Source organism: Fringilla coelebs (genome assembly GCF_963513975.1).
Source record: "Fringilla coelebs genome assembly, chromosome: 14".
In the NCBI taxonomy this organism is placed as follows: domain Eukaryota; kingdom Metazoa; phylum Chordata; class Aves; order Passeriformes; family Fringillidae; genus Fringilla; species Fringilla coelebs.
The window spans coordinates 2364510-2433528 of record NC_140040.1 but is presented as its reverse complement, the minus strand read 5'-3'; the positions used below and the strand labels follow the sequence as shown (position 1 = coordinate 2433528).

Genomic DNA, 69019 nt, shown 5'->3' with positions numbered 1-69019 from the left:
CAATGCTTGACTCCTGTCTGAGCCAACCCTTAATCTGGGGCAGCCCTGGAAGATAAACAGATAAACGCCCTGGAACGTGTTTATTCCCAGCAGCCCAGTGAATTTCCTCATAGTGATCATATTTAAATCTCCTCTCCTGGCATGAGTGCATTCAAGTATTTGGTTAGAAGGCGGATTCATCTGCCAAGCAGGAAAAAAAAGAGGTGGCATTGCTTAAAGAGGATTTCATGGAAGTCATGCCTGGCCCAGGCTGAGTTTTTGTCACTTAAAAGCTCCGTAACCAAGGCAGGAAATTTGGTATTAATGAGCAGGGGAGCAGCTCTGAGGTTCATCAGCCCTTCTAGGGCAGCACAGGCACCCCAAAGCTGCAGAGGAGATCTCATTTCTCTCATGTGCTGCTTCTGACAGTCCCATCATGTAAAATTAGAACATGGGAAGTTTCAGGAACAAATTCTCAAATGTGCTTCAGTTGCAAGAAGTAGAAGAAATTAATACCATGGGGAAAATTTCCTCCCAGGCTGAAACCCTTGCTTGATGAACGCAGAGAGAAATTCTCTGCCGAGTCATGGGCACAGAGAGTGAGGAAGGGTGGAGGAGGCCAAATATTTAATCTACTTTTGATCTCCAAAATTCTTGACTCAGACTTTTGTGGCTCTTCATATACCAAGAGTGCAATTCCTGCTTTTCCAATTCCCCCTCGTTAAAGGGATGCAGCGACAGGAGAGGCAGGAACAGAAGGAGCATTTCTGGGCAGCCAAATCTGCAAAGCCTGGGTAATGCCACTGTATAAATTCATGAGCCCATTCCTCTGGGGAGCCAGGCTTTAGTGCCAAAAGATATTGCAGAATTACAGCAATCAGAAAACAATAAAGAGCTTGGGAAAACGCTGATGAGGGAAACCAGAGAAATTAGGGTAGTTAGAAAGACAAATGAGAAGGAATAAAACCCAGGTATTAAATAATTGGTGGGAGGCAGGAGGTAGATTAAGAGCTGTTTTCATGGCTTGGACCCCGAGCACAAGGAACCATTAGATGAAAGGAATAGCTGGGAAATCAAACCCCCTCAAAGGGCAGCACTTGTGCTTGGCAGAGGTAATTAGAGCAGGGAGTTCAGGCTGAAGCCACCATCTGAAGAGGCTCACTTGAGCAGGGAGAGAGAATTCCGTGTGCTCTGCCATTCACAGCAACAAAAGCAGCTCTGAAAGGGCTCCCAGACACCCGGCCTGGCCCCCTCCTCGCTCGCTCTTTTCCTTTCAACATCTGCATGGAAGCAGCTGCTGGACCACAAGACTGAAGCAAGAGCCTGATGGAGCCTTGGCATTGGCCAAGAGAGACCTCAGCCACAGCAGGGACTGCTGACACCCACGGGAGTCTTCCCCCACAGCCTTGACCCACTCTGTCCTGGAGATATTTCAGACCAACCCCATTATTCATCCCTATGGATGACCTAAACTCGGCAGATTTCTGGGAACCCAGCGCTGTGACAGCTCATTAATGTTTAACTCCAGATTAGGGGCTTGCTGCTATCACAGCACGGGGGAGGCAATATTTCCCCTGAGTCCTGATAAGAGATAGCACATCCTACTCCAGGAGTTAAATAATCAGGGATTAAATAATCAGGGGTTAAAAACCGCACTGGAGCTGATGGCGTCTGTGGCCTGACTGGCTCACTCTTTGTCTCATTGATACAATCCTACAAACCAAAGGAGAAAAGTGAGAGTCCCTTTTTGCAGCAGTGCTTAACAGGACCAGAGGGAAGCACAGGTGATTATTCACCCCTTTAGGACAAGCTGTACCATACTGGTTAATTTTTTTTTTTTCCCTGTAAATCTCCAGCTCCTGGAGTCCTGTCATTACATGAGAATATCACTCTTCCTTTTTTTGAGAAACAAGAACTGCCAAGGCTCCCTGAATGGAAGGACAAGACACAAACGGGTATTTTTTGCAAAGATTGTGCCTTTTAACCCAATTTCTCTGGGTTCTCTCGGGGCTGACTTGTGGCACTCTGACACCTTGATTTTTTTTGCATAATTCCTGACCTTGGCAAAAGCACAGAGATGGTGGCCAGCAAGATAAAATAACGGAGGTGATTAATGCTGCCTCTTTAATTCTGCTAAACTTTATAAACAGCTTGACCTCAGCAGGCAGGAGCTCGAAAGTGAAAATAAAAGCCAGGACAAAGGTCACTTATTCCATGATGGGAGGGGCAGAATTTGCTTGGCTTTCACAAATACTCTCCCAGAAGTTTTATGAATGACTTGCCGGATTTCTCGGTGACTCTCACGTCCCCAGACAGCCTCCAGCAGCTGGGATCAGTCCAGATCCAGCACCCAGGGGTGCCAAAGTGGGACAGACACGTCAGGGGCCTCCCCGTGCCTGCACCACAGGTTGAAAATGGGATTTCCTCTCCACTTCATTGCAAAACTTCCAGATGAACAAGTATTTCTAAGGGAAGAAGGGAATGGCTGCAATCTCTGCATTTCCAGCCTCTCAGCCTCTCCAAACATCAGGAGGTGACGTTTGAAGGAGAACAGCCCAAACACTGAGGACCTTGACATTCAAAGCTGCGTTGCAGATGTCCTTCTCTAAACAGTATTTTTAGTTGAGGAGCAGTGGTTCCATCTGCTTCTTCCTCCTTTCCTATAAGTTAAATAAAACCCAAATGCCTGGAATCTGAGCTCCTCGTTCAGCTACAGTGTTAAAATCCCATCACGTTTTGATTTTTCTCCTTCTGGTCCCATCAGTTTGCTTTAATACTAAAGGCCAATTTTCCAGCGGCCACAAGTACCTGGAATTTAGGATCTCATTTTCTCCTCTGTTATTCCCCTCTCTCCAATCAGCAAAACATTTTCCTTCAGATGAGGAGAAAATGTCACAGTGTGCAGGGCTTCTATCACATCCTGGGGGCCAAAGGACACCTGAAACAGGGTTTTTTACATGTGGTGACACTTTTTCAAGCTCATAACCCATGGTGAAAAATCACAAACATCTGTAGATGTGCCTGGTGATATCCCAGCATCTGCCCCATCTCCTGGGGGTGCCACCAGGTCTGCCTTGGAGATTGGCATTTTGTGGCATGTGCCTGGTCTGGAGCGGGGCCGCCTCACAAGTTTTGCCTTCATCTTCTGCGGGGTTTTTCTGTTCTTTGGAAGGTTTCAGGCAGAAATAGTGTTTCCCCAAGCCAAAAATAGGCTTTCAAATGTGTAATTATTTTCAGGGTGCCTGCAGAGAGAGAGAGCTGCTGTGAAAGCCGTGGTGCACCAGGGACACATCCTTCCCCCACTGCTTTGGGCCAGCCAGTGGAAACACCAATAAATCAGAGGAAAAAAGAAAAAATCATGGGAGTTTTTGGGAATAACCCAAAAACCTCTCATTCCCCCTGGTGTAGCTGTGCACACAAGATGCTACAAGTCTGCTTGACTCTGAATTGAATTTTTTGAGGTGCACGAGCATCCTTTAGCGGGGTTTGGCAGAGGGGTTTGCTGCCCCTTCCAGGCAAAGCCAGGCAGAGGCCGAGCAGAGCCGTTTGAGCCCTTGCAAAGGCCCTTCAGCCTGGCTGGGTTGTGTTTCCTTTCCTGGGAGGGCAGTGGGGGCAATGCCAAGAGCTCACAACTGGAGTTGCACAACCCCAGGCCAGCGCCGGCTCCCAACCGTCAGCGCTCGGAGGCGGCAGCGGCGGCGGGAGGGGAGGACGTGCAAAGCCTTCTGTGGCCCCCCCAGGCTCTTTTTATACTTTAGAGAAGTTGGGCTCATCCCTAAGTTCCTCTCCCACAGATTGTTCCTGTTGTTGTCGCTGCTCCGACCTCGCAGATCATGTGGCTCGGGGTGACCTGGGCGCAGCCAAGCCGGTGCTGGGAGCTCCTGGTGCCTGTGCTGGGGACACTGGGGACACTGGGGACACTGGGGACACTGGGGACAGAGACAGAGGTCCCTGTGGCTCCACAACCGTGTGCTTTTTGCCTCCTCACCATCTCCCCATTTCAGCTTTAGCTAGCTAGCCACATATCTGCGGCTGAATGCTGTGGAGCTCTCGATCGTTTCACCGAGGTGCAGTGATTGATTTTCCCAGCCATCACAGCTGGGTATTGCACGCAAAATCCACAGTGTGCTAAGATTATAAAACAGAGATGGATCTCGGCTTTGAGTCTATGGGCTGTAAAAAATCATGGCAAATAATCCATGTTTACTCGGTGTGTTGTTTTTTCTTTAAACTCTCTGTCATCTTCTCCTTCAAAAGTCAAAAAACCAAGGATTAGACAGAATTAAAACTTGGAGACAAATAGGATTCCAATTTATTACAATATCCTGGTTATATCATTCAAGAATAATTTAAAGATCCCAATCAAGATTTATTAAAACTGTAGAAAGCTTTTGAGCAGGACTGACAGTCTATCCCTTTAGAGAACTCACTCCTGCTTTAACTTCCTAAATACAAAACTCTCTCTGTTCCTCTAGCACCTCTACCTTGGCAGCTGTGCCAGGGAGAACCTCTGGCTTCCAGCACCCCAAGAAGCTGTGCCCAAGCAGAGAGAAGGGATTTCATCTTTGGGGAGCATCCCTTGAACGGGCTTGGCAGGAAGGGCAGGGTCGTGGTTAAAGGTGAAGCTTTCCCTCCTGCTGCTGGGTATCTTGCAGATTTTATCTGCTGCATCCTGCCTGGGTTCAAATTCCCGGCGCTTTGGGTGTAATAAACCCTGATTTATTTCTGGGATGGGGTTTGCTGGAGGGCTCAGCTGGGAAACTGAGCTGCAGCCCTGCTTTGATGCACACCTGGGCATGGCCACCCCTCTCGGTCCCAGGGACTGCGGGGTGGCTGCAGGGGACCCTGACCTGGGAGCAGAAGGGACAGCACCCCTGGAATAAACCGAGCTCAAAGGGACCCACAAGGGTCAGAGCTGTGACTCTGCTCTGGACAGCCCCGGGAATCACTTCAGGCTCTTGAGAGCGTTTTCCAAACCCATGTCCCTGCTCCCAGGGCAGGCAGGGAGAGTTTTAACACCCAGAGCAAGACAGGTGATTAACAGGTGATGAGGCAGCTCCTTGGGATGGCTCTGGGACAGCAATTCCCCCCAGTGCTCCACTTGGAGCTGCTGGGCTTGGATGGGCACTCAGGGGGCTTTTCCAAGGTTTCCAGGGCTGGTGGCCAGCGATGAATCCTATTCCTTTTGCCTTCCACAAACTCTGAGGAGCACCGAGTGGATTTCAGCACAAAAATCTATTTTTATAGGGGAAAAAACCCCAAAGAGCAGAGCAGACATTGGAGCATCCCACCCAAATCCATGCCCTGCAAACCAGCAGGTGCAAACCAGCCCATCCCATCGAGTATTTGAAATTTTCCATGCCAGTGACCACTTCCTGCATTAAGTGGATCGATTTTCAGCACAATTCCTGCTGGAGGGAGCAGTCGGCGAGTCAAAAGAGCAAACTTGGTTATTATATAAAACAGGATGAACAATAATGGTGAGACTCTGACCGTGCCCGTTGCATTTATGGCTGCAGCACGTGGGCAAGGGGATCAAGGTGTGCAGGAAGGAGGGACAGAGCCAAAACAGCCCCAAATCGTGCAAAAAAACCACAGCAAAGGGGTGGTGGAAGGGTGTTTTGCCATCTCCCTGTGATGCCTTGGGAAGGCTGAGCTGGAACAGAGGCTGGAAAGAGTTACAGAATAAAACAGGGATTTATTAAGAGGATCTCCTCCATGGATCCACCTTGGGCAGCACAAGAGCCCAGCCAGGGCTGCACCCAAGATGAACCAAAATGGTCCCAAAATGAACCCAAGATGAACCAAAATGGTCCCACAATGAACCCACGATGAACCAAAATGGTCCCAAAATGAACCCAAGGTGAACCAAAATGGTCCCAAAATGAACCCAAGGTGAACCAAAATGGTCCCAAAATGAACCCAAAATGAACCAAAATGGCCCCAAAATGCCCGGCCGGGCACGGGGTCTCTCCCTGGGATCAGCTCTGCTCCATTTGCACCTTGCAGTTCATTGTCCCATCCCAGCTTCAGCCCCTGCAGTCCCACCCTGCTTGTTTTTCTCTCTGCAGCCCACGGGGTTTGTGCTCCTGGGCTGAGATTTGGGTCATTTGTCCTTGGTGCCCAGCTGGAGCAGGAATTGTTTTGTCTCCCTGCTCTGTGCACAGAGCTCAGCATCCCCTGATGTGAGCCCAGACCCACACACTAAAGCAGCACAGAATGGGAAAAATAGAAAAGCTGAAATGTGAGGCATCACCAGCCCCTAACAGAGCTATGGGAGGTGGTAATGGAGATCTGCTCCTGGTGCTGCAGAAGGCACCAGAAGCCCCAGCTTGGATTGTCACTGGTGTCACAGCAGTGGGAATTTATGGCAGCAAAAAGGAGATCATGGAAAAGTCGTGAAATCAGAAGTTTCAGGGTATGGAGGAAGGGGCAGGGAGATGGTTCCCAGGGGCTCCTGAGGCTTTCCATGCTCTGAGCTGCAGAAAGCACATTCCAAAGGCCCTGTGGAGCTGCTGCCAGGCTCCCAGAACCCTCCCTCCCTGGGATTTTCTCTGCTTTCTCCACATTTTCCCTTAGTAACACACGTTGTGCCCATCTGGTTTTTGCAGGACCTTCCAGTGGGGATTTGAGGGAGTGATTTTCCACAGCCCTAAAGCTTTCTCTGGAGAGAGGAGCTCTCTGAGGCAGGGCTGGATCCAGCCAGGAGCTCTCCCTGTGGAGGGATGGAGGATTGAATTCTTGATTTCAATCTTGGAGACTGAAATCCCCACCTTTTGAGGACTTGGAGCCACTTTCCTGCCTTCACATCCCTGGCAGAGACATGGAAACCCCCATGAGAGGATTCCCCACCACCCTCTGAGGGGGCTGGATCTGCAGAGCAGGGGCACCACCCACAGTAATGGGGGCTGATCCCCAATTCCAGGCTCCTCCATCACTCAGGACCATGGAAAATCGCACCTGCTCCTGTATTTACATTTTTTTGTTAATTTTTTTTCCCTCTGACAACAGCCTGTGGTTTTCCCAATGACTCAACACAGGCTCTCAGCTGCTCTGGCAGGCTCGTGCCAGACTCTGCTCTCAGTCAATCAGCCCTAATTAACACTGACTCTAATGGTTCTGTGCATTCTTCCTGCTCAGACTGAATATTCCCACTGTTCACTTCCCAGGCTGTGCTTGTTGTTTCTAGACAGATCTTTTCCCCTATGAAGGGGGAAATCCAGAAGGATTTGCAGCTCCTAATTTCAGAGATTTGCTTAGAAGTCATGTTTTTCACACTGCTCTATTTACTGCAAACAGAAAACCACTTTTTTTTTTCCAAGCAAATACCAAGAATAAGCGGCTAAAAAAGAAATCAACACCCTGAACAAGTCCCTGTGATCTCAGCTCTGTGTTTTAGCAACACTGGAATTGGTCTATTTGCATTTTGTAAAGGCGTGAGCAAAGTTTGTTAGCAGCAAAATAATTCCCAGGCTCCCTGTAAAACCCTCAGTACAAACATTCCCACTTCCAATGATCCAGGGGGTGGAATTTAAAGGAATCCACACCGAGAAATGGTTTTTAGCCCCTGGAAGCACCAAGGAAATATTTAATACACGTGGAGGGAAGGGTTTGGCTGGGGAAGCGCAGTAGGGAATGTGGGATTCACGGCAGACATCAAGGAATGCACATGGGGCTGTCCACAAGCCCTGATGATCCACATAAATAGAGGGAAAAAACCCTCTGGATTTGTTATTGCTGAGCTTAATCTTGTCTGGAGGAGCCTGTGCAGGGTTTATGGGTTAGAGGGGGGATGGTTCAAGGATTATCACAGCCTGGAAGGGGGGTAGGGCATCCCTTATGGAATGGTTTGGGTTGGAAATGGGCAAGTGTGATCATTAATTGTTGTGTTGTTGGGGTCTCTAGGACGAGGTGAGAGATGAGAATTGACTCCAAGTTCTTAGAAGGCTAATATATTATATATTATGTTTATATTATATTATATCATCATATCATATCATATCATATCATATCATATCATATCATATCATATCATATCATGAAAATTATATACAAAAACCATACTAAAGAAAGAGAGGAAGGAGACATCAAAAGGCCAGAAAAGAATGATGATAAAAAAACTGTGACTGGCCAGAGAGTCTGACATAGCTGGGCTGGGATTGGTCATTAAGTAAAATCAATTTCCATGGAACCAACCAAAGATGCACCTGTTGGTGAGCAACCTTCAAACTACATTCCAAGCAATCGGATAATTATTGTTTACATTTCGTTTCTGAGAAGCTTCTCAGCTTGTCAGGAGAAAAATCCTGGCAAAGGGATTTTTCACAAAATATCACAGTGACAGGCAAGGACACCTTCCCAGCGGATCTGAGCCCCCACGGGTGTGTTGGGAGCAGCACCATGTCCCCCCCCGAGCTGCTGGAGAGGGTCCAGAGGCACCAGGGGGATCAGAGGGATGGAGTAGCTCTGCCGTGAGAAAAAGGTGGGAGAGCTGGGATTGCTCAGCATGGGGAAGGGAAGATTCAGGGTGGTTTCACTGGGGCCTGAAGGGAGCCCACAGGAAAGATGGAGAGAAACAGAAAGAAGAGAGACTTTGGGCAAGAGCTGCAGTGACCGGAGAGAGGGAATGGCTTCGCACTGAGGGGGCAGGATTAGGTGGAATTTTGGGAAGGAATCCTTCCCTGGGAGGGTGGGAGGTGCTGGCACAGGTGCCCAGAGCAGCTGGGGCTGTCCCTGGATCCCTGGCAGTGCCCAAGGCCAGGCTGGACAGGGCTTGGAGCACCCTGGGACTGTGGAAGGTGTCCCTGCCATGGCAGGGCTGGAACGAGATGAGATTTAAGATCCCTCCCACCCCAAACCCACCAGTGACTCACAATCCCACTCCCAGTGCTGCTCGGGCTGTATCCCCTCCCCACCCCACTGTCAGACCCCCTCCCTGGCCAAAAGCCACCCCAGAGCCAGCCCAAGTGGCATTTCAGTGCCCCTGGGTGCCCCACATCCCCCACCCCGAGCAGCCCTGGCGCGTCCCGGCCGGGAAAGCGGTCGGAAAACGAAAATGAACTTTCCCTCAGCAGCAGAAACTCTGGGGTGAGGTTTGATTATTTTGGGTGGCAGCTGCAGCCAAGCAGAACCAGGCCTGGGCTGTCCCCACCTTCGAGCTGTGCTCTCACCCCTCTCTAGCGTGGTTCCTGCCCGCCCTGCCTGGGGGGGCTTTTGTCACTCCCGTTCCTTTTGTCACTCAGCCCCAGCCGGGTGGCACCAGGGTGTGCTGGAGGGAAGAGATGGGAATCTTGACTCCATGTTTTCAGAAGGCTGATTTGTTATTTTATGATACTTATTATATTAAATGACATATTAAAACTATACTAAAAGGGCAGAAGAAAGGATTTCATCAGAAGGCTTGAAAGGAAAGGAAATGGAATTATAATAAAATCTTGTGACTGATCACACAGTCCAGGACAGCTGGACTGTGATTGGCCATTAATTAGAAACAACCACATGAGGCCAATCACAGATCCACCTGTTGCATTCCACAGCAGCAGATAATTATTGTTTACCTTTCATTTCTGAGGCCTCTCAGCTTCTCAGGAGAAATGATCCTAACGAAAGGATTTTTCATAAAACGTGTCTGTGACACGAGGGAGCTGCCCAAACCCCACCAGCACCGTGCCCTGACTCCCCTCAGCCCCCCCAGCAAGATCAAGCACAAGGCACAGGGCCAGAAAAACTCTTTATTTCCTTATAAGCTCCATCATTTCAACCCAAATCTCATTTTTTCCCCCTTCCACTGTGGCTTCTAGCACGCAAGGAGTGTTTTCTTGAGAAAGCCGTGGCTCAGGGGGATTTTGGAGGGTGGGTGACCTGCCCTGAGCTGTCCCCACAGAGGGGTGGAATGGGGAAACGCTCCTGAGATGCTGCACCCAAAGGCTGAGCCAGTTTTTGAAAGATTTTTTTAATTTTCTCTTCAGCTTTGCACTACCTTGCGGCTTCATGGGAACTCTTCTTTGGGCACTGAGCATTTTCATTAAGGAACAAGAATCCTGTTTTTTTACAGCCCTTCCTCATCAGCCAAACCCAAAGGGAAGAAAGAAGATTATTACCCAGGAGACAACGAAAGTGGAGCCTTCCTAAATCTGGGCTTGCAGCTCGTGGCTCCCTGCAAGAGCTGCAGAGAGCAGGGACAGAGCCCTGGCTGAGGATGGGATGAGGATGGGATGCTCCAATCCCAGGGTCTGGCAGGGTTCTGCTGCCCTGAGAGGCATCTCCAGCTCTGTTTGGGCCCAAAAAAATGAGATTTTGGGGCTGGGAAAAGCCCCACAACCTCTGTAACCACCCCTTTCATGTTTCCTAATTGCCTTTCTGCAGGGGTTATTATTGAGTAATGCCTATTTGGGTGAAAAATTGCACCATAAACAGCCAACAGGGAAGGAAATAAATAATTGCTAATAAATGTCAAAGTGGATTAGCAAAGCAGAAAGGCCCGGAAAGAGCAAATTTTGTTTTTCTTTTTTTCTTTTTTATTTTTTTTGGCTTGGAAAACAACTCCTTGCAAAGATTGGCTTTAATGAAAACTATTTCAGTGCCTTGCAGGGGAGTTAATGCTTTGTCATTTCCTCAGAGTGGGTTAAGATCTCTCTGACTCCCCCACAGTCTGCAGCCAGCCTGGAAAAACAGCCTTTCCTTCTGTAAAACAAGGAAAAGGCATAAAAAAGTGATGGATTTCTCCAGAATACTGGATGCAAAGAGCTCAAGTGTTGAGAAAATTGGGAAATTTGTCACGTTTAGCGACTCTCCGGGGTTTGAAATTTCACAAGATGATGTGCATCTCACTGATATTTAGCAAAAAAAAATCAGCTTCCAGGTCCATTCAAAAGTGGGGGGGAAATAGGATTGAAAGCCTTAAATAAAGTGTCCAACCAGATCTAAATTGGGAAAAAGTGAAGTAACGAAGATGAGAGTGCTGTTCCTTCACAGCCAGGCGGTGTTTGGGAGCTCTCTGCACAGCCCCTTTCTGGAAGGAGACACCAGCTTGGCCTTGGCCACCACAAACCTTTGATTTAAAGACTCATTAACATCCCTGCAAGGCTGTGCTTGCCAGGCTGGCTGCTGGGAGCTGTAAAAGTGAATTGTGGAGAAAGGAAAAACGGGAAAAATGAGGAGAAACCTCCCCTCAGCTCTGCCCTTGGACCAGCAGCAGCATCCCAGGGTGTTCCCCTTTGCCAGGCAGGTCTGGTCCCTCTGGTTGCTGCAATGAGCTCAGGTTTTTAAGCTCAAAAAGCTGATTTTTTAAAACCAGAATGCAGAGAAACAGCCCCATATTGAGCTACTTCAGCACAAATCCCAGGCAATTCTTTTTTTTTCCTTTTCATTTTCTCCTCATTCTGTGAGAAACTCATATTTCCCTGCTGCTGTACTGAAGAAATAAAAACCTCCAGAGAGCAGAGGATGCTGAAATGAATGGCCAACCCCTCTGCTATTCCTCGTGGCTCCCCTAACTCCTGCCAGCTCAACTTGTGGTTGAGATTACAGCGATAAATCACAAGCTTCTCTTTGAAATAACAGCTCTGATTTCACCCAGGGTGAGGAAGGAGAAGGAGAAGGAGCCAGGGGAGTTGTGCAAGGTGGGGGGACGGGGATGGGATGGATTCCCCTGGGCTTGGTGGGGAATACAGGGGTCCCAAACACGTGGATGGGAAGGAACAGCACTCTCATCTTTGCTATTTCACTTTTTCCCAATTTAGATCTGGTTTGACACTTTATTTAAGGCTTTCAATCCTATTCCCCTCCACTTTTGAATGGACCTGGAAGCTCCTGGAAGCTGATTTTTTTTTTTTTTTTGCTAAATATCAGCGAGATGCACATCATCTTGTGAAATTTCAAACCCCGGAGAGTCGCTAAACGTGACAAATTTCCCAATTTTCTCAACACTTGAGCTCTTTGCATCTAACATTCCAAGCCTCTGGTGTGCTCAGGAGGTCCCACACAAAATTCCAGGCGAGTCCTCAGCTCGTGGGCCATGGGTGGAAATACCAGAGAGAGATTTTCATGCTGTCCTTGTGCAGGGATGGAAGGTTTGGGCGTCCTCATGGGCAGGATGGGGCTCAGCTGGAGTTGTGCAGCTACACTGGGACGCTGGGCTGGACACTGCCAAGCCTGCAGATTTCTCCCAAAAAACCCAAAATCTGCAGGTACAGCACAGCTTTGGGCCCCAGAATGCAGCTCCCTGTGAGGGTGGTGACCCCACAAAGCAAACACAGGCTGTGCCCAGAGGTGATGGGGAGACCCCCACTGAACCCCTGCCCAAGAGGGCTCCCCCATTCCTCCTGCTGAGCCCCCCAAGCAGAAATAACCCCAGAGACACCCTCAGCTTTTCAGTTAACCCAGACTGAGTTTCACCCCATGCTTTGGGATCTTCAGAAACTTGCACCACACCCCTATTTTTAGCCTGTCCCCTCAGCCCCAGCTGCTCTGAGGGCTGTGAGACCCTCGCAGGACTGCTGTGGCCAGGCCAGGCGTTATTCTGGGATGTTCTGAGCTGTGTCCAGCTGTGCTGGGCCAGGCTGGGTGAAGGAAGGTGTGGTTTGAGCATCTGCCGGGCAGGAGGAGCAGAAACGGCTCCAAGGGCTTTTTGGCCGTGGCCAGCAGCAAATGTGGAAGTGGCTCCTCAATCCTGGGCTGAGGCAGGGTTAAATAAAGAAAAGGGTCGCTGGGACTGGGGGGTTTTGGTGCAGCTGAGCCCAGCCTCACCCTCAGGAGGGGAGAGATGGAGCAGCGCCGTGCCCAAACCCATCTGTGCTCCGAATGGGGCAGAGAGAGAGGACGAGAGGTTTCTCCTCCTCTGTGTCACCCTGTATCTCCTCCTGCAGCTCCTGGCTCTGCCACAGGGACCTCAGCATCGCTGTTGAACTGCCCAAGCCCTGGTGCAACCCTGGGTGCTGGAGTTGACCCCAATTTTGCTCTCCTGGGAGGCAGATCCACAACTCCCCAGCAGCCACGGCCCCAGCGCTTCCCTTTTCTCAGAATGAAGGGAGATGTTTCTCCAAGAGCAACAACAACAACATTAAAAAAGAAACCACGGCCCCCAAAAAAGCAGCGCTGGAACTTTTACTTTCCCTGTGCCTTTTGCTAAATTTCAGGTGGGATTTTGGGAAGTTGCTGCAGGTTTGGCAGCTTTCGACTTCGTGTTTTCACTTTTTAAAGCCAGCTGTGGTGGCTGAGATCTGCCTGCCTCTCCCACACTACCTTTGCCTGGAAATACCCGCCGCGACATGGAAAATGAAAAAAACATCTCCAAAGGAGCCTCTGGCTGCTCTGATGGCCTCACCAGGGTCACTGGTGGGAGCAGGGGCCGTGGGTTGGTGGGAGGCAGCTCTGATGCTGTTGGGGACATGAGCAGCTTCTCCAGAGGTGGTGCCCAAGGTGGTGCTGACTCCAGGTGTGGACGTGGAATGGCCTGACCTTGGAATCTTGGAATGGTTTGGGTCGGAAGGCACCTTGAAGATCATCTCATTGCAACCCCTGCCATGAGCAGGGACAGCTTCCACTGTCCAAGGTGGCTCCGAGCCCCACCCTAGCCTGGCTTTAAACACTTCCAGGAATCCAGTCCTGGATGGGGATGAGGGATTCACATCCCTCATCCCCCAGCATCACTGAGGGCACATCGAGCCGCCCGGGATTTCAGCCTCAGCCAGGCGGTGTAGGTTGGATCCCAGCATCACCTGCACCTTCATCCCCACAGGGCAGGCCTATGAGCGGAGTCTCCACCCCACAGCCGGTCCCCCAGAGCTGTCCCACCCAATTCCCCCATCTCAGCTGGCCATTTCCACCCGGACATCGCTCCAGGCCATGCCGTGGAGCACCCAGGCCCGCCCTGATCCCACCCCACACCCCAGGGCTGAACTCTGGCCCTCACCGTGCCGGCTGCCCTTCCCCTCACCCTTCCCCTCACCCTTCCCACCCGGGGCTCGCCTTCAAAGCGCGCAGCTCAGGATTTATAAATAAAAGAAATAAATAAGGCCTTTTAATGTTCAAATTTAGCCCCGGGCAGACAATGTGTCCGCGCGGTGAAAGACTCGGTTTCCTGTCTGTTTGTCGGGGCTCCTTAGAAGCTTCCTCTGCACAGCAAACCCGGCCTGGAGGGCGGAAAAGGGTAAGGAGGGAGCTGAAACGTGAACAGAGGGATTGCACAACAGCCCTCTGGGAGGGCAGGGGCAGCCTCGGGCTCTGCCATCCAGCTGGATTTGGGGCTGAGGGAGCAGGGCCCCCTGCTCACCCACCTGCCCCGGCTGGCTGAGGAGGCCCGGGCAGCATCAGCAGGGGGAGGCGCACGCCCCGGCCCAAAAATAGTCCCTGGGATCCACAAAATGAGTCACTGGGTTTCTGGACCAAAAATATCTCCCTGCTCAAGGCTCGGGGCTGAAAGGAAAAGCGGGGTGGTGTCGGTGCCCGGCGCCGCGCTCGGCGCATCCCCGGCCTGGAGGAGGCTCGGGAGGCTGATCCCGGCTGGGAGTGTGGGAAGAGCAGAGGCAGAGCTGAGAATGATGATGCAGCGTTGTTCTTGTGGTATTTCTGGCCCAGCCAGAAGTGGGAAGTATCAGAAATCTCATGAGGCCTTTTGTGAGGTTTCCAGCTCTTTTGCAAACCCCCCTCCACGAGGCCTGGATTCATCTCTGACCTGGTTTGCTCTCTCTTTTTTTGTTGTTTATTCCTATAAAACACCCTTTTGCCCTGAAGGGATGCTCAGTTCTGTTTTCCACCTCGGTGTACATACAAGGAGTACAAGGATTAATGTCCCATTCCACCCCTGCAACCTCCTGCACCAGAAATGGTGGGAAAAAAAGGGACAAGGAGTCCATCAATAACAGCAGGGGAAAGGAAAAAAAGCAGGAAAAATGGATTTCTCTCATTCCCTGGCATACTCAATATGGACGAGCAACCACTCCTCCCCAGCCCTGCAGCTTGTCTGACACAGCATTTATTGGTTAAGGAAAATTTGGGATGCCAAAAAAAGCTCCTTCATTAAGGACTCTATGAAACGTGTCCCTTTCCCCACAAATGTCCCCAAGCTCAGCTCCTGCACCCGTGCCCAGCAAGTTGGGGCTTTGGAGACATGGGATCCTGCAGCATTCCAGGGTCAGCCCAAGGGAATCCATTTCCCAGCATGGCTTGAACACCAGCTCCCCTCCACAAAACACTTCTATTCCCTTCAGGTCCAAAGACTTGGACAAAATACCTTGGGGAATTTTCCTTGGAGAGTTTTGTTTGCTCCAAGCCCCATCCAACACTTCCAAGAATGGGGCAAGCCTCCTGGGAGGAGGAAACACGACAATAAAATCATTGAGGTCAGAAAAGATCTCTAAGTTCATCAAGCCCAGACATTTAACGAGCCAAGGCAGAGGTGACAAAGGAGAGGCTCAACCCCATGACAGGACACCAGCCCATTCCCCCACAAGGAAAAGAGGTTTGGCAGCTCTCAGGGCTTTTCCCCCTTCAAGACCCTGCCCAAGCCCTGAGGGACACCAAACCAAGAGGGGGTTTTAGGGCCAAGCCTGGCGCTGACAGGAAAGCAGCTCTTCTCACCCGTAAATGTAAATGAGCCCCGAGGCCACTCCTGCGCCCACTCGGGCACTCATCCCTTCTTCTGCCGGAATTTCTGCAAAGAAATTCTGATTTTTAAAGCAAGGGCACCCTCGGGCTCAGCATCCCACAGTGGGAAACCCAGGAGCTGAGATCTCTCTAAGAGCAGATTAATTAACTCTCAGCAGAGGCCAAAGTCTGAATGCAAAGCTTGTTTTGTCGCAGGGAACAGATCTCATCCTGGCTCGTCCCAGCAGGAAAACTCCTACTTGACTATTCAGGAAGCCTCAGTAGAATAAAATAAATATTTATTTTGTGGATTTTGTTTTTCTCTGCACATGGGTTTTGTGGACTGCAGCTCATTGGTTTAATTTTTTTTTTTTTCTACTTGCTTTTGAAGATTTGGTCCCAAGCCAGAATTCCTCTTAAATTCCAGATTCAGGAGGAGGCTGTAACACAAGCACATAATAAATATCTGGAAAATTAGAGGGGTTACAGGATGGAAAGGACTTTTTTCAGCTGGTTTCAGTGAAACTCCAGGTTTCGCCTGTACAAAACTGAGAGCAGCTCTTGCTGTTAGGGGAAAGGAGTTGGGGAATTTTTTTTTGCAGCTCTGTCGATTTTCAAAGCTCAAGCACTTGCCTTTTGTAGGCAGTGGAGCTGCCTCAGAACCAGATGAGATGATCACACCTGCAGACTCTGAGGCTGAAGCATGTGATGGAAAGATGCTGGTTTTGGGGAGAACTGGCTCTGTCCCAAATCCAGACTGAGAAAAGCTGATGGAACGTACAGGACAGCAGCTCTGGCTCTGCCAGCCTCCACTTGTGACCAAAAAAAAAAAAACCTAATTAAACAGCTAAAACAGCAGAAAAGTAGGGAATGGGAGAGATATGATCAACTATTTCTTATCTCAGTAAAAAACAGGTGTGCTAAATCAGCTCAGATTGGGGTCACAGGTCCACGGGCCACCTCAGGCACAGTTCCTGGAACTCTGGGGTTACCACATCGTGCCCAACTGACAGCTCAGGCTGGAGGTGAACCTTTACAGCACGCCAATAAAAGGGAAAACAAACGTTACCATTCATTCCCATCCTCCTATTTTAAGATCTGGCCCTGCCCTGGAATTGGATCCCGTCTCTGGCAGCGCCTCAGCGTCCATTGGTGACGGCCACACAAATCAAGAGTGAATTATTAAATTCTCTGGGCTCTTTTCCAGCCTCACCTCTCCTGATAGCCCTGCAGGGCTGATAAGGAGCAGGATGTCTCAAGGACTGGGCTGTGATGAATCAGCTCCTCCTGAAGAGCTCCTGGTTGTTTGGAGATGAGCAAATTCACCGTGGGGCAAGGTGAGAACTGGCCTCAGGATATTCAGCCTTTAGAAAATGAACCTTCATGGGCAGGCAAAGATTTTCCTGTGCCTGGGGCTGGAGCTTCTGTGCAAAAATGCTCCAGAGGCTCCAGGCATCGTTTATGGCCTTCCTTCCATTTCTCACTTGAGAAAGAGGCTGCTACAAACTCCACCAGTTTCATAAAAATTACAGTGAAATCCCCAGCTTTCCACTGTTGTGTTTAAGTGTTTAAATTCTTCAAAGTGTTCAAACTCTTCAAAATGTGGCTGCCCCATCCCTGGAAATGTCCAAGGCCAGGTTGGACAAGGCTTGGAGCACCTTGGGACAGTGGAAGGTGTCCCTGGCCGTGGCAGGGGGTGGGATGGGATGAGTTTTAAAATGCCTTCCAACCCAAACCTGTCTGGGATTCTGTGAGTAAGAACCAAAATGAGGAGACAGGACCAGAAATGACACAGTGGCACCTTTTCCTGCAGCAGCTCGAAAAGATGATGTCACTTTACCAGAAACACGGAATAATTTCTCAACAAGGCAAAACCCAAGGCCAGGTTTTGCTTTCACATCGAGACCTCTGCAGTTTCAAACTCACAGCAGGAGGATTTCCAGGCCAGGTAAAATAATTTGGGACGGAAGGGATTATTAAAGGTCATCTAGTCCAAACTAGATGGCCCAAAGGCCATGCAAATGGGATGGCCAGACACCTGCCTGCCACACAAAATCCTCCCTGGTACTCAAAACCCTCCTGACACCTCTTGGCTTCATGACCCATCCTTACAGCATGAGCTTCACCCAGAAAAATCTGATGGGGGGAAATGAAGAATTGTGCCTTTTCTAAACCCTCCTTGAGAACCAAGCTCCCCTGAGCCTTCACTGCTCTGTATTTCATCAGAGGGCACAGCCCTCAGCCTGAGAAGGTGGGAGAGGACATTCCAGGGGATCCCAGCCCTGAGGGCTCACACTGATCCTGCCCTGCTCCAGCTGGGACTCGCTGTTTCTCCTGGGGCAGTTGCACCCTGTGACTTTGAGTGCCCAGCACAGCAAAGCTGTAAAACCCCTCAGTTTCTCACAACCCACAGCAAGGTTAAAATTACCCCAGAATTTCCAGACTCTTGTCAAGACCGAGAGTTCCCCACATCCACCCCGAGGGCAGAGCCACCCAGGGTGGGCACAGGGTTTTTTTCCCCCCACCATTCAGCCTGATCTTGGTCTCCTGCCTGATCTCAGCCCACAAAAGGAGACCCAGCCCCGTCACTGGCTGTGGGCAGGAAAGAGGAATCGAGCAGACACCAGAGATGCTCCTCAGGAGGAACCCAGGAGACTGCCCCTCTCCCGGGAGAGACTGGTGCTGTGTGCTGCCCAGCAGGGTGGAACCCCTCTCTCCTTTCTGATCCCATCTCACAGAATCCAGCTCTTTCTTGGCCATCACTCCACAGGGGCTGGTCCTCACAGCCACCAGAGGGTTGAGGGCATTAAAGATGGGAGCAGGGCTGTGCTGGGGGCTCTGACCTTCCATGCTGCAGCCACAGCCACGGTCCAGGCTCCCCTCAGCCCCTGGTTTTGGGGTTCAGCTCAGCTACACTTGCTCCTTCCCCTCCCAGGGATCTGTTGGGTGATGTTGTGTGGGACCATTGGGCAGGGCAGGTGCTCACCCTGCTCCTGAGGTGTATCAGCAATGAACCTCCCTCCAACCACCACCTTCTCTCACTTTCCCCCACCTTTTCCACCTCAGACCACCCCACAGACCATCTTCCCCACCTTCCCAACCACGAGCCTCCTTCCTGCAGGCTCCCCTTGCCCTTGCTGCTGACACCACAAGTGAACATTGCCCACTGATTTTTCCCTTCCTCGCCTTAAATGCAAGCAAGTGGTCCCTTCCCTTTTCCACCTGAAAAAGAGGCTCTTCCCACCTCTCCTTGGACCAGATCTCCTCCAGACCTCAGCATCTGCCCAAGGAAGGACTGGAGGTCACATTGGTCATGAGCATTTAGGAGCAAACAGAGAAAACCCGGGTTGGAGCAGCAAAGCAAATCAGCAAATTTGAACTATTTGGGATTTTCACAAAAGAGGTGTCCAGACCCTCCTCCAAAACAAAACCAGACTGTATTTCTGGGACAGAGGTGTAAAAACATTCCCCAGAATTATCTCTCTTGCTATTTTCTAGCTGTGATCCCTGGGAAGAACAACCTGCCTTCTGCACCCTGCAGACCTGTCCACCAGCCAGATTTACCTCAGGGAGAAGTGGTTACTCCTCAAATACAGAACAGAAAGACACAAGCAGGGAATCTCTTTTTTCTAACCACTGCTGCTTCCACATCTCTCAGTCCTCCCTCTGAAGCCCAACAGAAGAAAAAAAGCAGGAACCATGGGATGCTGGAAATTGATATTATTGAAACTAATTGCTCCAAAAACTAAAAATCTTGTTGTTTTTGGTGGTTTTGAGCAGGCTGGTCCAATGGAAGGTATTCCAGCCTTCAGAGAGAGGTTGGAGTGAGAAGAGCTTTAAAGTCCCTTCCAACCCAAATCCTTCCACGTTTCTATGATTTGCATTTCTCTGAAAAACACCCAGCACAGAGTAAGGAGGTTTTACATAATCCATGTGAATTATTCTCTCAGCAAGAGCTGGAGCAACTCTTCTGAACACCCAACTACATTCACACATTGGGGTGAAAAGAAGGAAAAGGAATATTTCTCCAGCTTGGAGTATTTTTTTATTTATTTTTAACCACCACATTGCAAAGACCTCCTTGTGCAATGGCCTGAAATGCCCTTTTGCTTCTTCCCATTTCCATTTTTAGGGCTGACACCAAATCCTTCTAAGGAAGAGCAGCAGAGGCCCAGGTTACCTGGTGGCTCAGGGGCACCCAGACACACAAAACTCTCAGGCTGATTTTTATGGCTGCTCGGTGCATCCGGGCGTTTCGCTATCACAAACAAATCACCCGCAATAAAAACAGGTCAGAGCAGGACACAGCCCCTGAGCTCATGCAGGCTGAGGGGGAAGGGAGGGGATTTCAGCCTGGACTGGGTCTCATACCAAACCCAAAGTTCTGCACAAATATCGCCGTGTTTCTCCCCGTCCCTGTGCTGTCTCTGCTGCTGCTGTTTCTGCTGTTTTCAGCAGCTGGGGTTCAGGCACAGACCTGCAGAGGGAGAGGGCACCTGTCGGAAGCTGATTCTGGAAATTGAGTGGCTGTCACGTTTTCTGGGGTTTGGGATCTCCTTTCCTCTGCACAAGACCTTCCTGCAGCCAAGTCCAGCTTGAGGAATTCCTGCAGCTTCAGCCTCCTCACCCTCAGCTCTTCCCAACACCTCCTCTTCCTTCTTTTGATGGAGCTGAGGAGGTGCCTTTGGCCAATCCTTGTGTTGCCTCTACAGCTCTGACCTCACGGTTTGGCCCTTGAACCAAGCCCCACCACCCACCCAAACCAAAAGGCACCTGAAAGGAGTCACGTGAAACCATGTCAAAAAAAAACCAGACACAAAATGGGGCAAAGCCCTTGAGATCCACCAAAGTCAGCTCTGGATGGGTTTGGCTGACAGGTTTCCATCACAAATCATCATCCTTGGCCATAAAACCACCACCCAGGGGGGTATAAAACCCTTTGGAAGAGGAGGTGGGAGCCCCCATGGACCTTTCCTGCCTTCCCAAGGCATCCTACTTCCAGAGCCCGTGAGGAGGGGGCTGCTCCCAGATTACAACAGGTTTCCACCACAAATCATCATCCTTGGCCATAAAACCACCCAAGGGGATATAAGCAGGATTTCTTTTCTTTGGAAAAGGAAGGTGGAGCCTCCATGGAGCTTTCCTGCCTTCCCAAGGCGACACCCAGCTGCCCATGAGGAGGGGGCTGCTCCCACATTTACAACACACAGCCAGGAAGAGCCTGGAGGAGCTGGCTCTGGGCAGGCTGCAGTGCTGAAAGGGGGGCATTGAGCAATCAGCCCAGTTGGAGAGGCTGGTGTCTAGAAATAAAAAGTGACTGTTTGTTTTCTAACGCCTGGAGCGGCGCCTGGGGGGGCCGGTGCCAGGCGGGGGCAGGTTGGAGGAAGCAGCTGGAGCTGGTGGCTCTTGGATCCCCGAGCAGTTCAACCGTGAGCTGGGACCTGCCACTGCCTTGTGGTCACAGAGCACTGGATGGAGATGCCTGCAGAGCTTTTCCTCTGTCTCCAGGTGGAGACGGGGTAAATCTCAGGATTTAGCTGGGATAAACCTCGCCTTCCTCCTGGCCAGCCGACCGAGCTTGTTCTTCACGTGAATTTGGCACTGGGTGACGCCTCACACTGGGTTTCAGGCATGTGGGAGGGGTGGATGGACACTTGTTGTCCTCGTGGATGCTGAATTCTTCTCCTGAAGCCACCCTCTGTGGTGCTTTTGGCGTTTGGAGAGGAGCAGGTCCTGCGTGCCCCTCACCAAACTCCAGAAATACATCATGAACAAGATTAATACAACCCAGGATATAACCCAGCTCGTTTTCTCCCAAGGAAAATGCTTCCCAGAGGTCCAGCTGCCTTCCAGCCACAAATCTCAGGAAAAAAGGTTGGTTTTGGACCCAAATTACATCCCTGAGTCAGTGAGCAAAACATCAAGGGACTGCAGTGTTGATCACATCCTTTGCAGCACCCAGAAATCAAAATGTTCCTCTACCATGGAGTAGACATCTTTAGGCTGGAAAATCTTAGAAAATTCCCCCAAATTTCCTGCCCTGGTCCACCCTTCCCTGCCAGATGTCAGGAGGATTTGGTAAGCACATGGCTCCTTCCCAAATATTCTTGAGGGAACCCTGGATGTCCTGCAAGCTGAAGTTTCCTTCATGGAAACTAACCTCCACTCTCCTTCCCATGTGGAACCTTTTGCTCCTGAAGGCAGGAGTTCAGCCTGGGCAGCTCCCAGAAATTCCCTTCCCGTTCCCACAGGCCCTCCTGGGACACCAGGAGATACCTTGACATCAAGCAGGAGTTTGATGGTGCTGCTGCTCAGACTCCAAGTGTGGGAAACCACCAAAAAAAGCAGCAAGAATTTTAGGGAGGGCAGTCCGAGCATCTCATTTGTGCTCCACTGTCCTGCTACACCAGGAGCATCACTCAGTGGAGGGGATGCAGGAGATAAATCACCCACAGAGCTTGGGCACAGGGTCCTCAGCCAAAAACTTGGGCCACTTTTGGGACCTGGCAGCAGACAAGCCACTGGCAGAGAGGAGCCGACACTGGCACTGAGGTTTCACTTCGGGGAGGTGACAGAGAGGAACCCAAATGAACAGAAACCAACGAAAGTATTTGAGTCACCAGCCACCCAAAACCACCAAGGCAGGGCACAGCTGCAGCAGCAGCTCCCTGGAGCTGCCCAGAGCCCAGCAAGGTGCAGGGATGGGTGCCCAGGATGCAGGCACTGCCTCTGGATCGGGGCTCTTCCTGAGCCCACCAGCTCCCCAGCTGGGGATGGCTGTGCCATTCCTGCCTGGCTTGCAGGAAAAGCGAGAGACGTGCAGGAATTCCTTCTGGAATCCCACAAAAGCCACGGTGACTCTGGGCCAGAGCACTCCTGGGTGAAATCACTGCACTCACCTGGAAATCTGTGCTGGAACATCAGCCTTGGAGGCTTCCTCATGATGAGGGAACCCAGCTTAGTCCCAAACCCAACCCAAACCCAGACATTAAACCCAAGCCCAGCACTTCTGTGACCCCTACCCACAATCATGTCCCCACTTCCTTACCCTTCCTGCATCCCACTGGCTCCTTCCCAGCCCCTCCTCACCCACCAGGTATTTCCCCTTGGAATCTCTGTGGGATGGAAGCCACGGTGCTGGTTGAGGTCCCAGACCGAGCTGTGGGCTCTGAGGAACGCTGGCAGCACCAAAAATAACCAGAACAGCACAAAAATAACCAGTGCAGCACAAGGCACCTCAGCTCCCCACGGCTCCGCCGCGGTCTGGGGTGGAAATTGAAAGAGCCCTGGGCAGGAGCAGGTGGCTCCAGGCGGGCACAAGGTGGTGGTTTCTGAGGAAGGACTTGGCCCTGCACATCTGGGGAAACCACGAGTGGGGTTTCTGGTGCCCCAGGCTCCAGCCCATCATGAGTTGTTCCAGCACAGCCCACAGAGGGTACCTCAGTCCCACCTCCACCCTGCCAGGGCACACAGGCGATGCCTCAGGTTTTAGATCTTAAATTTTTCCCATTCTGTGCTGCTTTAGTGTGTGGGTCTGGGCTCACATCAGGGGGTGCTGAGCTCTGTGCACAGAGCAGGGAGACAAAACAATTCCTGCTCCAGCTGGGCACCAAGGACAAATGACCCAAATCTCAGCCCAGGAGCACAAACCCCGTGGGCTGGAGAGAGAAAAACAAGCAGGGTGGGACTGCAGGGGCTAAAGCTGGGATGGGACAATGAACTGCAAGGTGCAAATGGAGCAGAACTGATCCCAGGGAGAGACCCCGTGCCCGGCCGGGCATTTTGGGAACATTTTGGTTCATCTTGGGTTCATTTTGGGACCATTTTGGTTCACCTTGGGTTCATTTTGGGGCCATTTTGGTTCACCTTGGGTTCATTTTGGGACCATTTTGGTTCACCTTGGGCGCAGCCCTGGCTGGGCCCTTGTGCTGCCCAAGGTGGATCCATGGAGGAGATCCTTTTAATAAATCCCTGCTTTATTCTGCACCTCTGCCCAGGCTCTGTTCCAGCTCAGCCTTCCCACGGCATCACCAGGCACCAGCTCCCCACCAGCAGGGCTGGGGCAAGCATGAAGGAATCCCCTCAATCCTCATGTTTGATTACAAAGTTCCAGCTGCTTCTCCCATCTCAGGGCACCCCCCTAGAGCAGAACCCCGAGAAATCTGGATGGAGAAGTGTCCCGGTTTCTGCTGGGAGAGAGCTCATTTTCCTCCCAGCAGGGATGAACAAGTGCAGCACCTGCTCCCCTTCACTTTTACTCCTCTCTCCCTTTCATCACAATTACCACACTTGGTATTTTTATAATTGGAATCCCTGAACTCTTTTCATTGGAAGGGACCTTAAAGTGCAACTCATTCCCCCCCTGCCATGGGCAGGGATGCCTTCCACTGTTCCAGATTGCTCCCAGCACCATCAGACCTTGCCTTGATATTTCCAGGGATCCAGGGGCAGCCACAGCTTCTCTGGGCACCCCGTGCCAGACCCTCAGCTCCCTCATAGGGAAGAATTCCTGCCCAAAGTTAAGAATTTCTTCCAAATATTAAAATGTTCTCAATCCACAGGGCTTTTCTTCCCAATTCCCCTCCCCCTGAAGGGGTACCAGGGAATGAGGGAGGCACCTGGCTGTCTGTCAGCTGGGATTACACCATGAGAGGACAGAGGGGAAACGCTCCCATTTCCCATGGGAAAAGGAAAAAAGGAAGTTTTTGGACACAACCATAAAGAACTGCCCCCACCCCGTGACCCTGAAGCATCACACCCAGCTCAGTGCTGTGGCAGATGAGCAGGGACACATCCTCCTCCTCCTCCCTGGAATGAAGGCTCTCCAAGTGACCCTATTTCCCTCCCTCCACTGCATGACAGCATCTTTGACTCATTTCTTTCTGCCTGGAGGTGAATCCAGCAAGAGGAAGGAGGTGACAAAGGCTTAACACAGACCCCACCACAGGTAAAACCAAACTAGGGGCAAGTCAGAGGTCCCAGACTCCCCCCAGAAGCTCTGAGACCCCACCCATTGCACCCAAAAACCACATGGCAAGAGAAATACAAAATATAGCACTTTAATTGCAGGGAGATATAAAAATTGACTCCAAAAACTAACAAACCTCAGGCATACAATAAATAGGCAGCTTTGGTGGCACGCACACGTGTGCAGCCCTGCTCTGGGAGGCACCAGCAGCTCCCCAGAGCTGGGGGCACACAGAGGCTGTGAAAATCAGGATTTACACATGGATGACACTGCCTGGACACGCCTGGGAGAGCCCCACACGTGTGTTTGGGAGGGTGAAGCCAAGCTATTCACACTACGCTGCAATCTTGAAAAATTAAAATTCTGTATATTTATATAAACTCTGGCTCTGGTCAGGAAAAATTAAGATTCCCAAGTTTTCATATTCAATATTTACATATAGAATCTCTGCACGGGTTTCCAAATTTCAATCCACTTTGGCGTGAAAGAGAAACACGTAAATCTCACAGCAAAAATGAAGAGGAATTTCAGGAGTTCTCTTTGGGAGGCACACCCTGCCTTCCACCAGCAGGACTCTTTGAAGGGGGAAAGCTGATTCCTGGATATAATTTCCTAAATTTGAGCATTCTGAGGCTTTTCCAAGAGTCACCTCCTATCGAATTGCTGCTCTCAGCAAGGTCTGAATTGCAGATTGTTGGGGCAGGTGGTTACAGCTGCTGGTTTTTGGTTCTGCCTGACTGGCCATTAACAAAGGCAACACAAAGCAAAGCCAGCCCTGACCCTCCTGCACAGCTTGGATGTCCCCCAGCCATGAGCTACAGACAGTCCTGGGACTAGAAAAGTCACTTTTATCATCAGTTCTTTACAGGACAAACACTGAACATCCAACCTGCTTGCTCATGGCAATTTTCACCACTGGATTTAGATAGACTCTGCACTGGAAACAGCAAAGAAGCAAACCCAACTTCCCAAAAGAAAAAAAAAAAAGGAGCAGAAAATAAAAAAAAAGGAGCGGAAAATAAAAAAAAAAAGGAGCAAGAAAAAAAAGGAAAATAATAATTAAAAAAGGAGGAAAATAATAATTAAAAAAAGAAAAAAATAATAATAAAAAAAGGAAAAAAATAATAATAAAAAAAAGAGGAAAATGAAAATATGAAAATATAAAAAGGAGGAAAATGAAAATATAAAAAGGAGGAAAATGAAAATATAAAAAGGAGGAAAATGAAAATATAAAAAGGAGGAAAAATAAGAAATTAAGAAAATTTAAGAAAAAAAAAATATATAAGGAAAAAATAAGAAAAAAATAAGGAAAAAAGAGGAAAAAATAAGAAAAAAATTAAGAAAAAAGGACACTTTTTAGTGTCACTTTTTCAGACACTTAGGCACTGGTGGGAGCAGTCTGGGTGTGGCCAGGCCAGCCCAGCAGGGGCAGGGCACAGGCTCACACGGCGATCTGCTGGCTCTCCCGGAAGAGCGGCCGGGGTGTGCAGATGTCCTGGAAGATCCGGTAGCCCTGCTCGTGCTGGGGCTCCTCAGCCATGGGCAGCATGGGGCTGGAGCTGCAGCTCTTGCCAGCCTCGTCCACCACCTGCCTCAGGTACAGCTGCTCCACCTGGACACGGGAAAAAGGGCAGGGATTGAGTGAGGAGTGAACTCCTGGGGCATCAGGACAGGCTGGGGGTGTCCCAGCACATCCAGGGTGATCCATCCAGGACAGCAAGAGGTGACAAGGTCAGGAGCTGTGCAGGAGGCACAGGACCAGTCTCTGGACCTGACAGACCTGGTGGGTCTCTGCTTGCTCAGGAGGGGATGCCACACCCTCCCTGTGCCCTCCCTGTCACATCCCTGCTGGCCCAAGAGGCTCCAAAAGCTCCTGTCCTGAGCCTTCTCAACCCTACAGCTGCTTCTCCAAGGAGAAGTTTCTGGCCAGAGCCATGAGGACTGACCCCATATCCCACCCCCTTTTTCCCTCTCCCACTGCTGCCAATCACAGCTGTTGACCACATCACTGGCTGGTCTCAAATCCACCACTCCAGGGATTTACTTCCCCATTTCCCACAGGAAAAGGCAGAAGCCCCAGTGCCAATGCAGGATCAGGAGGAAGAGGAAAGATTTCCCTTTGGTTCACCAAACTCATGCCCTTAGGGAGCTTCATTTGCAAACCCAGCTCCAGGAATTTGATCATCAGCAGCCCAAGCATCTCTCAGGAGGCTGTGGAAAAGCCTCTTCCACCCCAGCCCAGGCACCCAAATGCCCCGTGGCTGCAGGGGTGGGGCTCTGCTGGCAGAATTCCCACCCTGCCTGGGTCCCTTTTCCTCCCAGCCCCCCATACCTGGACAAGGATGAGTTTACACCTCAGGGGCACGGCGTCTGGGAACTCCTCCCCGAAGCACAGCATCACCCTGCTGTCTGGGAAGCGGCCCTGGTTGTTGTAGTACTGCTGCAGCTCTGCGAGGACAGAGGAAAACTGGGAATTTGCCCTCCAGAGGCTTTGTTGCACATCCCTGGGACCAAGCACCCCGCAAGGAAGCCGTGGGCTCGAGCAAAGCCACCAGTTTGGAATTTGCCACGTGACCCCAAACACCCCATTATCCTTCCCTAGGTCTGGTAGTGTCACCGGCTCATCCTTGGGAACCCAGCAGGGAGGGATTCAATAGGTGTGAGGAAAAAGGGCTCCACCCTTTTGACCCCACCACAGGGCTCAAGGGGTCCCATGCTGGGTTCAAGCTCCAGAAACCCTCTGGGCATTGTCCCAAGGCTTTGGGATCCCAGAATTTCCTCAGCTTTCCCAGGGACTTTCTGGCCAGAGTCATACCCCTGTTCTCCCATCTCCTCCTCCACCCTCCTGAAGGTTTCCCCACCCCAGACTGCTGCCCCCAGGACTGTCCACCACATCTGCTGGCTGATCACCCTCAACCACCCAACGCAGGGCTTTATTTCCCACAGGAAAGAGCAGAAATCCCAACAAAAAATTTAAAAAAAATCAGGAGGCTCCTACAAACCTCGGAAGAACAAGTTGGTGTCAAAGATCTTCACCACGTCCTCCCGGTCCAGTTTGTTGGGCCGGTCCTTGTAGGCCATGGTGTTGCCACTCCAGAAGACCCTGCCCTGGCACAGCCTCTTGATGAAGATGCCCTGCTTGTTGCTGTGCAGGAGGACACCCCTCTCCAGGTGGCCAAAGAGCTTCCTGGTGATCTGCTTCTGGCGGTCGTTCTGGATGGCGTCGGCCGAGGGGAACCGCACGTGCTCCAGGGCATCGGGGGCGTAGAGCTTCTCCCCGTGGCCCGAGGGCTGCCCCAGGGAGATCCTGCAGCCCTCAGAGCACGAGGTGCTGACGTGGCCCACCAGCCTCCCGCTGTAGTAGAAGCTGATCACCATCTGGGAATAACCTGGGAGGTGAGGGACGCGCACGTCTCATCAGGGAGGGACAAAGCCGATCCTCGCTGCCCTGCCCCAATCCCAAATTGTCACCAACATGTTTTATGAAAAATGCTTTCCTCGGGATTTTTCTCCTGAGAAGCTGTGAGGCCTCAGGAACAAATGTAAACAATGATTGTTTGCTGCTGTGGGATGCAGCAGGTGGATCTGGGATTGGTCTCATGTGGTTGTTTCTAATTCATGGCCAATCCCAGTCCAGCTGTCCACACTGTCTCAATCACAGACAAACCTTTGTTATTCATTCTTTTTCTATTCTCAGCCAGCCTTCTGATGAAATCCTTTCTTCCATTCTTTCAGTATAGTTTTTAATAAAATATATATCATAAAATTATAAACCAAGCCTTCTGAACATGGAGTCAACTTTCTCGCCTCTTCCCTCATCCTGGGACCCCTGCAATCACCATCACACCAAATCTCCTGGGAGCGGCTCTCTCTTGGTGGAGGTCCAGCAAGAGTTCCCAGTATTACAGGATCATGGAGTGTTGGGGTCAGAAGGGACCTCTGGACCACCCAGTCCAAGCCCTCTGCCCAGGTAGGGTCACCTGGAGCAGGTGACACAGGAGCAAATCCAGGTGGGATTTGTTCCATGAATTCCTCTCTGAATGTCTCCAGGGAGAGAAATTCCACAACTCCACTCTGACACCCTCCATGGGAAGTTTTCCCTCCCATTGAGGTGGAACTTCTGGTGGTTTGGTTTGGTTTCAAACCCATTGAACCTCTCCCTCCTGCCTTTGCTCCACACTCCCCCCATCCCAAAGGCTGCCCGGTCCCAGCTGCTGCTCTCTGCCCCCATGCCACCAGGCAGGATTCATCCCAGCATGGAAATGGGGATAACCAGGAGGGTGCAGCACCTCCCAAACCCAAAGCAAAGCCTCCCTGAAGGTGGGGGACAGAGTCAGAGCCACCTCAAACAGAGAGGGGCACCTGCTGGCCAGGTGAGGTGCCTTACCTGAGTGATACTGCTCATAGCTGGAGTATCCATTCATCAGGGGCAACGCTGTGGGCACAGAAAGCCAGGCTGAGCCTGCATTCCCAAATCTCAATCCCCCAGCTCCCCTCACCAGCCCCCTCATTTTCTGCCCCAGGTTTCCCAGCTCTCACATGGGAAATGCCAGCAAAATCTGCCAGCTGGATTTCTTCATGAGTATTTCAAACATTCTTAATAAGGAAACTAAAAAAAACTGCTCCCCATTCTGTATCTCTGCACAGGAAGACTTTTCCTGCCCCAAAAACCTCCCAAACACCACACAAGCTGTTGGCTACGTACCAGGGCTGGGCTGCTGCACCCACCAGTCGGGTACTGGGGGGTTCCTGCAGGTCTCCTGGGGGGGTGAGGGGCTCCTCTTGATGATGCCCAGGTACTCATCCACACAGGAGGGCTGTGGGACAGCAGACACCAGGATCAGAGCAGGTTTGATGCCCCCAGCGAGGCACTTGGAGCACTCAGGGAGGGCCCAAATGAAATCACCAGCCAATTTTGGGGGGTTGGGAAGACCAAGTCTGGCATTGCCCAGGTTGTACATCTGAATAAGAGCCTCAAGGGCTACAGAGGGCAAGCAGCCAGGTGTGACAAGGCCAAGGAGGGGCACAGAGCTGTGACAGAGCCATCCCCAGTGAGGCTCTCTCCCAGCTGGATGCACAAGGAAAGCAGGAGCCAGCATCAGAACCTGGTGTGCTGCTGCTGGCTCGCCTGAAGGAGCTGCAGACCCAGCCCTGCCGCTTTGCAGGGGCAATCTGGGGAAGGCAGCACCTCCCCAAAGCCCTGCACCTGCAGCCAGGTGGGGCCTCACCTCTTTGATGAGGTCGTCGATGGCAGAGGAGCTGCAGTCCATCTCGGTGACATCGTTCAGGCTGCTCCCGTTGGCCACCCCTGCTTTGCCTGCAGGGAGAGGGGGGGCTGCACTCAGAATACCCACACTGGCCAAGCACAGCTCATCCTGCAGGGTTTGGGAAGCCTCTCACCCAGTGAAAGTGGTGAAAGCAGGAACCACAGCAGAGCCATGAAACAGCACCTTGGAGAGGCTCACAGCCCCTCCAGAGCTGCTTGTTTGGGGCCAAAAATCACTTTACAACTCATTTCCACCCCACACAGGGACCAGCAGCAAGAGAAATCAAAAGCCTGACTGGTGACAGAGACAGAGCTGGAGCAGAGGAGAATGTTTGGGGTTTTTTTGAGCACCCCAGAGACTGGGGCTGGGGCTGCTGCTTCTCTTTTTTCCATCAGCCACCCCAGGGCAGTGGTGCTGCTGGTGGGAACCTGCAGTGCCATTTGCATAGTGGCAGCACAGCTCCTGTGTGAACGGGCTGGAGGGGACAGAGATGCTAAAGGCAGATTTCCTGACTGCAAAATCATGCTTTATTTTTGCAAGTTTTTAACTTAAAAAAAAAAAAAAAAAAGGACAAAGAACACATGCTCCCCTAACCACAGAGAGAGTTATAGTTAGTGTGAGCTGAGCCACACCGGACATCAGAGCAGCTCTCTGCAAAATTATTGCTCCTCCAGCAAAAAGAGGGATTTATTGCAGCTCCCCACCATCCTCACAGGACAGGGGTTGGGAGGAAAAAAAGAGGTTGAGGCTCATGTCCCTCCCCCAGGCAGGGAAGGTGGAATTTGCCCCTACAACATCCTCAGGGGGTGGGAGCTCCCATGAGTCTGCAGCTGTCCCACATTTCCTAGGGGTTTAAGGGGTTAAAAAACCCAAGCCTGGCCTTTCTCCTGCCCTCCCTGTCACCCCAGGGGACACCTGCAGAGCGGGACAAGCACAGAGCACAGAGCAGGGGCTGGCCAGGGAGCAGAGCTGCGCTCCCAGCACGGACCCGGGGCAGGGCTCACTCCCTTCCTGGGGCACTCACACTTCTGCTCCTCCTCTGGCACGATCCTGTAGACCTTGTAGGGCTCGGAGATGTCCAGCTGGGACCTGTCTGTCACCTCCTCAAAGTCTGGGCTCTTGTTCAGGGCGCAGCGGAGCCGCGTCTTCCACGTGGCCGGCTCGGCTTTGTCACCCTCCTTGAACTTGCCTTTGAAAACAGCCCAGGCCTAAAGCAAAGAATGAGAAAAACCTAAGAAAATCCTCCCTGTGAGCCCTACAAAGCCTCTCAGGGAGGAAGAGCTGAGGTTGCAGAGAGCATTTTGCATCTTGCAGCCTCTCGAGCATCTCTGGGGGATTTGCTGTTTCGCTCCTAGACTGCGGCCACCTGCACAGCCACCACACCTGGGGGGGTTTGGGGTGCAGAGCAGCACTGCCTGCCTCAGAAATGCAGAAAAGGCTTGCAAAAGCCAGGTTTTCAAAAAGCAGAGGTCAAAATCATCACTTGAGGGTTCACTTCTGCACCTACAGGTCAGAAGCACGAGGAATCGCTGCTCAAAAATCAAAATAAACCTCATTTCCCAGCTCCTGACTAATTAATAAATAAAATTGGTTTCCCTAAGATCAGAACATCATTTGTCCTTTTAGTAGAGGAACATATTTTACCACTGAAGGATTAATGAAAAACATTACATGTTTTTTTAAATACAGATTGATTTCTTTTACAGAGATTTCTATATTTTCAGAGGGCTGAGTTCAAGGCTATCCTCATAACTCAGCGCTCCCAAACCAGTTCTTACTGAAATTAAACTCCTTCAGCAGTACATATACTTGGAAGTGGGGTCAGAGGGAAGGGAATTCCTGGGGAAAACCTGAACTTTTTGCTTCAGGATGGTATTTTCCCATTTTTTCCAAAACTGGAAACCCCGCTTCAGTGACATCCATCCTTCCCACCTACAGAGTCTTTTTATGGTTTTTTTAACATAAACCCAGTATTTTATCATCAAGCTCATGAGAAGTTTAGAGCAGGTCAAAAGCTGCTTCTGACATCACAACTGAATTCAAACACACTGAAAACAAACCTAAAACTGTCCTAAATTTTGATGAAAAGGAGTAAATCATCCCCCCAAAAAAAGCCAGGAGACCAACTGCAGCATCTCCTGCAAGGATTAGAGACACAAAATCCAGAGACAGTATGGCCATGTCCCACAAAGGGACAAAACCAGCAGCACAGAGCCCAGGAACTCTCAGAATCTCTGCTGGGCAGAGCGACTCCGAGATGTGTACAAGCTTCTTTTTCCCAGCCTGGCAGTCGAAGAAGGAGTCAGGATTTTTGTGTTCTCGTTCTCAAGGTTGTTTATTATTCGTCATCCATACCATTCTTTCTCTGACCTGCTGAGGTCTGTCTGGCAGGTCGGGTTGAGGCACACTGGTGTTGTCTTTTACACTAAAAACTACCTGTACATTATTTACCATAACTTCCCAATACCCATCACCTGTGTTATACAGGGAGCTTCTACCTTAAACCAACCCAAAGGTGCCAACATCACAGCAGAAGACAGAGGCCAAGAGGAAGAAGGAGAAAGACAGAACACGCACAGATCCCTCCATCTTGCCCCCTGAGCCCCCATTCTAAAAACCCCAAAATTCCACATTTTCACCCTGTGATGAACTCACTGTCATTCTACTCAAAGTTTCTTGAACTGTAATCCTTCATATAAATGTTGGTGATTGTTTTTCCTGTGGGTCAAGACCAAAGGCACGGGGGTCTTGCCAAGGTCTCTGAGCCCCCCCTTGGCAGGGTCTCGAGCCCTCCAGGGCAGCCAGAGGGATTTCCTGGATTCCAACGAGGAACCACCAAGAAAAGACATTGCCTACCTTGAAAATAGAAGCATCCACCTCCTGGTTGTAGTCCTGCTTGCCGGCGTGCTTCCAGGGGATGCGGAACATGGACTTGTCCTCGTTCTCCCAGATGAGCCCCGCGTAGAGCTCGCTGTCGATCTGCTCGATCAGCCACTGCCGCAGCCGCCGCCCGCCGTTCCTGTCGCACATCCTGCGGGGGCAGAAAGGCACAGCTTGCCATTGCCTTTTCTCAAATATTCCAGTGAATATCGCAGGTGCTGTGTTAGAAAGTTGCGCTGCGTTGGTTTTCTTGAGTAGCGCGTTAAATGTTGTTTTAGGTTACAGTGTTAAAATAGAAAATTGCTACGTTAGATACTCTTTTTAAAGGCTCACACCGAGATGGCGGCCACGGGACACCTGAATCTTTCAGAGAAAGAGAATTTATCAGAATTCTCTTATCAGAGGAAACGAACTTCTTCCTGCTTCGCTCAGCCCTGAAGACGCCGTCAGGATTCAGAGGAAGAAGCTGACACTGACCAGACAGAATCCTGTGTTTGAATGGAATTGATGCATCATGGATGAGGTGTATGAATGTGCAACATGTTATTGCTTTTAAGGGTTAATCCTCTGTTAACGTGGGTCTCTTTTCAGGCTTATTTTACCCAGAAAGAGGTACCCATACTGTCTGTAACTCTTTGTTTCTATTGTCTCTAATTCAAATTGTCCAAATTATTATTACTCTAATTATATTACTATTTTCATAACCATTTTGTTACTATTAAACGTTTAAAATTTTAAAAACAAGTGATTGGCATTTTTCACACAGAGACACCAAGTGAGCCCTCTCAGCTCTGCCAGCTCCATCCCAGCACAGGCACTGGGCTGCTCTGCCCCTTTGCCCCATGCTCAGCTGGCAGCAGCACCACCTGCAGCTTTTGGAAGCCCCACATGCCAATGTCTGCCCACTCTAGAGTCTCTTCCAACCCAAACCCTTCTGTGATCCCCCAGTTCTGCAATTCTAAGATTAAAACACCCCCAGCCCACACCCCCACCCCATCCTCTGCTTCTTTCAAAATTTAAAAAATTTAAAAAAAAAGAAAAATCAAGGCAATTTCCTTCTGAGTTACTACAAATTCTTCCTCCAGCTCTACCAAAGTTCCGCTCCCAGAAGCGGCTGACTCAGTGCTCTGCTTATTCCTATTTTGCTGCAGGATAACTCACAGAGGAAGCAGATGGATGGGGAATAGAGCCCCCAGCTGTGCTGTCACCTGAGCAAGTGACACTGGGCAGGCCGTGCTCGGGTGCCAGAGCTGTCCCTGGCTGGCCTTGGCACAAGGATTGTCCCGGAGGGGGCAGCAGCTCCTCTCACCCAGCACTACTTGGGGAGCAGGTGCCAGCTCCAAACTGCATCCCAGATCCTCCCAGGGATAAGGAACACACAACTGCTGGAAGCAAAGTGCCAGGCTCACCGTCCCTGTCACCTCCATGCTATGACAGGAGCTGGTGGCCTGGCAGAAATGATCAGCAGCCCCTGAACCAACTTCCCAGGCATTTTGGGCTCTACATTTTACAGGACTGCCTCTCCCTTCTTTACTTATTATTTACTGCCCCACTGGAAGATTTCTGGGGAGAAAACAAGGATGCTCCCAGCACAGCCTGATAGCCAGTGGTCCCTGCTTTGCCATGGGCTGCCACCAGCTCAGTGCCACCAAATTCCATCCCTTCTAGATGGCCCTGGCTACCCAGAGCACAGCCCCTGGTTTTTAGGGATGGTGAGCACCAACATCACCAGCCAAAAGATCACGGAGGGCACAGCCCTGGATGCCAGCTGGATGTCCCAAAGGACATGCCACAGCCCATCCCTGGAGGAACGGGGCACACGCAGCTTCTCTGGGGGCACCAGCGCCCACCCCGAGTGATGCCGAAAGGGAAGAATCTGAGAAATCCCGCAGAAATGGGACACTTGTTTCTCTAGAAAGCTTCTTCCCATCGCTGCCGGAGGCCGGGGCTCCATCTCCCTCCCCGAGAAGGAGTCACACGCACGGGACAGCATCGAGGAGCCGCCTCCACCGGGCTGGCAGCAGCATCGCCGCGGCTCCAACCCGCCCATCCCGGGCTCTGCCACCCGCAGCGGGCTCGCTCCTTGCGCAGGGGACCACGACACGGGGACATCCCGCATCCGTGCCATCCCGCACACCCCTGCGCTCCTCGGCAGCCCGCAGGCGTGCGGGAAACCGGGGTAGGGCTCGGGACCTGCCCCAGCCTTTCCCGGCCCGCTGCTGGTGCTTTCCCGGTGTCCTCTCACAGAGGATGCCGGTACAGGACGCGGTCCCGGGCAGGTCGCTGCCCTCCTACAGGGGATGCCGGTGCCGGTCCCTGACCACCCACGGGGCATGCAGGTCCCTGTCCCCGAGCCGGTCCCAACCCACCCGCGGGGGATGCTGCTATGGGGATGCTGCTATGGGGATGCCGGTACCTGTCCCCCGGCCGGTGCCGGTGCCGTTCCCGTTTCAGCGCTCCCGGTGCCACGCCCGCGGTTTCGCCGAGCTCATTATATATACCAGCGAGATTATGCGACCACGCCCATTGCCACGCCCACTCCATGCTCCACCAATCACCGGCTCCTCACCGCTCCCGCCCTACCCAATGGAGAGGCGGGGCCGTTCGGGGTTGACCAATGAGGAGCGTCCCGGCCGGGCGCGCGCCGCGGTTTCTCTTAAAGCGCGGCTTTCCCCGAAATCAGCTGACCGGGGGGCGGGGCCTGGCGCGGAGGGGGCGGGGCCTTGGCTGGATGGGGGCGTGGTTAACCCGCCCCTGTCCCGGGTCTATCCCGGGCTGGTTCGGTCCCGTCGTTCCCAATCCGAAGTAAATCCATTCCCAGTTCCAACCCAGTTTCCCCAGTCCCAGAGCAGTCTTCCCTGAGCCAGACCGGTTACGAGCACCAGGTCAGTCCATTCCCAGTCTCAGACCAATATCCCAGTCCCAGGTCAGTCCGTTCCCAGTCTCAGACCAATATCCCAGTCCCAGGTCAATCCATCCCCAGCCCATGATCAGTATATGCTTCAAAAAACCTCCCAGTTTCAGCTCAGTCTAGTCCCAGACCAATTTCCCCATTCCCAGATCAATTTCCTCAATCCCTGACCAGTTTCCCCATTCCCAGATCAATTTCCCCAATCCCAGACCAGTTTCCCCAGTCCCAGACCAGTTTCCCCAGTCCCAGATCAGTTTCCCTAGTCCCAGGCCAATTTCCCCATTCCCAGATCAATTTCCCCAATCCCAGACCAGTTTCCCCAGTCCCAGACCAGTTTCCCTAGTCCCAGATCAGTTTCCCCAGTCCCAGATCAGTTTCCCCAGTCCCAGACCAGTTTCCCCATTTCCAGACTGGTTTCCCCATTCCCAGATCACTTTCCCCAGTTCCAGACTACTTTCCCCAGTCCCAGACTGGTCCATCCCCACTCCCAGGCCACTTTCCCCAGTCCCAGTTTAGTCCAGGCAATTCCCAGTTCCTCTCTGGATCAGCCCCAGTCCCAGATCATTCCCTCCCTGCCTGCCCCAGCAGTTCCCAGTGTTCCCAGTCTGGATTTGGTGTCCTGACTGTGCCCCAGCCCGGCCAAACCCAGCCAGACCCACCAGAGCATAAAGGGCCATCTGCTGCCTGACTTCAGAGGGGGATTTTTTTGGGATTACCAGATTACACACACATTTCTTGGAAGAAAACCATAATTACTCCCACGTGGGTAATACAGAGAAATGGGAAATGCATGGAGCTGCACAGATGGTTTAATAAAAATAACGCTCTGAGGTGCACAACCTTTCCTGTCATTTCTAATGAAGGATGGCTGGAATGGCCCTTGTTTTTAAACACCCCACTGATCCTCATTGGATCCCCCCCAGGAGATTTGGGGTGAGCCAAAACCCATCTTCTGCAATCAGATACGGTCAGAGGGATTAATTTTCTTTTTTGACCAAAAATACAATTTTAAGCTTTGCAGGGGTTTTGCATCCTCCTGCTAGATGGAGACCCTCCTGTCAAAACCTCATTGTTTTGTTAAAATTCTGGGAAACTTGTGATATTTTAAAGGGTCTGCACACAGCCAAACTCTCCATCCCTTCTGGAGACCAAAAACCTGGAAATTCATTGCAGTGGGGCCAGGTGACTTCATCATTCCCACCTTCACTTTGGCTCTGCAGCTTCACAGGCAAGACAAAGGTAAAGGTGGGAAGGTAAATCCAAATTCCCTGGGGTGAGGAGGATAAAAAATTAGCCCAAACAAAATAGGGTTCCAGGCACTTGAAACAGGCTGGGAGGTGCCCCCCCAGCCAAATAGATATTTGATAGCCCCCAAATCCAGGGAAATTTGGATTAGGAGGAGGTTTGGGGGCATGGCTGTGGCTGTGATGTCAGGCATGGAGGGTGATGCTGCTGCACTCCCTGTGATTCCCCAAATCGGGGGGATTTTTCCAGGCTTTGCTGTGGTGCTGTGGTTCCCTGGGAATGTTTGAAGCCCAGGCTGTGGAGTTTATCACACCTCCTGCACATCTAATCTCTGCTTATCACCCATCTCCAATGACTTCCTATTAACTCCCACTTTCTTCTCTTTTCTCTTCCTGCGTGCAAGTTCCATTTTTCTGCTTCCTAAAATGAAAAGAGAAGCTTTAAATCCAATATTGATCCCTGAGCTGATTGCTCAGCCCACTCCATCAACAGCCTCCACCTCATTCATTGCTTTCCCATTACTTCCATGTGGAATAACAGCCACAGGGACCCTTTTCTCCATCTAAATGGAAAAAACCACTTTTTTCCCCCCTCTAGAATTCTATATATCATGGCTAAACATGGAATATTTAAATTTTTTTGTTTTGCTGGTGGTTTCTCACCAAGAAAATGGGAAGCAGGGAGGTTATTTCAGTCCATCTCTGTATTCCTACCAGGAACACCACAAATCAAGTCCAGGCACCCTCAGGATTTAATCACTTTTTTCTTTATTAGGAGCTGGGTGAGTCACCCCTGGTGCTGTCACACGATGTGTACCCAAAAATCTTCATCAAGAGAATTCCTAGAAATGTTTTGAATCCCGTTTTTTCTTAGAAGGAATTGCAGAACAGACATTTTTTGAGTGGACAAACAGGGTAATTATAATAAAAGGGTGAGATAGCACGGAAGGGTTGAAGGTTCCCATGTGGAAGGGCTGAATCCATGGGATGGGACCCTCCTTGTAAGGCAGATGGGGGGGATTCCTGCCAAAGAAAGCTCTGGAAAAGCACAATCCGAGTTTGGGATGAAAAGCTGGATGTGGCCACAGGGTTTAGGTATCAAAAAGGCTTTTGGAGAAGGACAGAGTTAAATTGGTCCATGGGCTGAGTGAATCCAACCAAGCTTTTGGTTTCTTTGGCAAGCAGGGACATTCAGATGGGGCTCAGGGTAATCCCAAACCCACTCTGGCTCCAGGGATGGAGGCAGTGGGGCAGGCACTGCTGGATTTCCCCCTTCCTGGGGCTGGGATAAGGAAAATGCCAGATAAAAGCTAAATTTGGATTTACCTTTCCCTTATCCCTGGGGCTGGGATAAGGAAAATGCCAGATAAAAGCTAAATTTGGATTTACCTTTCCCTTATCCCTGGGGCTGGGATAAGGAAAATTCCAGATATTCACCTGCCAAGCACCTGCACAGTGAAGGGCAGCCCCAAAACACCTCCAGCCCCTCTCCCCAGCCCAGCAGGTGCCAGCTGAGGCTCAGAGCACCCCCACATCCCGGGATTCATCCCTCCTTCCCCAGGGAAGCAGGGGACAAGGCGGCCCCTCTCCATCTCCTCCCACCTTGGATTCCTTCCCAAGCTCTGTGCCACCTTTCCCGTGCCCTGCCAGCCCAGATATTGTCACTTGGACAGCGGGACAGGGCTGGCAGCTGCTCCGAGGGTGGGAAGGTGGCTGTAATCCATTGGGAACGGGGCAATGGGACACAGCAGGGCACTGCCACCCATTCAGGGAGCTGGCAGCTGCCAGGGGGCTCTGCGTCCCCCTGCTCCAGCCCTGGAGCCCAGGCTGCTGCTGGCAGCTTTGTGCCCTAGACACCAATCCCTGGAGGTGCTTGGCAAAGGGAAAACTGAGTTTTCCAAGCCCCAGGGCCAATTCCTGCCCGGGAACAGCCTGGCTGCTTATCTGCTCATCCATCTGCTGCCACCTGCGCGGCACGGAGGGGGAAAGGTGGGAGCTGGGGAGCGGGGCCGGGAGCAATCCCTGCCCCCGGGCTGCTGCCCCAGCAGGCGCTGCAGCTCCTCCTGGTCCTGGAAGGGGTTCCTGCCGTATTCCCGGCGGATCCAGGCGCGGTACTGCCGGGAAAAGGCAGGAGAGGTTGTCAGGGTGACCTGAAAAGCTGAGAAACCCCAGAAAGAGAGAGAGGGGAGCAGGGCTGCGGCAGCTCCGGGGGAAAGCAGCGAGCAAAGCCATTCCTGCTGCATCCCCAGCACAGCCAACGTGCAGGAAGGTCCCATCCCACAGGCGCTCACACTCAGGCTGGAGGGATGAAGAAAGAAGGAAGGGACCAAGAGCAGCAGCAGGATGATGGGTAGGGTTAAAAAAGGAACTCGGTGTGGATGTCCCCAGAGATGCAGTTGATCCCTCATCCCAGCACTCCCCACATCCCCAGCCTGGCACCGAGCTGGCAGCACCCTCAGCTTCCCACCCTGGCTGCAGCTGGGACAGCAGCTTTATTTATTCCTCCTTGCCAAGGAGCTGCTGCTGCTCCTCCTGTGCCTGAATTCCCATTAGGAATGCTGCCCAAAGCTTTTTTTGCCCCCTTGTCCTGGCAAGGTGGGGCAGGTTTGATGTCAGAGCACCTCGGGAGGTCGTGGGGAGCCTCTCAGCCCACTGATCCTGATTATTCCAGAGGCAGGAGCACCCTGGTGGCCAAGGGCCAGCTGGCAGCAGGCTGAGGCCGGGAATCAAGGGATGATCCAGAGGAACTGTTCCCGTTACTGCTGGGATGAGGAAACAGCCAGGCAGCCCCAAATGGCAGCAGGCAGGAGCGTGGGCAGGAAGGGGCAGCACTGCCAGGATTCACCATTCCAGGGCTCACAGGGGCTCTGCCATCCCCCTGAGGAGCTGGGATCCAGCAAGGAATTACTGGGATGAGTGGTAGGAGCACACCCAGCAACACCAAACACCTCGAGGAAAGGATGGAGGGCACCTCTGGGTGCAGAGAGGGACCGAGCATGGGAGCCCTGGGATGGGGACAGGGATGGGATGCAGCCAGGGGATCCAGGGGGAGAGGGAAGCAGCTCCTGTGAGCTGCCCAGCCTTGGCACCCCCAGGGTGAGGTGCCCTCGCTGGGGATTTGGGCTCCTGAATGGGCAGGAGCCACCAAGTTCCCAGAAAATGTTTGGGATGCAGGGCAGCAGGACTGGCAGCTCAGCACTGCATCAGCCACAAGGAAAAACAATTTTAGCGTGACCCTGGTGGTATCCCCCTCTCCTGCAGCCAAGGAAAATCAGCTGGTGCAGGGGGGATTTCCACTGGGAATGTCTGGATTTCCCAAATCCACTCCCTCCCACAGCAGCACTCACCAGGGCTGTCACACAGCTGCCATCTGCAAGCAGGGACATCCCTGCCCAGGGTGGCCCTGAGAGCCAGACCTGTATTCCTTGCTAGCAAAAACGCCGTGGGAAGTAAGACCAGGAGGGTTTGGGGCAGCATTTGGGGCAGGATCCATGCCAGGATCTCATGGGGGGCACATCCTCTCTGTGCCAAGCACCCAGAGGGATGGAGCTCGGTGGGAAGGGCTGCCTGGCACCAGCAGGGCTCAGCACCCAGCCGGGAGCTGCCTCCCCCCATCCAGGGAGGAGGGTGGCAGATGGGGGAAGCTGCCAGGCATTTCCTCTTAAAGCCAGAGCAAGAAGTGGTTCCAGCCCATTTCCTGCAGTGCTGGGCACCAACCCACTGCCCTCCTCCTCCTCCTCCTCCTCCTCCTCTCTCAGACCAGGAGTGAAAAAGGCAGCCTGGCCATGGTGTGCCAGCACCACAGGGGACAGCTCTGTCACCAGAATGCCCCTCTGTGCCCTCTGTGACATCCACACTGACTTCCTTTCCATCATCCTGCTGCTGCTCTTGCTCCCTTCCTTCCTTCTCCATCCCTCCAGCCCGGAGAAGCCCCACTTGCCAGCTTGACACCACAGCTGCACGCTCCAGCAGTGAGGCTGGAGCATCTTCCCCGTTCCCTCCTCCCATCTGAGCTCCCTGAGGTGAAGGAAACTGAGGCACCACAGCCCCAGGAGGTCCAAGCTGCTCCTCACAGGTTTGAGCCAGCAAGGATCGAGGCTTCCCACCCACGAGGGCCATTCCAGGGCTGACATCACAGGGAACACGGGTGGGAGTTTCAAGGAAAAGGCAGCTCTTGCTAAATCCCACGGACAGGAAAACACATCCCAGCACCTCCACCCTCAGCTGTGCCTTGGCTGCTTCAGGGAAAGGGTTGCAAAGCCACTGGCAGAACTGTGAGGTGATGGAAAAAGCAGATTGGAAGAGAAAAGGAGGAAATTGTGGGATCCAGGGTGGATTTTGGGAGCAGGAGGAATAGCTGGGATGGAGGGAGGACGCAGCAAAGCCCACCCCAGGGGCTGTGGGAAGGGCTGGGGAGAGCTGGCCCCGCCAGGGGAAGGCCCGCAGGGAATCTCCAGCACCGCGGGTGTTTTGTAATCCCCAGGAGCATTTTCCACCCTCCTCCAGGGGCGTTTCTGGCAGCTGGTGAGAACGGGGCAGGCCCACATCCCTCGTGTGACAGCACCCGGGGAAGGGAACTTGGCCTTGGGGACAGTGTCACAGGCTGTCCCTGCTCCCTCCTGCCAGGACAGGAATCCCCCAAGGGCTCGGGGGGAGCACAGGGACCCCCTGTTTGCTATGGGAACCCCCCCAAGGGCTCGGGGGGAGCACAGGGACCCCCTGTTTGCTATGGGAACCCCCCCAAGGGCTCGGGGGGAGCACAGGGACCCCCTGTTTGCCACTGCACGGTGGCTGCAGAGCACGGGGGGCTCTGCCTCCAGGGGTGGCACCGGGTACAGGGGTGACAGGAGCTGTGACATCCCTCACACACATCTTTTCCGGGGTTTCCCTTCCCTTGCAGAGGTGTCTGTGTCCCATGGGAAGTTTGGGACGGGGGAAGGAGCAGAGTGCAGAGCGGGAGGCTGGAGGCAGCCAGAGAACCAGGCGGGAGCTGTGCTTTTAAAAGCCTTTTCCTTTGCTTTTTAAGGTCTTTCCCTTTGCCTTTCAAGGCCTTTCCCTCTGCTTTCGAAGGCTTTCCAGGTCAGACGTGCACTCAGCTCTGCACTAAGTGCTCTCCCTGCTGCTGGAATGCAGCTGGGCTCTGCTCCATCCTCCCTCCCCTGCTGGGAACCAGCCAGCCTCAGCTCCTGCTCCCCCAGACCTCGTTTTGGGGAGGAAATGGGAGATTTCTCCACCCACACCTGCTCCTGCCTGCCACCTGCCCCTGAGAGCAGGGCATTTGCTGGCAGAGGGAGCCCTGGCAGATCCCAGCGTGCCCAGACATCCTCACAGGAGCCTTCCTCCCCTCCCACTCCCGCTCTCCCTGCTGCATTCCCGAGAACTGGCCCAGCTCCTTGCTGAGGTTCCCAAGGGACAAACTGCTCTCCCATCCTTCCTGCTGCCATCCCAACTCGAGAAAACAAGTTTGGGGTTTTTCAGAGCTTTTTAAAGTGCACTCGCACAATACCGAGGCACTTATTTTTTTTTAATTTCTTTTTGTTTTTGCACACCACCCCCCAAATCCTCAGGTGATAAATGACATTCCCAAATCCAGCTGGGACAAAGAGCTGCATGCAAAGGAGCCATGCCTGGCTGCAAATCCCTCCAAAAGCAGCCAGGGGGGCCTTACCTCGTGGAGCAGGGTGCTCTCATACTCCTGCAGCTGCTGCTGGAAGCCGGGGTTGGGGCTGGCGTAGGAGCGAACGGCCCTGGTGGCGGCCAGGCAGCTCTGCCAGCCCAGCTCTGTCACTGTCATCAGGTATGCCACCAGCAGGGTGCTGCTGCGGGACACCCCGGCCAGGCTGGCCAGGAGGAGCCCGGTCAGGGAGGGGTCCCGCAGGAGTCACCCCCGGGGTGCAGAGCCCCTGGCTGGGCTGCCAGGGGGTGAGGAGCTCTCCTCTCACACTCTCACTGCTGTGCCACCTCCCGGTCCCCTCCTCAAGCCACGTCTTGGGTGCTCAGGTGGGCAGTGCAGGGAGCGCCCAGCCCTGTGGATCCAAGGGCATTCCCGGGGCCCTCCTTGCTGCTCTGTGCCTCCTCCTCCTCGGCTTCCTCCCCCTGCCCAGTGATGGTCAACGCCAAGGACACTTTTTGGGAGCCCAAAGTGATGCCTCAGGTTCAGCTTTTCTATTTTTCACATTCTGTGCTGCTTTAGTGTGTGGGTCTGAGCTCACATCAGGGGATGGTGAGCTCTGTGCACAGAGCAGGGAGACAAAACAATTCCTGCTCCAGCTGGGCACCAAGGACAAATGACCCAAATCTCAGGCCAGGAGCACAAACCCCGTGGGCTGGAGAGAGAAAAACAAGCAGGGTGGGACTGCAGGGGCTAAAGCTGGGATGGGACAATGAACTGCAAGGTGCAAATGGAGCAGAGCTGATCCCAGGGAGAGACCCCGTGCCCGGCCGGGCATTTTGGGACCATTTTGGGACCATTTTGGTTCACCTTGGGTTCATTTTGGGACCATTTTGGTTCACCTTGGGTTCATTTTGGGACCATTTTGGTTCATCTTGGGTGCAGCCCTGGCTGGGCTCTTGTGCTGCCCCAGGTGGATCCATGGAGGAGATCCTTTTAACAAATCCCTGCTTTATTCTGTAACTCTGCCCATCCTCTGCTCTAGCTCAGCCTTCCCAAGGTACCATTCCCAGCTCCCAGAGCCCAGCTGGGCTGTGAGGGGTCCCAGCAGCTCTCACCAGTGCACCAGGCAGCCTCCCCCTCCGAGCCGGCACTCGTGGATGAACCGGATGCTCTCCTTAAAATGCTGCAGCCTGCAGGGGGAGAGGCAGCAGGTGAGGAGGGACGGGCTGGCTGTCCCTGCAGGGCACCGGGGCACCCTGCAAACAGCAGCACTGTCACTCCCAAGGGTTGTCCATCACCCTGGGGTGGGAGCAGAGATCCTTCCTCTGCCAGGTGAAGGTGATGCCTCAGGTTTTGGGTTTTCTATCTTTCACATTCTGTGCCGCTTTAGTGTGTGGGTCTGAGCTTCATACTAGGGGACGGTGAACTCTCTGCACAGAGTTATTAAGCTATTAAATTAAAAATTAGTTGTTAAGTAAGTATTAAGTTATTAAGTTAAAAGTTAGTTATTAAGTTTAAAATTAGTTATTACATTAAAAATTAGTTATTAAATTAAAAATAAGTTATTACATTAAAAATTAGTTATAAAATAGGTATTAAGTAAAAAATAAAAATCATTTAAGTATCATTTCTTAATTAAACAGTTTATCCTTTAAAAAAACCTTATAAATAAAGGAGATGCAACTCCATTTTTTAACTCATTAAAGCGCTATAAAACTCACCATTTGTGAAACTGTAATATAAACAAAAGCCAATAAACATCTAAATCCAAACACAAAATACCATCTCACACATTTTATCCCAACTTTAAGAAAAAAAAAACCAAAAAACCCATGGAGAAGAGGGTCCCTTTGGCAGCCCCTCTGCCGCGGCGCCGGACTTCCTCTGCTGCGCGTGACGGGGTGGGCGTGAGCCCACGCTGCCTTCCTGATTTCTCAGAAGCCAAAGCTTGACCTCCCGCAGTCATTCCCACTGCCAAGGGAGCTGCTTTCCCTCTGGGAACTCTCCAGAAGCGCCTCCATCCCTGCTGGCCCGTGGAGCAGTTCACCCTGCCCTGCCCTGCCCTGCTCGGCGCCCTCTGAGGAGCCAAAATGAATTAATTCAGGAATTGCAGGGGGTTCTGCTCCCCAGGAACAGGAGGAGAGGGGAGGGAGTGTCTGACATCGTGAGCAGGCTAAAAATACTGAGCCTCTCATTCCTGGAAGGAGATGTCAATCCAAGGATCCTCCAGCAAATGGAGCATCACCATCTGGGAGGATTTTCCCTGCCCAAAGTGATGCCTCAGGTTTTGGATTTTCTGTGTTTCACATTCTGTGCTGCTTTAGTGTGTGGGTCTGAGCTCACATCAGGGGATGCTGAGCTCTGTGCACAGAGCAGGGACACAAAACAATTCCTGCTCCAGCTGGGCACCAAGGACAAATGACCCAAATCTCAGCCCAGGAGCACAAACCCCGTGGGCTGGAGAGAGAAAAACAAGCAGGGTGGGACTGCAGGGGCTAAAGCTGGGATGGGACAATGAACTGCAAGGTACAAATGGAGCAGAGCTGATCCCAGGGAGAGACCCCGTGCCCGGCCGGGCATTTTGGGAACATTTTGGTTCATCTTGGGTTCATTTTGGGACCATTTTGGTTCATCTTGGGTTCATTTTGGGGCCATTTTGGTTCATCTTGGGCTCATTTTGGGACCATTTTGGTTCACCTTGGGCGCAGCCCTGGCTGGGCTCTGGTGCTGCCCAAGGTGGATCCCTGGAGGAGATCCTTTGAATAAATCCCTGCTTTATTCTTTAACTCTGCCCAGCCCCTGTTCCAGCTCAGCCTTCCCAAGGCATCAATGTTTGTCCCAGGGGATTTCCCTGCTTTTTCTGCTGATCTTCACTGAGCACACAACATCCCCCAGGGCCTGCAGGTGCTACCCACTCAGCTCCAAACTCTCCAGATCCCATTCCTGCCCTTCAGCCCCTCGGCAGGACCAGCAGCAATGTTCTCTGCTTGCAAGGACGCGATGCTCGTGCCTCCAGCCTGCATCCCTGTCCCAACATCCCAAAGGAATTGGGCTCCCCCATCCATCCTCACCCACTCCACGGGTGTTTTTCCCACAGGGAAAGCTCTGCCTGTGCTTTTCCAGCGTGGGATCAGGGAGTGAGTGGAATTAGTGCTGAGCTCCCAAACCACAAGCAGGACACAAAGTTCACCAGGATTGTGAAATCCAAGGCATAAACTGACAAGCAGAAAATAGTTTCTTGAATAACTCTTCCTTCCTGCAGGCAGCCTTATCTTCTTTTTTTTTTTTTCCCTTTTTTTTTTTTTTTTTCCCCTTTCGTAGACACGCCACGAGCGCAAAGAAATGAGCGAAGGGGGAAAAAATAACAACAAAAAAATCCCAGTTCTTGCTGAGGCAGGGTTTTCTTGTAAAGCTTCTCTTTCCGCTCAGCCAGAGCATGAGCAAGCAGGATTCCACCCCCAGGCACGGCTGCTGCCAAGGATGCTGGAAAACCAGCACCTCCACAGGCAGGGACTTGGAAATTAAGTTTTGATGCTTTTTAGGGTTTGATTGGAGAGAAAAATCCCGTGGGTTTTCAATTTGCTGGTGCAAATCGATGATTTATGGGTGCTCGTCACCCAAAGCAGCAGCATCCCACAAAATCCTGGCAATTCCTCCCAGCTCCTCTCAGCAGCTCCGTCTCCAAAACAGCATTCCAAGAGTTATGAGCATGGGTCATTGCTTTATATGGCAAAAATAATTTATATTTTAATAAATTTCTCTTTTTTTAAAAAAATGCCTTGAGGACTGACACAAATCATCTTTCTAACGCTCCAGTTTACAATCCTGCCAGCGGAATAGCTCTGAAACTTGACCAAAAAAATCACATTTCCTGACTACAAACACACATTAAAAATAGATTTTAAGCCCTAAAATGTTATTTACCACACAGTAATGAACCCCAGCTTCTGGGGAGCTCAGGGATTATGTGAAATTTCACAGCATGAATGGACTAAACCTTCCTCCTGCACAACCTGAGCTTTTATTGACCAACAGCTGCCGACAGGAAAAAGGATGGGAAATCACTTACAGGTTTTGACTGGATGAATCCGAGGCCGAGATACACAGATAGGTCATGTCCTGCAATACAAAATAAAACAGTCATGAAATACCTCCAAGAATCACAAAATCCTCAATTTCTCTCTCTTTTTTTCCTTTCTCAGTTGACCTTGAGGGGAGAAGAAAGCTGAAAACCATTTTGGGGTTTGCTCCACTGCAATGGATGAGCGCATCCATCCCACCCCACTGATTTCCTCTCAATCCCACAGGACAGGCCAGGCTGTGGGGACAACTAAAATATTCAGGAGCCCCCCAAAACGGAGCCAAGGAGCCCCAAACTCCACCAGGAAGACGTGCACTGACAAAGCCACTCTCATCAATTAGTTATTTCCTCCCTGTCCTTTTAATACCCCATAAATCATCTGCTGCCTGCTGGGCTAGGTCAGATTACTTTCCTCTCCTTAAAACATCGCTTCCTCGATCCTCCCTGTTTGGAGCTAAATTTAGATCCTCTTTATCTGGGGGTTGGGGTTTTTTTTGAATCCTTTCTCAGCAAAATGGGGGGGAAATCCTGCAGCCAGAGCGCCAGGGATTGCCCCATCTCCATCAGGTCCCTCCTGGCTCAGGCAGCCCAACCTTGGCAGCCCAACCCTGGCAGCCCAGGAGGCTGGAAAATTTGGATTATTTAAAGAAGGAAGGGGCAAAGCAGGATGGGCACGGGGATAATTCTGTGCTGGGATAACCCACAGGCTTTCCAGGCATCACCTCACCCACAGCTCCACGCCTGCTGCATCCCAACGTCTCCCCAGGCTGGGAAGAGCCACCAAATCCACCCTGGAGAAGCCAAGAGGACCTCGGCCCACCCCAAAGGCCGGGGTGAGCCCCGGGGCCGGGTGTCCCTGTCCCTGTCCCCGTCCCAGCGTGGCAGCGGCGCTGGGGTTTGCGGTCACCGCTGGGGCCGTGATTGACACATTGCAAAACCCCCCCGGCCTTCCGCTTCCCCTCCGCGGGCTCTGCTCCCTGCTCTAAGGGCTGCGTGCGCTTTGCTCCGTGGTGTAAGTGTTCTGAGCGCTTTGCTCCGAGGTGTAAGTGTTCTGAGCGCTTTGCTCCGAGGTGTAAGCGTTCTGAGCGCTTGGCTCCATGGTGTAAGCACTCTGAGTGCTTTGCTCCGTGGTGTAAGCACTCCAAGCGCTTTGCTCCATGGTGAAAGCACTGCCTGCGCTTTGCTCCATGGTGTAAGCACTCTGAGCACTTTGCTCCATGGTGTAAGCGTTCTGAGCACTGTGCTCCGTGGTGTAAGCACTCTGTGTGCTTTGCTCTGCGGTGTAAGTGCTCCAGGCACTTTGCTCTGCAGTGTAAGCGCTCCATGCGCTTTGCTCCCTGCCTGGCCCAGCCCTGGCTGCTGCCCCGACCCCAGCCCGTTTGTCCTTCCCTGTGGCCCTTCCCAGTACTCAGCGCCTCATCAGGGGAAAGGCCCAGCTGGGGTTTTGTTGGGGATCCCCTCCATGGTGGCCACAAAAGGATGAGGGGTCCTGGTGGTCCCGTTCTCTTTCTGCAGCACCCCAATATTGGGGTGAAGCACCCCCAGCGCCAGGAGGATCTGGAGCTGCTGGAGAGAGCCCAGAGGAGCCAGGGAGCTGCTCCAAAAGCTGGGAAAACTCTGCTCTGGAGCCAGGCTGGGAGAGCTGGGAGTGTTCACCTGGAGAGGAGAAGCTCCAGGGAGAGCTCAGAGCCCAAAGGGGCTCCAGGAGAGCTGGAGAGGGACTGGGGACAAAGAATGGAGGGGCAGGACACAGGGAATGGCTCCCACTGCCAGAGGGCAGGGATGGATGGGATATTGGGCAGGAATTGTTCCCTGTGAGGGTGGGGAGGTGCCCAGAGCAGCTGTGGCTGCCCCTGGGTCCCTGGCAGTGTCCAAGGCCAGGTTGGACAGGGCTTGGAGCACCCCGGGATGGTGGGAGGTGTCCTTGCCCCCCAGCAGGTAGCCAGCACCCCATGGCCGTGCCCCTCACTCCTTTGGGAGCCGAACCTGCAGCTGCTCCTGGCGCACAGAACCACCCAGGCAGGATTTGAGCACAAGCGACCTGTCCTACCCCTCTGCCACCACCCCAGGGGCAGCTCCCTCCTGGCTCAGTTTCCCCACCCAGCATCCCGCAGCGCTCCGGGGGTCAGCGAGCCCGGAGGAGCGGGGACACCGAGCAGGGGACACCGGTGCCAGCTCCGGTTGCGGTCCCCGCCGTGTCCCCTCCCCGCCGGGGCTCCATTCGCGGGGCGCCGCCGCCCTCTCGTGGGGACCCCCCGGCAGCACCGGGCACCCTCCGGGCACGGCCCCGCAGCGCTGCGGGTCCCGCCTGCCCCCCAAAACCCACCCAAACACCCCGCTGCCCCCAAAACCCACCCAAACACCCGGCTGCCCCCTCCCCGAATCCATCACTGAGCCCCTTTGGGCAGCATCGCCTGGTGCCACTTGGTGTAAATTGGTGCAAATCGGTGCAACTTGGTGTAAATTGATGCAAATCGGTGCATTGCTTCTCCTCAGGGCAGGAGAAGCCCCTGGGTGTCTCTTCCCAGCTCCTGCTGCCCTGGGTGGTCCCCAGGTCCCCCAGCCAGGCACGCACCTCCAGCACGGGCTTGGCACCATTGTAGACAGACAGGATGTGGGTCACCCCCTTGCTCAGCAGGTTCTCATGGTCCTCAGAGTCTGGAAACGGGAGCCACATGTGAATTACCTGCCCTGCTGGGACCCCCCAGCCACCCCCAGCCATCACCCCCCACCCCCTGACCTCCCTTCCAGCCCTGCCTCTCATCCCACATGGTGCAGGGAGGAGGTTGATCATCTCCTTCCAGGCAAAATCCCCCTGGGATGCTCTGGGTACTCAGCAGGTTCCCTAAAGCCACCCCCAACATCAGAAATTACCCTGAGAACTCAGACAAGGCTGTTGTGTTCTTGCTGTTGGGGAGATTTCCAGCTACACCATGAATTTCCTGGCTCCAGCATGGCTGGTGGGCACAGCTCCCAGTGGACATCCCTTTCCTGGGCTGGACTGGGATCACTGGAAACTGGGATGGGGATTTGGGGCAGCTCTGGAAGATGCTGAGATTCCCAGCTGGGAGCACAGGGAGTTGCCAAGGAGAGGAATCCTCCAGGCCTGCCAGCTGCCCAAGGATCCCACAGCACCAGGGAGGGGCAGGAAAGGCACTCACCACGAATATTCCCCAGGTAGAGGCCGGTGACAATCTGGGAGGTGACAAAAAGGAGAGAGAATTCAGATGGCACCAGGACCAAGGTACATCTGATGTGGTGGGAATGAGCTCCAGCAGGACCAGGACACCTGGCACCAAACTCCCCAGGCCATGCCAAACCAGGCACCCAAATCCATGGATCATCTTCATAAACCACCAGGAAAGGCTGAGCCCGAACCCCTCAGGAGAGCAGAGCTCAGGAACAACTCAGCACAGAAATGGGAGGAGTTTGGATGTGATCCTCTGGAGTTTCAAAGGTTGCATCTGCCAGCTGGGGACGGATGGATGCTATTTATATCAGGATTTCTATTTATTGCAGTTAAGAGATGTCAAGGCTGCAAGTTTGGTCTCCAACTCGCTGCTGCAGGGTTATGAAGGAGAAAAGGGACAGCTGAGGGTGTTTAAGGGGTGTAAGAACCTGCCAGAGCATTTCCAGAGGCACAGAAAGACAGAGTTGATTATCAGCTGGACTTGCTGGTGTCCATCTGGCAGAAGAGCCCTGGTTTGAGGAGTTCTAGGGTTTTCAACAGCACTGGGTCACATCCAGCTGAACCCCAGCCCATTCCTGGGTGCAAACACCTGGATTCAGCACAGCACAAACTGTGAAGGGGAATGCAGAGCCCTGCGAGTCCAAAACTGGATCCTAAAAAAGCGTCTGCAGCAATCCAGCCCTTGGCAACAGCAGCCTGGGCTCCCCAAAAGGGTTTGGTGGCACTGGGGGCTGTAAAAGGCACTTTGCCTGTCAGGCTGAGTTCACAGGGGGTGAATCCCCGGCGTTAAACCACATCAGAGCCGTGCAGAGGGAGTTTGCCCTGATCTGATCTCTCTGTTGTTGTCCCAGAGTCTAATTTTAAACTGGAGGACTCGCATTCCAAGTGGTTATTTAAGGACACCGACAGAAATTGATCCTCTCCTCCAGCCCTGGAGGAAAAAGCAGCCGTGAAACCACACTTCCCCCATTGCTGGGGCACACCCCGAGGGTGGGAAGGGGGGAATTTCCCTGCAGAGACCCCTGTTATCCCTGAGGATGAAAATGCCAAGGTTTTACCACCCCAGGGATGAGCACTTAATGCCAGCTGTCACTTTTCTGACACCTGCAGACACCGAGCTCTTCACCCCAATCTAAACCTTGGATTTAAATCCCTGTTTGTTTTCCTAATTCTCTTGAAGTGCTTGGAATTCCAAAGGGCTGTGGGAAAGGGGAAGGTGCAGATAGCTGTATTTAGGGACCTGGGAAGTGCATCCATGGGCTACAGAAGAAGAGAATGTGCTGGCCTCCCTCCCACCGTCCCCTGTACCTTGCTCATTCCAGTCCCCATGGGTTTTCTGTCCCCAGGATCAGGATTCGGGTGGTTTCTCAGTCTCCAAGGCTACCTGCAAACAAACACCCCAAATTCCCAGGGAGGATGGTGAGATCTGACCCCCTCCCAGGGCAGGAGGAAGGGAAACACGCCAGGAGGGGAGCAAGCAGAGCCCTGGCAAATTCAGCTCACCTGAGGCTGCTCCAGCGAGTCCTGCTGCTGCTCTGGAGGGAAGGGAGCAGAGTGGCTGGTGCCAGGAAGGGGAGGATGAAATAAGGATCTGGGATCATGGCAAGGCTCAGGTTTCTCTCCTGGCCTCCCTGGGGTTCCACAGCTTTTTGGAAAGGACAGTCCCAGGAGGAACAACTCCCTTATCCCAACAGCACCGAAACTCCAGTGTTTGCTCCAAAAAAAATCAGTTTTCCAGGCACCAACCCTGGCAGCTCCATGTCCCTCACCCAGGTCAGCACCACAGCAGGGGCTGTGCAAAAGGCAGGGAAAAGCAGAATTCCAGCCATCACCAGCCTGGGATTGTCACCCTCATCCTTCTCAGCACCCCAGAGATAAATTTATCACTTAAGGGATTTTTCAGACGTAGGAAGGGGAGCTCACTGCTTAATTCCCACCAGATAACCTCACTTTAAAAACCTTCCCAAATTTCTGAGTGGAAGGGAAAGAGGGGCCAGCAACAGCCCACCACAGCTCCTAAACCACAACATCAATTTCCTGATGGTTTTCTGCCCCATCAGGAAAAGAGCAAACTTAAGTCCAAGCTTGGTTTAGGCTTCAGAAGGGCAGGGATCAGAGGGACCAAAGTTCTTGGGAATAAAAACCATGGATGCCCACGTGTGGGCACACAAGGAGCTCCATCATAATTCAGAAAATTCCTTCATGGATCAGCTCTGCTCACAGAGACACTGGGAAAAACGGGGACTAAAAGCTGTTAAAAACCTGCAGGGTCCAGGAGATGCCTGCTCAGCTAAGGGAGAAATTCGGCAGCAGCTTTCTTAGCCATGAAAACATTAATCCAAGCAGCAAATCTTGTTCAGGAACCCAATGCCCCACCCCAAGAAACCCATGCAGAGACCATCAACAGGCAGCCCTCAAGTTAACCAGACATTTATTAGCATTTCTGGAGGTGGAGAGGGTGTTCCAGTACAACAAGCAACGAGGTCACACACGGGTGATGGAATCATTTCATATTCAAGCAGAGCAGGTTCCACTGAGTTGCTTTATTTCTTCCATTCGTTGTTGTCAAAATCCCACTGGGCTGTGATGCCCTGCACGGGGTTAACCCTCATGTCCAACATCCTCTTGGTCTGAGCTGACAGCCACTCATCAGAGAAGGTGTGAGGGACAGGGCCGTACACTGCAGGATGGGAGGGAATTATGGAGTTATGTCCTCATGCCACGTCAGCAAGTTGGGAATTTTGGGCTAAGTTTTGCTAATAAAAGGGTTTTTTTCCCCCTGAAGTCATCCCACTGGAGCAGGCTGCCCAGAGAAGCTGTGGCTGCCTCACTCTTGGAAGTGTCCAAGGCCAGGCTGGATGGGGTTTGGAGAAACCTGGGACAGTGGGAAGTGTCCCTGGCCATGGATGGAGGTGAAATGCAATCATCTTCAGGATCCCTCCCAACCCAAACCAGCCTGTGATTCTGTGATCTGTTCAAACCTCCACTCCCTGCATGCATCATCTGCAGCATCCAGCTCAAACCACACTCCCACATGGATTCTCCAGTGGTTTTCTCCATCACCAAGATAACAGCTTCCTGCTTTCCTATTTTTGGGAGCCTCAAGGCTGGGAGCAGCTCCTTTAACTGCTGCTCTGCCTCCCGGCAGCTGGAGGCTCCCTGGAGGCTGAATCCTTAACTGGGAAGGCAGCCAAACGTGGCAGAAACCCAAATGTTCACTACACAAGGCAGCAAAAGAGGGGAAGCTCTGGGATCAGGAATCTCACCACTCACTCCCTTCCATTTCCTGTCCTCCCAAATTTCTCTGAGTCAGCTTCCTGAATATTTCTGCTATATCCCCACAAGAGACAGCTCCAGGATGCAGTTTTCAGGGACTAACAGACAGCTCCTGCTGCAGGTCCCTGTTCTGGCTGTTCCATAAACCATCCTGGCCCCACAGAATTTCCATCAGGCATCTCCTGATCCTACTCTCCATGGAAGAGTTACTTACTGAAGTGCTTCTGCCAGATGAGGATGACTCCAGTGAGACCAAGGAAGAACAGAACTCCCCCCAGGACGGTTTTCCACTCGTTTGTCCCTTTCTTCATCTCTGCGTAGGTCTCTTTGAATTTTATCCGATACACTGGGGAAAAAAAAGGATCAAATCCTCTCTTTTAACTTTTCCTGGGGTTTGCAGGTGATCAGAACTCTGCAGAGGGAGGTGAATGAAGGCTGAGGCTGCCCCAAAGGGGATGGATGTTAAATTAGGTTTGGCACACACCAAAGCCAATCAGTTGTTTCACACCCAGATCAATTTTAGTCTCCATTTTACAGATTATCCTAAAGTTGGGCACAAGTTGCAGTGTAGACCTGAAAGAAGGAAAACTGGGAGTTCTCCTTCCTCCCCTCCAATTCCCAGTGTGGTTACTGACCCCAAAGCTTCCTAGCACAAATAATTCCAAAAGGAATGTTTCAAGCTCAGCTGCCACTGAAATCCATAGGAATTTAAAATCCAAAGCAACAGAAAATCTGGAGCAATTCCTCAAATAAGTTTTAAACCTTTCCCAGGTTCTCCCTTCATACCACGAGAGCAGTTAGAAAAGATGAGGCAATTTTATTTGCAAGTCAAAATATCCAGGGGGAACTTTCATTAGCTGGAATTTGGTTCATGCCAAGGTGAGTGGTTATTAACATTCAAATCCATGTTTGTGTTTGGGGCTCACTTCACCCAGCTGGACTGACAATGGCACGGTGTTATCCTGAAGAGATTTTTTTTCCTGGCTGGCTGAAAGCAGATGGGAATCAAGAAATAAAGCTATTTTTTATTATTATGATTATTTGGTTTCTGGAAGAGGAAGGAATGGCTGAATGTGACCTCAGATATGGAACAGAAGCCACAGCAGGGGCATTGCATGTTCTGTAACAGCACCAAAGATCTTGAGTATAAAAACCATGGAGCACACAAGGAGCTCCATCATAATTCAGAAAATTCCTTCATGGATCAGCTCTGCTCACAGACACAGGGAAAAACAAGGATTAAGAGCTGTTCCAAGCATGGCATGGAACAAAAAGCTGTCTAAAGACTTGACAAGGGCCTGGAGTGCCAAAACAAAGGAAATGGCTTGAGCTGAGTGGGTTTAGGTGGGATTTTGGGAAGGAATTGTTCCCTGTGAGGGTGGGCAGGCCCTGGCACAGGTTGCCCAGAGATCCCTGGACCCCTGGCAGTGCCCAAGGCTGGACAGGGCTTGGAGATGGTGGAATGACATGATCTTCAAGCTCCCTTCCCACCCAACCCACTCCACCCACAGGAGATGGAAACCGTGCTGTGGCTGCCTGGGGGGTCCCTCAGAGCCCCCCACACCTACATTCCACCTTCTCATCCGCCGACAGGGCGCTCCAGGACGCCTTCTCCTTCTCCTTGAGCGCCCGCTGCTGCGCTGACAGGTCCCGCACAAAGGCCACCTCGGGCAGGGGCACGTCCCGGCGGTCCACGTACACCGGCAGGGTGTAATCCTCAGCCTTGACCACGCCAGCTGAGGGCAGGACACAGGGACAGGGGTGACACACACAGCCAGGGACACTGCTCACAAGCAGCTCTGACTGGTCACAAGTGCCAGCACAGCAGAGCAGGAGGGAGGTGGAAGGGCTCAGGAGGAATGCTGCTCTAGCAGCATAAACACGGAATTACAGGAGGGTTTGGGATGGACTGGGAAGGGTCTTAAAGGCCATCCCACTCCATGCCCTGCCGTGGGCAGGGACAGTTCCCACTCTGCCAGGACTCCAGGCCTGGCCTTGGGCATTGCCAGGGATCCAGGGGCAGCTGAGGGAAGGAAAGGAGGCTCAGGGGGCCCTCCTGGCTCTGCACAGCTCCTGCCAGGAGGGGACAGGTCCCAGGAACAGGGACAGGAGCAGAGGGAACGGCCTCAGGCTGGGCCAGGGCAGGCTCAGCTCGGACAGCAGCAGGAATTTCCCCATGGAAAGGGGGGTCAGGGATGGGAACTGCCCAGGGAGGGTTGGAGTGCCCATCCCTGGAGGTGTCCCAGGAATTCTTGAGGTGGCACCCAGTGCTCTGGGCTGGGGACAAGGTGGGGATGGGGCACAGCTGGGACTCGGTGACCTTGCAGCTTTCTCCCACCTGGATGATGCCCTGATTGTCATTCCTGCCACCTCCCCAGGCTCCCTCCATCCCCACCCTCCCCTCACCCAGGCCGGATTTCTGTGCTCCCCCCTCCAGGCTGTGCTTTATTTCCCCCCACCCAGACCCACCGTGTCCATGTGCCCTGAGGCACAGGGAGGTGGAGATGGATCTCCTCCCGACCAGGCTGAACACTCTGGAAGCCAACATCCTGCAGGGCCAGGCAGCAACAGTCAGTGCCCAAGGTGAAATAAGAACATTTCCCACGAGCATATATTAAAAAAAAAAAAAAAATACAGCCTAAAGATTTCCTGCTCCTTCTCCAGAGGGCAGCACACTACTCCATGCTGCAGAGGAGATTTAGTGGGATATTCTCCCACTAAACCGACCTGGATGAGCCTTTCACTCGCTGTTTTTAACCCGAGCCTCCTGCACTGGAAGCAAAGGACATTGCCTTATTTAAACCACCCTTCTAGGACGCTGTTATTCCAAATAAACCATTCCTGAAGCCCCAAACACATCTCAGAGGCACTGCAGCGACCCCTGAGCAGGGAGCATCCCAGGGAAGGGCGGGATGCTGACAAGGCATTCCCACCCACACGGGATTCCGGGTCCTCCGCTGACCCCAGCCCAGCCCAAAAACGTCCAAGCTCACGCCAGGACCCGCTGTCTGCCCCGACCTCGCCCTCCCTGCATGTCACCTCAGTCCCGCCCGACATGTCGCGACACCGGTGACAGAACCCCACACGGACCCCGCCGGAGGGGTCGCAGCGCTGCCCCCTCACAGCCCTCCCCACAACGCGCAACCCCCAACCCGCGCTGCCGCGCCACCCCGGCCGTGGATAGGGATGGCGGGGGGACTCCGTTCCCCCTCCCAGCCCGCTCCCCGCCCGTCCCCGCGCTCCGCCCGGCCCGGCCCGGCCCCACGACCTGGCGACCGTCCTCTACGGCTGGCGGGACCGGAAGGAGCCGCGGCCGGAAGCGCTGGGCACGCCGGGAGCGCGGGGCAGCGAGCGGGCCGGGCCAGAGCGGCCCCGCGCGGGGGCTGATGGGATGCGGGCGGACCGCCGCTGGAGGTTTATCCCGGCTTCCCAAAATCCCGGGATGTCTGAGGGTGGAAAAGAGCTCCGGGATCAGCGAGCCCAGCTGTGCCCCATCCCCACCTTGTCCCCAGCCCAGAGCACTGGGTGCCACCTCAGGAATTCCCGGGACACCTCCAGGGAAGGGCACTCCAACCCTCCCTGGGCAGTTCCCATCCCTGACCCCCCTTTCCATGGGGAAATTCCTGCTGCTGTCCGAGCTGAGCCTGCCCTGGCCCAGCCTGAGGCCTTTCCCTCTGCTCCTGTCCCTGTTCCTGGGACCTGTCCCTGTTCCTGGGACCTGTCCCCTCCTGGCAGGAGCTGTGCAGAGCCAGGAGGGCCCCCCTGAGCCTCCTTTTCTCCAGGCTGAGCCCCCTCAGCTCCCTCAGGATTCTCCAGCCCTTTCCCAGCTCCCTCAGGATTCTCCAGCCCTTTCCCAGCTCCCTCAGGATTCTCCAGCCCTTCCCAGCTCCCTCAGGATTCCCCAGCCCCTTCCCAGCTCCCTCAGGATTCTCCAGCCCCTTCCCAGCTCCCTCAGGATTCCCCAGCCTTTTCCAGCTCCCTCAGGATTCCCCAGCCCTTCCCAGCTCCCTCAGGATTCCCCAGCCCCATCCCAGCTCTGTTCCCTTCCCTGGACACGCTCCAGCCCCTCAAGGTCCCGTGAGGAGCCCAGAATTTGGCACAGGGTTGGAGGTTTGGAGCCCAGGATGGAAAAGCACCGAGGGGGATCCGTGTGCCAGCCGGGGACAGACGCGGCCGAGGAATCACTGGAGTCATTTGGGGTGGTGCCTTTTGTACAGAAACCCTTTATCCTTTATTATTTGGGATGCTGCTTCCCTTGAAGTGCCCGAGGCCAGGCCTGGAGCAGCCTGGGACAGGGAGAGGTGTCGGGGTGGGAATGGAGGATCTTTAAGGCTCTTCCAACCCGAACCATCCTGTAATTCATGGCGACATGGAGGTGATGGGCCACAGGCTGGACTGGATCATCCCGGAGATCCTTTCCAACCCGACAATCCCAGAGATCCTTTCCCACATGATGATGCCACAGGTCTTTCCCACCCAATGATCCCAGAGATCTTTTCCAACCCAACGATCCCAGAGGTTTTTCCCACCAAATGACCCCAGAGATCTTTTCCCAGAAGTTTTCCCACACGATGACCCCAGACATCTTTTTCCCACCCGACAATCCCAGAGGTTTTTCCCACCCAATGATCCCAGAGATCTTTTCCCAGAGGTTTTCCCACACAATGACCCCATAGATATTTTCCCAGAGGTTTTTCCCATCTCATGATCCCAGAGATCTTTTCCCATAGACCTTTTCCCAGAGGTTTTTCCCACACGATGACCCCAGAGATCTTTTCCCAGAGGTTTTTCCCACTCAATGATCCCAGAGATCTTTTCCCAGAGCTTTTTCCCACACGATGACCCCAGAGATCTTTCCCCTCAGGTTTTTCCCCCTCAATGATCCCAGAGATCTTTTCCCATAGATCTTTTCCCAGAGGTTTTTCCCACTCAATGATCCCAGAGATCTTTTCCCAGAGCTTTTTCCCACACGATGACCCCAGAGATCTTTCCCCTCAGGTTTTTCCCCCTCAATGATCCCAGAGATCTTTTCCCAGAGGTTTTTCCCACTCAATGATCCCATAGATCTTTTCCCAGAGGTTTTTCCCACACGATGACCCCATAGATCTTTTCCCAGAGCTTTTTCCCACACGATGACCCCAGAGATCTTTCCCCTCAGGTTTTTCCCCCACGATGACCCCAGAGATCTTTTCCCACCCGACAATCCCAGAGGTTTTTCCCACACGACGATCCCAGAGATCATTTCCCACCCCACGACCCCAGAGCTTTTCCCCGGTGTGGTCCCGCGGCACCGCCGGCACCGCCGGCCCCCAGCCCTCCGCGCTCTCCCTCACCCCGCTCACCCCGCAGCCCCATCCCACAGATTTTTGGGATTCTCCCGCATTTTCGGCATCCTCCCCACACCCCAAATCCCCCCCAAATCGCTGTCGCAAAGCCGGCCGCGCTTGGCGGCGCTTGCCGACAGCCGGCGGCGCTGTGCGGCGGGCGGGGAGCGGCGCTCGGCGCGGAGCGGGGCCGGAGCGGGCCGCACCGGGCCGCACCGGGGCCGGGGCTGGGCGCCATGAAGCTGACCACCCAGGCTTACTGCAAGATGGTGCTGCACGGCGCCAAGTACCCGCACTGCGCCGTCAACGGGCTGCTGGTGGCCGAGCGGCCGCCGGCGCCGCGGCCGCCGCAGCCCGCGCTGTTCGTGGATTGCATCCCGCTCTTCCACGGCACGCTGGCGCTCGCCCCCATGCTGGAGGTGGCCCTGACCCTGGTGAGGTGTTCCCGCAGGGGTGAGGGGTGTGCGGAGGGGTGCTGGCTGGGGTTTGGGGGGTGCAGGGAGGTGCCGGGCAGGGCAGGGTGTGGAAATGCTCCAAAAATTCGGGGAATTCTGCTGGGAGAGCTGGGGGTGCTCACACGGAGAGGAGAAGGATCCAGGGACAGCTCAGAGCCTTTGCAGGGCCTAAAGGGGCTCCAGAAGAGCTCCAGGGGACAAGGGATGGAGGGACAGGACACAGGGAATGGTTCCCACTGCCAGAGAATGGATTTAGATGGGATTTTGGGAAGGAATTGTTCCCCGTGAGAGTGGGCAGGCCCTGGCACAGATGCCCAGAGCAGCTGTGGCTGCCCCTGGATCCCTGGCAGTGCCCAAGGCCAGGCTGGACAGGGCTTGGAGCAGCCTGGGACAGTGGAAGTTGGAATGGGATGAGTTAAAGGTCCCCTCCAACCCAAACCATCCCATAATTGTGAGCAAAAGAAGATCCATCCCTTTTTGATACCATTAAAAAGAACAAATTTCTGGTTCCTCCAGAATCGTCTTTAATGTTTCCCTCAGTGTTTTTCATCCCAGTAAAGATTTTATTTGGAAACAAATTCCAGTTACTCGGAAATAAATTCCAGTTTTTTCCATCTGAGATGATGCCATGGCAATGTTGACATCTTTGTGGAGCCTGGAAATGATGAAATGCAGCCAGAGGCACAGGACAGGAGCTGAGCCTGAGCCCTGACCACTTAGTTTCACCATAAAACACCCAAAAATTATAATTTGAAATATATTTACAGCAGTGTGGGAGTAGCAGAGCGCTGTGTGTTTTCATTAAATCGGGATTAAATGTCTTTCCACAGGGTTTGTGGCAGTGAATTTTGGTAAACTTTAGGCCTACAGTGCAGCTTTTTGGTGTAGATCTTTGAGCAGGATCAGATTATTAGGAAATAAATCCCATTTCTTGCAACATCTGCAGGAAGAAAATTATCCCAGGGCGAAAGCAATGGCAGGATTTTACTTACTTACTCCCAGTTTTTGGTACAAAACAGTAAAGATTGGAAACTCCTGGTGTTTCCCACAATAATTAGGGCTGTGTGTGGTTCCCAGCCACTGCTGTGATCCTTTAAAAAACAGAATTTTACAAGAGCCCAGGGCCTTTTGCTGCTGTTCTGGGTTTAAATAAAGGCAAAGGTAGCAGTAAATGCTGTCAGAGCAGCTGTGAAAATTGGATTTTCTCATGGAAAAGGTTGGAAGGAGGTGATTCCACACCTTCTGTACAAGCTGGCGTGTGGATCCAGAATAAATCAGGGAGATCAGGGTGCTTAAACTCCATTTTTGTAGCAAAGCAGCTTCCTTCCTAAAGGATTTCAGAGCTGTGGCAGGATTTAGTGGGATCTGCTTCTTTCCAGGCTCAGTTATTGCTGATTCTTGGTCGAGGGTGGCCCTGTGGGAGAGGTTTTAGAACCAACCCCACAAGTTCCACCTCCTCTTCCCTGCCCTGAGTCATCCCAGAATGGGATGGGAGCCAAAATATAGAAGATAGAGCAGGGACTTCCAAACTTTAAGACTTTGCCTCCTCAAACTTTACGGGGGGTCCAAGGAATGTATAAACCCCCAAAACCCCAAACAGCGCCTCCAGAGAGTGGTTGGGCACTGAATTCCCCAGGGAATGTTCACATTGCCAAGGTCCCAGAGCTCCAGGAGCGTTTGGACAGCGCTGCCAGGCACAGGGAGGGATTTTGGGGTGTTGGATTGATGATCCTTGAGGGTCCCTCCCAGGTCAGGACATTCCAGGATCCTCTGATTTCCCGAGATTCCGAGCTCCAGAGGGCAGAGCAGCAGCTCCTGTGTTTCATTTGCACTCTGAGATCCTTTCCCAAGCCAGAGTCATAAAGAAAAAGTGAATTAAGTTGCACTCAAGCCTCTGAATTTCTCTGCTAATTGATGTGGTTTTACAACCACAGCTTCAAAAAGGAGAAACCAAGAAGCACTTCCCTCTCCTGGAACGGCACTCAGCTCCTCCTCCTCCTCCTCTTCCTCCTCCTTTTCCTCCTCCTTCTCCTCCTCCTTCTCCTCCTCCTTCTCCCAGGGTTTTCCAGCCCTGGTGGCTGCAGCAAACCAAAACCACTTTGGATTTTTCCTTGGCAGGACTGGATGTGGCTAAAAATATTTCTACCATTAAAAATATTTCTAACATTGAAAATATTCCTAATACTAAAAATATTTCTACCATTAAAAATATTTCCAACATTAAAAATATTTATAATATTTCTAACAGGAACTAATTGCTGTAGGATACGTGTGGGAACGGTGCTGGATTTGGAAATTACAGCTGGAAACAGCTCTCATTTCAAAATGAGATTGTTTTTTCCCCCTTTATTTTATGCAGAAGCAATTTTTAATTACCAGTCAGGAAAGTGAGAACTTAAAATCATTCTCTTCTTTCTTTTCAAGACAATTTTGGTAGGGAGCAAAAATGGATTTAGGACTGCGGTTTTTAATTTTTAAATGGATGGAGTTGGGTTTTTTTTAATAATTATTATTAATTTTACTGCCTGGGCTGCTGGCTCTAATGCCAAGCTTTCAAACCACTAACAATTAAAACCAGAGTCCTAAGCCCTCAAAATGGGTTTGGAATTGAAACAGCAGCTCTTGCAGGGCTGCACAGCTTTTTTTTTTTTATCACTTAAATCCGTGTCATCCCTTGGATTATTCACATGGCTGCTTTGTTTGGTTGGCTCTGCAGTCTAATACAATAATTATTGCTGAAAATGAGATTGATTTGACTCCCAGGATGCCACAGGTCAGCACCAGATGTATTTTTGGAGGCCTTTTTAATAGAGCTGGGCAGGGTTTTTTGAGGCCGTGCTCTCTAGGGACTGCAAAGGAAAATTCGAGCTGCTTCCTCCCCTTCTGTCTTTGTATTTTGCTGACTTGATACCCTCAATTCTAATAAAAAGCATCATATATATATAGATACCATGTATATATATATAGATAGATATTTTCAAAGTCAGACTCAGCAGGAGGAATTCAGCTCCAGTTTAAAGCAGCAAGAGCAGCAGTGTTTAAACCCATTTAATTAAAAAGCAACAACCAACAGTTTAAACCCTTTTAATTAAAAAGCAACAACCAACAAAAATACCTAAGTTTTGTACTTGTGTAAATCAAAAATTGTCTAAATTATTTGCCAAAAGTACATCTGGGTTAAGCATTTACATAGAAATGTCAAATAAGGAAGAACTCTCAAAGGAAAGCAATTTTATCTCAGTTGAAAAGCTGCTAAATGGGACAAACTTCTGCCCCACATTCACCTTTCACCTCAAGCTTTGATTTTCTAATGAAGGCCCCAAATGGTGGCATTTTCCCCTAGAAATGGGGCATTAGAAATAAAACATTTCTGCAAGGACAGGGCAGCAATCTCTAAACTGCCTTGGCAGGTGAACTCTGACAGAAAATTGTCCCAGCCCTTGGTGGGTGAGACCCAAACCCTCTCCAGGCTGAGTTTAATTGTCCTGTCACTGGGATTTAGGCCAGGCTTTGACTGAGACAGCTCCTTGCTCTTTTGCTCCATTTGGTTAATACTTCCCATCATCCTCCAAATGCTCTGTTGGGTTTCTCCATCCCAGCTCAATCAGCCCAACTGTGAGCACTCCCACAACCAGACAGAAATATGGATTTATTTCAAGAACCCCGTGGCAGAGATGGAGCAACACTGCTTTATTTACAGGACAGCCGTGAGATTTCCTTCATCCTGGGTTGGTTTTTTTTTTTTCCCTTGATCCTGGAGGGTTTTTTCCCCTAGGATTCATTGTTGCCATTTCTTTTCCAGATTGATTCCTGGTGCAAGGAGAACAGCTACGTGATAGCTGGATATTACCAGGCGAACGAACGCGTGAAAGATGCCAGGTGTGTTGGGCCAATATTTCCTTCTGTTTGCTCTTTTAGCTCGTACCTTGGACTCTGCCAGCAGCAATCATCCCCATAAATCAGGCGTGTGTGATTCACTCTGACAACTGTCAGCTGCTTCCACATTGTCTCCGTGGGGCTGCGGGATGTGGCCTTTGGTCAGGTGCAGAAAGTCCTGGCTTTGCAGAATCCCTGCTCTCCTCCGGTGGCTGCTATAAAAGGCCACTCTTTGAACGAGTGCCAGCTTCTTGAATTGCAGTTGTCAGGGAAAAAGCCAAAATCTGCAGAGTGTTTGCTCGTGCAGTATGGATCTTGGAAAGTCTGGCAACTCCCAGGATCTTATGGAAAGTCAGGAGTGACCTGATTCTTTCTAAATTTCTTCATCGTCGCTGAGTTTTTTCGGAGCAGTTTTTTATGTGGTAAAGAAGTGGAAGATGATGTCAGTCAGGCAGTGATAGCTCTTATTTATCACTTCTTTTCCTCAGGATTAGTCATTTTTTTTCCCTGCTGGCTGACTCACTAAACAATAAGGAACCTTCCTGTGGAGCCACAGTTTAATTTTAGATCTGTGTATTCCATGTGTTTCCCTCTATCTGTTGGACAAATCCAGGATTGGGACTAATTAAAATAAGAGCAACTTGTTTAAAGTAGTATGCCCCATCCCTGGAAGTATCCAAGGTTGGATGGGGTGTGGAGCAACCTGGGAGAGTGGAAGGTGTCCCACCCATGACAGGGATGGAATGAGAGGATCTTTAAGGTCTCTCCCAACCCAAACCAGTCTATGATGTTCTGATTCCAGTTATTTGTTAATGTATATTCAGACTCAGTTATGTTTTATAAGGAATACTTGTGACTTGTAAGGTATCTAACAGGGATAAAAGCATTATTTGTCCTTTCCTTATAAATCTGCTGCACACATTTTTAAGGAGAAGTTGCATTTTTTTCTTTGAGGTTTGAAAAAATGTCACAGACTTGATGGTTTTTTGAAAGCTCAGTTTAATTTCTGAAGATAACTGGCACCACACAGAGATTGTCAATGGCACCACATAGAGATTGTCACCTTTGAAACGTGGTAAAGGTTGTCAGAGGTTATCTGATTTTGGACAAGTTTTCAGTGCAGACTGGGGAGAAAAATCAGTTTCTTTTTTAAAAGCCTGCCAGGGCAGCCTTTGGTCTGGGGGAAGAAGATAGGAGACCACCAGGTGTTGATTCTGTGCCATTCCAAAGCCATTCTTAAACCCACCTGGGCTCCAGTTCTGTAGAGCCTTCAGTCAGCTGTGGCATCAGCTCCTTTATTTTGTTCCTGTTTACAAGCACCCGGAGTCACTCTCACATCTCCATGAGCTCATTTCCTGCTGCTTTCAGCTGAAATTGGTGGCTCCCATCACTCAGTTCCTTTTCCTTTCTGCTCCAGCCCAAACCAGGTTGCAGAGAAAGTGGCCTCCCGGATTGCCGAGGGTTTCACGGACACTGCGCTCATCATGGTAAAGAACTTCCTTCCCCCCACCCCGCTGTGTTCTGACCCTGCTGCTGGACCAGGGAAGTGCTGTTCTCTGGCTGCTTTCAGGAGGAATTCAGTTTCTCTTCCTCTCCAAAATGCTCTGGGGAGGAGATGCAGTGAGCAGTGAAGTACAGTGTAAATCCACAGAGACTGTGGTGAGCTCTCTGCCACCTCAGGAGAGCTGGAGGCTTTCTCTAAGTGTTCAAGCAGCAATTTCTGGCTCCAACCCACCTCGTGCAACTTAAATTCTTACATTTAATGTCACAAACTGGGCTTTGCCTCCTCACTGCTGTGACAAAGGTCATTGGCACCTTACATTTGGCAGTTGGAGGGTAAAACACTGGGTGGGTGTAAGATGCCCTGTTTTTACAAACTGATTTTGGGTTTATTTCCTCTCTTGGGATGCTGAGGAGGAGACTGAGGTGCTGTTTCCGTGTCCCACCCCAGGTTGACAACACTAAGTTCACCATGGAGTGTGTGGAGCCTGCCATCCACGTGTACGAGCTGCACGAGAACAAGTGGAGGTGCAAGGACCCCCACGTGTGAGTGAGCCAGGAATTCCACGGGCTTTGGGGAAAAACAGGCTGTCCCTGTGAGGATGCTGCAGCCTGGCTTAATTTAGAGTTTTCCTGTGGTGATTCCTATCGGTTTCTCTGGGTCTAGATTGAAGGCACTTGAGATGGTAGTTCATGTTCAGTTCATGATTATTATTTCTTATCAGTGAAACAGTCTCACAACCATGAGTCCTGCAGCCTTTCATCAGCAAGGCACAAAATGGCCAACAATCTCTTGTTACAAGGTCTTTTAAGACTAAACTATCCAGTTAAGATATGACACCTAAATTATTTTCCCTTTTAACCCAATAACTGATCCCTCGAAGCCTGCGGTGCGGACTTTTCTGTCCGATTACAAAACATCACCCAAACCCATGGAGAAGAAGGAAGAAGGTAAAGAAGAACAACCAGCCTCCACCCTAAAACCTCCATCTTGCTTCATATTTATTTCTATATTCTAAAACCCCAAACTTTAAGTTTTCTACCCTGTGCTATTACACAACTCCACACCTATAATCCCAGTACTGCCAATTAATTTTGGAAGCCTTCTCCATGGCCTCAGGTCAAATGCGGTGTTCTCTTGTAAGCACAGAAAGTTTAAAATTCTCAGCATCCAAGATTCCAATTGCTGCCTGGTTCTTTTCCATCCTAGTGACTTCTGTGAAGACTGGACCGAAGCCCAGCGCATCGCTGCCTCCCTGCTGGACAGCAAGTCCTACGAGACCCTGGTGGATTTCGATAATCACCTGGATGACATCCGCAACGACTGGACAAACCCCGAGATCAACAAAGCTGTGCTGCACCTGTGCTAGGAGGGATCCTCCTGACTAATCCATGGGCATTCCCACTCTGTACTGAAGAGAGAAAAATGCTATTTTTGAATGTAAATAGAATTAATATTCAGTACCTTGTGTGGAAAGCTGACTGATTAAAGAGGAGTGGCCTGTCCCGTGGCACGGTGCTGTGTCCGTAAAGCCACGGCATGTTGGTGGTGACATTCCCTGGAAGAGCTGCCAGCTGTCCTTGTGGACACCATCCCACTTGTAGTGAATGTTGCTATTCCTTGGAAACCAGAACTGCTTCTGCTTGGCCCCCACTGTTCCTATTCCAAAGTTTCGACTTCAGCTTTTCTAATCTTTAGAGAGGTTACTTTTTAATGATTTCTGGAAATACCTTTCCAAAAAAAAAAAAAAATCAATCCTGTCCTCAGGTGAGAGATTTTAAGGGCAAATAGATCAAATGGGAGGTGAATGGTTTCTTCTGGCCTGGGTTGTAACTCTCTTGGCACAGTAAAATGCAAACTGCTGAGGATGTTCCATGCTTATGTGTCACCTGTTTTGCAGTGCTTTAGCATGACAGAGAGTTTTAAAGCAGTATTTCCAAATAATCTGGTGATTCCTGCTCTCCACGGGCTTGGCAAGCACAGTTACTGCTTGAATGTGTTAAACCCAAAGTAAATTATTTATAAAAAGGACTGGAAGCACACTGCTGAGTTTGAATCTGCAGCTGGAGTCTACAGTAGTGAAATACTTTATTAATTTTGTGCATGTGTGGGGGGAGTTAATCACAGATCTCATTTTCCACATGATCCAAGTACATGGAATCAGGGAGCCTGGGTACAGCCTAGTTCAGCTTGCCTTGTCTTTCCCATTAATATTTATTTCCAAGGAGGAGTTTCCTGGGCAATGCAGCTTTACACCAGCCTAGAAGAGCTCTTTGTTGCCTCTCTCCTAACTGTAGTTGAACACAGCCTCAACCTGCAGCAATCCCTCCAGATTTCCTTCCCTTCCTGTCCAGAAATGTTGTTACAAGGAAGATCCAAACATCCACAAAATGTCTGCCTGTCTCCAACCTTAGTGTTAAAATCACAGCAAATTTTGGATTGGAAGGGACTCAAAGATCACCTCATTCCACGGGCAGGGACACCTTCCCCATGAGCAGGTTGCTCCAAGCCCCATCCAACCTGGGCTTATTTCAAAATGGAATTGTCAGAACCTCACAATTTTGAGTCAATAAGCCCAAGTTTTACTCCTGGTCTTGGAGAGGGATGGGGCAAGGCTAAAATCCCATTTGCAGCAGGGAATAGACCCTGGATGCCCCCAGGCTGTGGAGTTCCCTCCAGGTGAGATTTCCATAGGGCCTTGGGGTGAGGTTGGAGGGAGGAGAGGAAGCTTTGGGCATTTTGGTTTTTATCTCCCTGCTGCGGAACAGGTGAGGTGTGATTACCAAAGAGATTGGCACCGAGTCAAGAACCTTCCCTAGGCTGAGTCAGGCTTGCAGAGAGGGAAATGTTTTCACTTGTTGACTGAAAACATGTATTTAGCTCCCCAAACCAGTGAGATAACACGTTCCAGTGGCTGCTCCACTCCATATCTGTAGGAAAAGATTTCCCTGGAGCAGAATGCAAAGCACCCAGGCTGCAGGAAGAGGACTTTGTACAAACAGCCATCTGAAATCCAAGGTATTGTTCCAGAGGCAGATCCTTATCTTAGCCAGATTCCTCGTGTGGGGTTGTCAGAAGGAGCTGCTGGGTCTCCTGAGCCACAGGAAATGTGTTTCTTGTTCTTTGTAACAGCATCTCCTAATCAAGCTTTGATCATAAATATGCAAATTCAGGCTAATCCTGCTCCCCCTGTTAGGCAGTTTGTCTGCTCAGTGTGTAACCTGCTGGAATATTCCCTGTGACTAACCTGGGACACTGCTGGGAGGGGAGCAGCTTTTAGTGCTTTGTCTTCCCCTTTTTTTAATGTTCTCTTTGCTTTCAAACGAGGAGTTTTTGCCACCAGCAGAAGCCCAGGCTGGCTTTAAGCAAAGAGGACAAACCTGCAGATCTTATCTCCCCTGGCCTATTTGCATTGAAGGCTGGACAAAAGCAGCAATTCCATAAATCCAGGCAGCCACCGTGGCTCTCCTGGAAGAATGAGGAAGCTGCAGGGCTCAGGGGAGGCTGTGTTCCCCTCTCCTGCTGATGTGCCCGGAGCAAATGCTGCCTTCCTGGCTGGTTGATCCTCTGGATTCAGGGCAGGAATTCAAGGTAATTCCTTTTAAAACTTCAGGGGGAGGAAATCTTGGGGAAGGCATCTCTTGCTGAGAGCTGGGAAGGCAGCACTGGGAATGTGTCCTGCTCTTTTGATTTGTTAGCACTTAATGACTTCCAGGATTAACTTTTTTTCTCCCTATCCACCAAAATTTGGGGATTTGGCATTTGCCTCCCCAGATGTTTTTTTAACTCCCAACTTTTTACCTCATCCACATGACCTGAAGCACTTGGAGAAAAGAATCTCTGAATAGTTTGGGTGGGAAAAGATCTTAAAATCATCTCATTCCACCCCCTGCCATGGGCAGGGACTCCTTCCACTATCTCAGGTTGCTCCAAGCCCTGTCCTGGCCCTGGGCGCTGCCAGGGATGCAGGGGCAGCCACAGCTGCTCTGGGCACCTGTGCCAGGGCCTGCCCACCCTCCCAGGGAACAATTCCTTCCCATCTAAACCCACCCTCTGGCAGTGGGAAGCCATTCCCTGTGTCCTGTCCCTCCATCCCTTGTTCCTCTCCAGCTCTCCTGGAGCCCCTTTAGGCCCTGCAAGGGCTCTGAGCTCTCTCTGGATCCTTCTCTTCCCCATGTGAGCACCCCCAGCTCTGCCAGCCTGTGGGATTCTCTTTTCCCCATTCAACCCAATTTTCCAGAACAGTGGCAAACATCCCCACAAGCAGATGGATGACAGGAGCCACGGAATCCCTGACCAGCTGCTCTGGGGCATGCACAGGTGAGGTCCCTGCTCCCAGGGAATGCCAGGTCCCACATTCTCCCTGGGCCCATCACCCTGTGTGTCCATACGAGGATTTGGGGAAGATTTTTCCCCATCCAGCGAGCAAAGCAGCCTGCTGCTGGCATTTTCCCTTTTCCCGTCTGCTCCTGGGATGTTCCCTCCCCAGGAAAGCGAGCAGCGATGTAACAGCTCCAGCTTTTGGAGCTGATGCAGGAGCAGGTGAGCGGTTCAGAGATCACCTGGCACAGCTGGAGCCAGAAGCAGACAGATGTGCAGAGCCCACCCCAGCCGTGAGGGGCAGCCCCCTGCCCCCAAGAATTCCTCCAGCGAGTGGCAGGCGAGGAGAGGTGACGGTGACAGATGCAGGAAGCAGTGCCCGGTCTCTGCTCCCTGGCTCCGAGCCCAATGGCTGCGCTCCGAGCTGGAGATGCCGGAGGAGGAGGGCACTGCCAGGGAGAGCCGCGATGATGCTAATGGAGGAGGCTGTTAGCGGGGTGGGCTTGCGGCTGAGTGCAGCCTGGAAAATGGCCTCGAGGGGAGATGTG

The 69019-nt window shown here is 52.0% G+C and overlaps 4 protein-coding genes across 4 annotated transcripts; 1 reads left to right on the top strand and 3 right to left on the bottom strand.

Annotated features, from left to right (window-relative positions):
- Positions 1-25973: 25973 nt before the first annotated feature.
- On the bottom strand, positions 25974-32829 carry IRF8 (interferon regulatory factor 8; the record flags this gene model as incomplete). The annotated part of the gene is made up of 8 exons (XM_084215153.1): positions 25974-26144; positions 26865-26980; positions 27535-27921; positions 28920-28967; positions 29238-29349; positions 29761-29849; positions 30824-31007; positions 32656-32829. The coding sequence occupies 8 exons, from the start codon at positions 32827-32829 to the stop codon at positions 25974-25976; spliced, it is 1281 nt and encodes a 426-aa protein (XP_084071279.1).
- A 5736-nt stretch (positions 32830-38565) lies between these two features.
- On the bottom strand, positions 38566-51048 carry LOC311159298 (dual specificity protein phosphatase 22-A-like; the record flags this gene model as incomplete). Its single annotated transcript, XM_084215293.1, has 7 exons — positions 38566-38948; positions 42503-42674; positions 43564-43638; positions 46518-46567; positions 49105-49187; positions 49691-49724; positions 51028-51048. The coding sequence occupies 7 exons, from the start codon at positions 51046-51048 to the stop codon at positions 38775-38777; spliced, it is 609 nt and encodes a 202-aa protein (XP_084071419.1). The 3' UTR covers positions 38566-38774.
- Positions 51049-52133: 1085 nt separating this feature from the next.
- COX4I1 (cytochrome c oxidase subunit 4I1) lies at positions 52134-56341 on the bottom strand. The gene is made up of 5 exons (XM_084215011.1): positions 56264-56341; positions 55465-55544; positions 54564-54731; positions 53210-53341; positions 52134-52399 (listed from the first exon to the last, which is right to left on the bottom strand). Exons 2-5 carry the CDS (start codon positions 55541-55543, stop codon positions 52263-52265), a joined length of 516 nt encoding a protein of 171 aa, XP_084071137.1. The 5' UTR covers position 55544; positions 56264-56341; the 3' UTR covers positions 52134-52262.
- A 2121-nt stretch (positions 56342-58462) lies between these two features.
- EMC8 (ER membrane protein complex subunit 8) lies at positions 58463-66183 on the top strand. The gene is made up of 5 exons (XM_084215255.1): positions 58463-58753; positions 62577-62653; positions 64068-64137; positions 64602-64696; positions 65361-66183. The coding sequence occupies exons 1-5, from the start codon at positions 58556-58558 to the stop codon at positions 65518-65520; spliced, it is 600 nt and encodes a 199-aa protein (XP_084071381.1). The 5' UTR covers positions 58463-58555; the 3' UTR covers positions 65521-66183.
- The last annotated feature ends 2836 nt before the right edge of the window (positions 66184-69019 follow it).

What these genes read in the sequence shown, in the direction of transcription:
- EMC8 (XM_084215255.1), top strand. Translation starts at nt 58,556, where the DNA reads ATGAAGCTGACCACCCAGGCTTACTGCAAGATGGTGCTGCACGGCGCC. An exon ending in CGGACACTGCGCTCATCATG is followed by an intron (nt 64,138 to 64,601) that starts GTAAAGAACTTC and finishes GTCCCACCCCAG; the next exon opens with GTTGACAACACTAAGTTCAC. An exon ending in AGGTGCAAGGACCCCCACGT is followed by an intron (nt 64,697 to 65,360) that starts GTGAGTGAGCCA and finishes TTTCCATCCTAG; the next exon opens with TGACTTCTGTGAAGACTGGA.
- COX4I1 (XM_084215011.1), bottom strand. Translation starts at nt 55,543, where the DNA reads ATGTTGGCTTCCAGAGTGTTCAGCCTGGTCGGGAGGAGATCCATCTCC. An exon ending in CCTCAGGGCACATGGACACG is followed by an intron (nt 54,732 to 55,464) that starts GTGGGTCTGGGT and finishes TCCTGCCCTCAG; the next exon opens with CTGGCGTGGTCAAGGCTGAG. An exon ending in CATCTGGCAGAAGCACTTCA is followed by an intron (nt 52,400 to 53,209) that starts GTAAGTAACTCT and finishes CCCATCCTGCAG; the next exon opens with TGTACGGCCCTGTCCCTCAC.